The 68020-nt window shown below is 42.6% G+C and overlaps 2 protein-coding genes across 2 annotated transcripts; one reads left to right on the forward strand and one right to left on the reverse strand.

Moving 5' to 3' along the window:
• The first annotated feature begins 19502 nt into the window (after positions 1-19502).
• LOC120033198 (opsin-3-like) lies at positions 19503-36459 on the forward strand. Its single transcript, XM_038979482.1, has 4 exons — positions 19503-19872; positions 34514-34843; positions 35461-35468; positions 36211-36459. Exons 1-4 carry the CDS (start codon positions 19503-19505, stop codon positions 36457-36459), a joined length of 957 nt encoding a protein of 318 aa, XP_038835410.1.
• Positions 36460-38501: 2042 nt separating this feature from the next.
• Positions 38502-48957, reverse strand: LOC120033199 (beta-galactoside alpha-2,6-sialyltransferase 2-like). Its single transcript, XM_038979483.1, has 5 exons — positions 48159-48957; positions 45962-46059; positions 45519-45620; positions 42845-43019; positions 38502-38749 (listed from the first exon to the last, which is right to left on the reverse strand). Exons 1-5 carry the CDS (start codon positions 48955-48957, stop codon positions 38502-38504), a joined length of 1422 nt encoding a protein of 473 aa, XP_038835411.1.
• Between the last annotated feature and the right edge of the window lie 19063 nt (positions 48958-68020).

Here is a 68020-nt window from a genome sequence, read left to right on the forward strand (position 1 = left end):
CTTCAGCAAATCCAAAGGGAGCGGGAGAGACAGTGACTCTGGGAAATCAACTGACTGGGTTTTTAAACCAAGGGAAAGGGGATGTGATTGGGTAAGGGAAACAGGAGGAGGTGTGTCTTCAGATTGATGCGACTGATGACTAATGACCGCCACCTGTTACTAGGACAGAGGAGAAATACAAATACCCCCAGGATACCTGTATCCGTAACACTTGTATGATCTATATTGACATTGTTCTATGATGGTACCATCCATCTTTTCGTATTTGTGCAAATGACTGTGTTGTTTGACACTCTCTTCCTTTTAAAATTATTTTTAAAACAGAAAATGGACACAATTCAATGGATTTTAATCAACAATTTTATTGGTCACATACACATGGTTAGCAGATGTTAATGCGGGTGTAGTGAAATGCTTGTGCTTCTAGTTGCGATCATGCAGTAATATCTAACAAGTAATCTAACAATTTCACAACAACAAAGGAATGAATAACAATATGTACATATAAATATATGGATGAGCGATGGCCGAACGGCATAGGCAAGATGCAGTAGATTGTATAGAGTACAGTATATACATATGAGATGAGTAACGTAGAGTATGTAAACATTATATTGTTTAAGTGACTAATGATACATTTTTTACATCCAATTTTTTATTATTAAAGTGGCTAGAGATTTGAGTCAGTATGTTGGCAGCAGTTACTCAATGTTAGTGATGGCTGTTTAACAGTCTGATGGCCTTGAGATAGAAGCTGTTTTTCAGTCTCTCGGTCCCAGCTTTGATGTACCTGTACTGACCTCACCTTCTGGATGATAGCGGGGTGAACAGGCAGTGGCTCGGATGGTTGTTGTCCTTGATGATCTTTTTGGCCTTCCTGTGACATCGGGTGGTGTTGGTGTCCTGGAGGGCAGGTAGTTTGCCCCCGGTGATGCGTTGTGCAGACCTCACTACCCTCTGGAGAGCCTTACGGTTGTGGGCAGAGCAGTTGCCGTACCATACACCCCGACAGGATGCTCTCGATTGTGCATCTGTAAAAGTTTTTTTGTGTTTTTGTGTTTTTGGTGATAAGCCAAATTTCTTCAGCCTCCTGAGATTGAAGAGGCGCTGTTGCGCCTTCGTCACCACGCTGTCTGTGTGGGTGGACCATTTCAGTTTGTCCGTGATGTGTACGCCAAGGAACTTAAAACTTTCCACCTTCTCCACTACTGTCCCGTCGATGTAGATAGGGGGGTGCTCCCTCTGCTGTTTCCTGAAGTCCATGATCATCTCCTTTGTTTTGTTGACGTTGAGTGTGATGTTATTTTCCTGACACCACACTCCGAGGGCCCTCACCTCCTCCCTGTAGGCCGTCTCGTCGTTGTTGGTAATCAAGCCTACCACTGTAGTGTCATCTGCAAACTTGATGATTGAGTTGGAGGCGTGCATGGCCACGCAGTCATGGGTGAACAGGGAGTACAGGAGAGGGCTGAGAACGCACCCTTGTGGGGCCCCAGAGGTAACTGTATGTTGAAGGCTAGCTGCATTGGGGTCAGATGACTGAACTGCTGACTTTTGTGTGTGTGTCTGAGTCTGCAGGTACTGAGGAGGCATACAAAGGTATGTAAATTAGTATTGGTATGTTATGCAGATCACATGTATCATCTACAGTTAATTTTAATGAATGGTTTCTCTAAAACCTTATAGGACTCAGTCACAGCAGCCATCTTCCTCATCCCGTATCTCTTCAATGAAAATCCCAGAGGCCTCTACATTATGATCAAGGTACAGTATGTGTTTGAAAATCATTATCAACCAGTTTTTTTTTTTCATTCACACTTACCTCAAAAACCAAGATATGGATACTGCCGTGTGCACGTTTTGTTAATCATCTGTATATTTAAAATTTTTGGGATTCACAGACTTCACCCTCCCTACACCTCTGATGAGTATAACAGGAAACCTGTTCGATCACCAGGCACTGCAAAATCATTCTGGCTATGTATACGGAGAACATCAACACATTAACATCAACACGCCAGAGGATATTCTCACTGGACTTGGGGCTCTGCTGGGAGTTTACCTCATATTTAGATTTTTTTATTCTGCTTTGCTGCTAAAATCCTAATAAACACTGAGAACTAAAATATTGTGTTATTGTTATGCATATTATTAATAATAATAGGGGAGGATTCTTCAAAGAACTTAGAGGGGTTCCCCCACAGTTTCAATTTGAAGAACACCCCAAAGGATAGTCCAGGAACCGTTTCTTTTTAGAGTGTAGGGTTACGGTTAACGTCAGGGTTGGGGTAAGGGTTAGGGTTGAACAGGGATGTGGACATGAATAGGGTCCATGAATGACAAAAATAGCTTTCATGAAAATACTGCAATGTAGATTCTATTGATTTTATTGCAACAACAAAAAATTGCAGGCATCAACAAGCGTGATGTAATTGTTGCTTGATGCTATGCAAACAAGCTGATATGACAGTTAATCAAATCTGTTATGTACATACTGAATGATAGGTTATTTATACAACAATCTGATCTCTTAATTACGGTTCAATTTCAATTATAACAGGCTTCATTCAGGAAATATACTTTAAAATAATTGCACCCTCGTTTGATTCATCCAATATTAGGCATATAAATCCTAAATCTCAATGCAGTGAGTTATAAAAAACCTCTAATCCATTTTCATACCAATATAAATTCACACACTGACAAGCAACATGTACAGCAATCATTGTAGGCCGTCATTGTAAATAATAATTTGTTCTTAACTGACTTGCCTAGTTAAATAAAGGTTAAATAAAAATAATAATGAATGTATTATCCAACCTAGAAATAAAAGTGATTTGATTACATGAAATGCAATTTCAATAAATCCCAAAATGTTGCATGTCATTTTTTTAAATAGGTTTTGATCACTCCTTGATTTACTAGAATAGAATACCAATATGACATTTTCCAGCTGCTCTTTCCTTTGCACTTTTCACAAACAACTTATGGTATGTTGCCTGTAAAAAAAAGGGGCCAATGTTTATATGACCCCTTTGAAACGGTCCCATCTTTACCATATTCCAACCGGCATAAGCATTTTATATATAGTGTGCTGGCATGTTGAGGAGTGGGAGTAGGGGTGGGCTGATGTAGCTGGGCGTCAATTTGAATAAATCCATTGAATATACACCATCACAAAGAAATCCATTATTAATTAGTTTAGGCAGGTTCTAAGAAACAAGAAGTATGGAAGTATGTTTGGGGTCATTGTCCATTTGGAAGACCCATTTGCAACCAAGCTTTAACTTCCTGACTGATGTCTTGAAATGTTGCTTCAATATATCCACATAATTTACCTCCCTCATGATGCCATCTATTTTGTGAAGTGCACCAGTTCCTCCTGCAGCAAAGCACCCCCACAACATGACGCTGACACCCCCATGCTTCACGGTTGGGATGGTGTTCTTATTCGGCTTGCAAGCCTCCCCCTTTTTCCTCCAAACATAACGATGGTCATTATGGCCAAACAGTTCTATTTTTGTTTCATCAGACCAGAGGACATTTCTCCAAAATGTAACATTGTTGTCCCCATGTGCAGTTGCAAACCGTAGTCTGGCTTTTTTATGGCGGTTTTGGAGCAGTGGCGTCTTCCTTGCCGAGCAGCCTTTCAGGTCATGTCGATATAGGACTCGTTTTACTGTGGATATAGATACTTTTATACCTGTTTCCTCCAGCATCTGCACAAGGTCATTTGCTGTTGTTCTGGGATTGATTTGCACTTTTCGCACCAAAGTACATTCATCTCCAGGAGACAGAACGCGTCTCCTTCCTGAGCGGTAATTGGAAATTGCTCCCAATGATGAACCAGACTTGTGGAGGTCTACAATTTTTTTCTGAGGTCTTGGATGATTTCTTTTGATTTTCCCATGATGTCAAGCAAAGAGGCACTGGGTTTGAATGAAGTCCTTGAATTACATCCACAGGTACACCTCCAATTGACTCAAATTATGTCAATTAGCCTATCAGAAGCTTCTAAAGCCATGACATATTTTTCTGGAATTTTCCAAGCAGTTTAAAGGCACAGTCAACTTAGTTTATGTAAACTTCTGATCTACTGGAATTGTGATACAGTGAATTATAAGTGAAATAGTCTGTCTGTAAACAATTGTTGGAAAAATGACTTGTGTCATGCACAAAGTAGATGACCTAACCGACTTGCCAAAACTATTAAAAAATGTGTTTTAATGACTCCAACATAAGTGTATGTAAACTTATGACTTTAACTGTACAATCTGAACTCATCTTTCCAGCGTAGCATAATATACAATGTCTACATCGTTTATTTTGTCTACTTTTCCCCTACTCACATTTAACTTCAATACATAGCCCTAATCTCAGAGTTGCTGAGCTGAAAACCAGGTCTGTTTCTCCTCAACTTGGCAGAGTAAGACGAAAAATAATGAAACCGTAATTCCTACACAAAAAAGAGCATATTGTGAAGCCTAGGCTTGAGAGATGAACATCTTCCTGGAATCCCAGTCCCAGTGCTCTGGAGAAACAGAACATGTCTTGAAACTGAAGAGTGGTGTGACGAGAGTCAATCTGCCGAACGAAGACTCTCCATGGAGAAAGGTCAAGAAGCATTACCATTCACTTTATAAACCACTCTCTCTTTTTAGCCAGTTATGTCTCTTTCCCACTGGGCACAGACGTCAGTTCAACGTCTAGTTTTGATTTACATTTGGTTGAGTTGTCAGCTAAAGGGAATTCAATATGAAAACAACATCTCCCCATGTCATTGGATTTAGGTACAAATCTGGGAGAAAAAAAAGAGGAAATGCCTTTACGTTGATGACTTTTTGCAAATGCAATCAGTTTTCCATGTTGATTCAACGTCGTCACATAGATTTTGTCGCTTGAAATTACATGGAAACAAATTTGATTCGAACAGTGTTTGCCAGTGGGTAGTTCATGTTATTTACACTGGGACTGATCGGCAACTAGTGACATTTGACTAGTGTTTAGAGAAACCTTTGCTCTACTGTAATTTACAACAGTGTCGATGGTGGCACCTCTGGAGAGAACATGCAATACATTGAGGACAGATATGACATCATGGCCAAAAAAGACACATAACAAGTTGGTGCTAACTCAGATAGGCCTACACAAATGATGTGCAGGTCTGTGCAGATTATTAGATCTTTCCAGAGAATTGTTCTCATCTCAGGAACCACATCAATATCACAATCAAATCATCTGTGCAGAGCAGCCGAGTCCATAGCCTATATCTAGAATGCACCCAGGAACATTGGTTTTGCCCAGCATAGAACACTATTCTATTAGTCGCTAGGTTGTCAAACAAAGAGATATTGTTCTCATTTGTGTGCTATCCATACGTAGATCTATGGCTCCCATCTCCCATCAGGTCACAGGATGTGGCAGATTGAAATAGAATGAGAATAGAATGCCATTCAAACTGTAGTTCTATGATGTGACAGTTGATCGCAGAACCTCAAGGAGATGCTGGATACACATCCCTTCACATCTCTCTGAAGAGCTCCTTCCTGTCTATGTGCAGCTGATCTCCAGCACTAACCTGTCATCTTCACTGGCAATATGTCGAACATGGACAGGCACAGTTCTAATGATTTGATTGTGACACATTCCAACAACACTTAGCCAGCCTACTCTTTTTCCTGGAAATATATTTATTCAAACACTACATAAGAGCAGGCAGGCTGGTGTTAATTGAAGGTGTTAGATGGATGATCTGCTGTGTTTGGATGAGATCAGTCAATGCAAGTGTCATGCATTGAGTGGACAGTATAATGCTTCTTTTGTGTCAGAGTGTGGAGGAACAAAACCTTATCAACCGAGAGTAAAGAGAGAACAACAGGGAGATGTTAAAGTAATTGGATGATTATGTAATCAGACAGTGTGTGTTCCGTTCCATTGCTGGGGAGAGGACAGGATGATGCCTCCACCAGACTGTTTAGAAATTGTGTGTATGTGTGTGTGTGTGTTTGTGTGTGTGTGGGTTGGTTGGCTCTTCTATCCTTGTGGGGACCGAAAATCCCGAAAAGTCCCCACAGGGATAGTAAAACAAAGAAAATTCTCCCTCGCGAGGACATTTCCCATGTCCCCATGGCGACAAAGGCTATTTTAAGCTTAGGGGTTAGGTTTAGCATTATAATTAGGGTTAGGGTAAGGGGTTAGGGTTAAGGTTAGGGTTATGGTAAGGGTAAATGTTAGGGTTAGATTTAGGGTTAGGTGTTAGGGAAAATAATATTTTGAATGGAAATGAATTTTAGGTCCCCACAACAATAGAATAACATAAAGTGTGTGTGTGTGTGTGTGTGTGTGTGTGTGTGTGTGTGTGTGTGTGTGTGTGTGTGTGTGTGTGTGTGTGTGTGTGTGTGTGTGTGTGTGTGTGTGTGTGTGTGTGTGTGTGTGTGTGTGTGTGTGTGTGTGTGTGTGTGTGCGTGCATGCGTGTGCTTGTTTGTGTTTCCACCATGCTGCTCCAAGACACTCGTACAGTAATCAACATGGATTGGTTACGACAGGGCTGAAGAGAATGCAGCCAGTAGTCTATTATAACTCATCTGAACACCTGCTCTGATTGTACACTACATAACCAAAAGTATGTGGACACCTGCTTGTCGAACATCTCATTCCAAAATCATGGGCAATAATAAGTAGTTGGTCCCCCCTTTGCTGCTATAACAGCCTCCACTCTTCTGGGAAGGATTTCCACTAGATTTTGGAACATTGCTGCGTGGACATGCGTCCATTCAGCCACAAGAGCATTAGTGAGGTCGGGCACTAATTTTGGGCGATTAGACCTGGCTCGCAGTCGGCGTTCAGCGCTCTGTGCAAGCCAGTCAAGTTCTTCCATACCGATCTCGACAAACCATTTCTGTATGGACCTCGCTTTGTGCAAGGGGCAATTGTCATGCTGAAACAGGAAAGGGCCATCCCCTGCTGCCACAAAGTTGGAAGCACAGAATCATCTAGAATGTCATTGTATGCTGTAGCATTAAGATTTCCTTTCACTGGAACTAAGGGGCCCAAACCATAGCCCAAACCATAAGAAACAGCTCCAGACCATTATTCTTCCTCCACCAAACGTTACAGTCAGCATTATGCATTGGGGCAAGTAGAGTTCTCCTGGCATCCGCCAAACCCAGATTCGTCCGTCGGACTGCCAGATGGTGAAGTGTGATTCATCACTCCAGAGAACACATTTCCACTGCTCCACAGATTTTTACGCGTTACGTGCTTCAGCACTCGGCAGTCACATTCTGTGAGCTTGTGTGGCCTACCACTTTGTGGCTGAGTCGTTGTTCCTCCAAAACATTTCTACTTCACAATAATAGCACTTACAGTTGACCGGGGCAGCACAAATTTGACGAACTGACTTGCTGGAAAGGTGACATCATATGTCGGTGCCACATTGAAAGTCACTGAGCTCTTCAGTAAGGCCATTCTACTGCTGACGTTTCTCTATGGAAATGGCTGTGTGTTCAATTTTATACACCTGTTGTGTGGCTGAAATAGCCGAATCCACTCATTTGAAGGGGTTTCGACATACTTTGGTATACTGTAGATGGCAGGGCTGTCCAAACCTCTTCCTGAAGATCTATTGTCCTGTAGGTTTTCAGTCCAACCCTAATTTAGCGTATCTGATTCAGCTAGTTAAGCAGAAAATAAGTAGAATCAGGTGTGTTAAATAGGGTTTGGACTGAAAACCCACAGGACGGTAGATCTCCAGGAAGAGGGTTGGACAGCCCTGGTATATAGTGTAGCTCGCTACAATAACACAAGGAGAGGTTAGTTACTCAGTGTACTGAACATTGCACTGAACTTCGTTATCAACCCTGTCCAATCCCAGTAGAGTGTATGGGAGTTGTTTTGTTACGTTTAAATGTGGTAAATGCAACAGCTGTTGTTTCTGAAGATAATACTACGTATGGGCTGCAGGGGGTCTCGGGGGCCCACCAGTGTGTCAGTCTGTTTACCGCAGGCGATCCCTCCGCACACATCATGTTTGGGTGACTCTTCAGTCTCTCTCTCTAGGCCCATCTAGACACCCATGCTCACTGCCATGTCTCTTGACCCCTAGAGACCTCATGCCTGGCTGTGGTTGTGACTCTCAATTGGGAGACTATTCCTTCCAGTGCTAGACTGACACTGCACAAAGTACCCCTGTATCAATATGAAAATAATAATTTTTAGCAAAGCCTTTATGAAGATACAACAATTGATATGGTTGGTGGTCCTAATTCTGAATGATTTCTTATGAAGAACCCTCCTGGCAAAGACAAAAGGAGTATGGATTTCAGTAAATCTATGGAACAGTAGTGCACTAAGTTCCTCATTCAATGAGACTCCTTTCCTGAATCCCACTGGCTTGGCCACAAATGTAATGAATAAACAAACAATCACACACAGAAACCGAAACAAATACTTTCAAAGGAATGCACAGAAACACAGTCACAGAAGAAGTGATCGAACAATTCTCTGGCCTACTTTTCAATCCTGTAGTGCAAAACGTCCATTCTTGAAGCAGTTGCGTATGGATAGCATTGCCTTGCAGTCAGTGTGGCTCGAGTTGGCTCTTGTGTCCACTGTCAATCAACAACAACAGATTCCTCAAATTTGGCTTCTCTTCAATTTATTCATGTTTAGATCTTTGTATGAGTAGTTTCTATAAATTCACCTATTTGTTGAAATTCATTTTGGGTGACTTATCAAACAGTGGGATGTTTCTACCATAAACTTGAGAATCTAGAGCCATATAAGCCTTCTTCTTCTTCTTCTTCAGCCTTGTGTTGTCCTTGAATAGTATTTGTTCTCCTATTTTCGTTTCCATTATTGTTACATGTTGCTGGTCGAGACACTGTTCAATGTGACACAGTCAAAATGACAAGATAACAGCGCAATGAGGAGTCGATATTAAAGCAAGGTCCTCTCTGAAGGTGAGCTGCTGCTTTGCAAGTCAAGGTAAGAACGCTTCCTGTCAGATACAGTAAAAAATCGTCGGGCAGACAAGCAGGATGGGAGGAATTAATTTGGATTGAATTCATCCCTCATCAGTTTGATCGAGGTAGAGTATTATAGTGATATAAATGTAAAAACAGGTTCCTGGGAAAGGTGATAAAACAAACCAAAAGGCTTATGGTACTCACAGACTGTTACCATCAAAGGCTAATCACAGGGAGGTACAGAAGGGCCTGTGAACAGTGTCCAGACTGTCCACATGATGTCTGGACAGGTGCTGTCCCAAACCATAGACAGTAAGCACACTAAGCACAGTGGTGTGAACACCATATCATCTAATCCTCATTGTTCTGGAGAGGTGAAGGATTACATTGCCTTTTAATGAGGTGATCTTCTGATTTGCTGCCAGAAAACATTGAAAAGTTTTTTCCAGAGGAGGTCATTCCTGGATTAAGCGGTAACTCATGAGAGCTCTTGGGCCTGCTCCAAAACGTAGCCTAGGTTAACAAGGTAACGGCCTGGTTTGTTCAAGATCTGGTTGACAGAACATAACACACTAATGTGACAGGGGAGGATAATCTCTGAGGGTACGTGTCTGAGGCTGCATCAACAGTGTTCCCTATCACATTGTTAACCATAATTCCTTCTATCCCTAGAAGCCCAGATCAAATCAAATTTCATTAGCCACATGCGCCGCATACAACAGGTGTAGACCTTACAGTGAAATGCTTACTTACGAGCCCCTAACCAACAATGCAGTTTTTAAAAATACCGATAAGAATAAGAGATAAAAGTAACAAGTAACTAAAGAGTAGCAGTGAAATAACAATAGCGAGACTATATACAAGGGGGCTACCAATACAGAGTCAATGTGCGGGGGCACCGGTTATTTGAGGTAGTATGTACATGTAGGTAGAGATATTAAAGTGACTATTCGTAGATGACAACAGAGAGTAGAAGTGGTGTAAAGAGGGGTGAGGGGGCGGGCACTGCAAATAGTCTGGGTAGCCATTTGACTAGATGTTAAGGAGTCTTATGGCTTGGAGGTAGAAGCTGTTTAGAAGCCTCTTGGACCAAGACTTGGCGCTCCGGTACCGCTTGCCGTGCGGTAGCAGAGAGAACAGTCTATGACTAGGGTGACTGGAGTCTTTTACAATTGTTAGGGCCTTCCTCTGACACCGCCTGGTATAGAGGTCCTGGATGGCAGGAAGCTTGGCCCCAGTGATGTACTGGGCCGTTCGCACTACTCTCTGTAGTGCCTTGCGGTGGGAGGCCGAGCAGTTGCCATACCAGGCAGTGATGCAACCAGTCAGGATGCTCTCGATACCAGGCAGTGATGCAACCAGTCAGGATGCTCTCCACATGCTCTGGCAGTTCAAGGTCCTGTGCTTCGGCCTGTGCAACATTCCAGCTACTTTTGAGTGTTTGATGGACAGGGTGCTGGATGGCATCCCCCGACAGGAGTGTCTGGTATACCACGACAACATCCTGTCCTACGGCAGCTCCTTCAAGTCAGCCCTGGGGGCACTACGGCATGTGCTGGAGAGGGTGGCTGCCACAGGCCTGAAGCTCCACCCCAAGAAGTGTCACTTCATGAGGAGAGAGGTGTCCTTCTTGGGCCACTATGTGGGGAAGGAGGGTATCAGCACCATGGAGTACAAGGTGGGGGCTGTCTGAGACTGGTCCACCCCCACCGACCAGCGTCAGCTGAAGAGCTTCCTGGGCCTGGCCTCGTACTATAGGAGGTTTGTACGGGGCTTCTCAAGCATCACTGCTCCCCTGAACTGCCTGCTGCAGGACAAGGCCTTCACTTGAACAGTGGAGTGTGATTAGGGCTTCAACACCCTCAAACGTGCACTAATCGAGGCCCCTGTGCTCGCCCCCCTCCCCTGACCTCACCTTGCCCTTTATCCTGGACACAGACTCGAGCAATGTGAGCATGGGTGGTGCTGGCCCAGGTGGGGCCAGAGGGGGAGAGAGTGGTGGCGTACTTCAGCAAAACATTCAACAAACATGAGCGCCTCTACTGTGTCACAGGGCGGGAGCTCCTTGCTGTAGTGGCTTCCATCAAACACTTCAAGTACTACCTGGGTGGCCTGCCCTTTACTGTAAGGACGGACCACTCTGCTCTCCAGTGGCTCATGTCTTTCAGAGAGCCAGAGGTGCAGGTGGCACGCTGGTTGGAGGAGCTTCAGCCGTACGACTTCACAGTGGTGCACAGGGCCTGGGCCAGCCACTCCAACGCCAACGACATGTCCCGTCAGCCCTGTACTGCAGACGAGCACCGCCACTGTGAGCGGAGAGAGGCCCGTGAGAGAGAGATGTGTGAGGAGGAGGGGGTCTGTGCCACAGTGGGTCGGGCGAGCGGGCCTGTCTGCTGTGAGCTGCAGACTGTCGACATGGCTGAATGAGGGCAACAGCAGGGACGGGACACCGCCCTCCAGCCAGTGCTACAGTGGGTAGAGGCGCAGCTGAGGCCACCGTGGGAAGAGGTGACATCGCTCTCACTCGCGACCAAAGGGTTGTGGTCAAAGTTTGAGAGACTGAGGCTGGCTGATGGCGTGCTACATCGGGTATGGAAGGAGCCAGCTATGGGAGAGGAGAGGTGGCAGATGGTGGTCCCAAAAGCACTGCAGGAGGCTGGGGGGGGGGGGCTGGACACCGTCAGGGCTTTTACTGGGGGCAGCACAAGAGGGATGTAGAGGACTTTTGCAGCCGCTGTGACAACTGCACAGCAAGAAAAACGACCCTCCAAGCTGTTCTCATGCTCAGCTCCAACAGTTCCCAGTTGGGGCTCCCATGGAGAGGGTGGGAGTGGATGTAGTTGGACTGTTTCCCACCACAGACAGTGCAAACCGCTGGGTGCTCACAGCCATGGACTATTTCACAAAATGGTCCGACTCCTATGCTCTGCCTGACCAGGAGTCAGAGACCATCGTCGAAGCCCTGAGAGCGGAGATGTTCAGCAGGTTTGGAGCTGCGGAGTCCATCCACAGCGACCAAGGCAGAAACTTTGAGTCCCGTGTGTTCGCCACCATGTGTGAGAGGCTGGGTATGCGCAAGACCCGCACTACTCCTCTCCATCCTCAAAGTGATGGTCTTGTGGAGCGGGAAAGAGAGATCCGCACCCTTGCAGAGATGGCGTTTGGTCGGCCCCTAGATAGCCCTCATGTTCCCCCGGGGCCGGAGTATCCCCGGAGACTCCAGGACCGCCTGGAGACAGCCCACACCTTCACCAGAGAGCAGCTGGTGAATTCAGGTGTGAGGCAGAAGAGTAACTATGACGTGCACACCCGGGGAAGGCACTTTGTGGCTGGGGAGCTGTTCTAGGTCTACAGCCCCCTAAGGAAAAAAGGCAGATTCCCCAAGTTGGACAGTCACTGGATGGGGCCCTGCAGTGTCCTGGAGAGGGTAGGGGAGATTGTGTACTGGGTGCAGCTTTCTCCCAGGGGAAGAAAGGTAGCACTGCACCAGGACAGGTTAGCCCCATACAGAGGGGCCTCTTGTTCCCAAACCTCAGGGACCACCACAATTCTCCTCTCTGGAAATGACACTCCCCAAGAACCCACCCCCAGGCGCCGCAGACAAGGCTCCAGACAGCCCACTCACTCAGTCTTCCTCCCTGTGTCACCGCGTGGTTCCCCGGAGCCACGGACTGTATTCCCTGTTCAATCACCCTTGTCCCCCATGTCCCTGCCTTCATCTCCTGTGCCCCAGAGGGGAAGCCCCCTGCCACGGACTGAGCCCCTTGCTTCACATCTGGACACTCTGCGAGACCAGGCCAGTCAGTTAAGAACAAATTCTTATTTACAATGACGGCCTACCCCAGACAAACCCTCCCCTAACCCGGACGACGCTGGGCCAATTGTGCACCGCCCTATGGGACTCCTGATCACGGCCAGTTGTGATACAGCCCGGGATCGGACCAGGGTGTGTGATGCAGTGCCTTAGGCTGCTGCGCCACTCGGGAGAAATCTACTGTACCTTATGTATCTGTCTTTCCATCTGTCCATCAGTTCGTCTATTAATCTACTATATTCAGTCCCTCAACACTCATATTATTTTTTACTCTACTGTATTTGTTTCAAGGTCAAGAAGGACCTGTGCCTGTGGCTTGACCAGCATGTGACAGCCAGATGCTAGCCCCATGTCTGGGAGCTCTTCCAGTGCTCCACATGCTCTGTCTTTCTGTCTTCAGACAGATTATTATCAGAATCACACACAAAGCAACAGGACAACAGATGAGAGTGTCTCCTAAATGACTGAAATGTAAATGTAAATAAGAAACAGATGAGATTAGCATTCCTGCAACATTATTCTGCTGAAATGTAATTTCATCTCCGAAAAATGTAGCTAATTGATTACTCACTTTATATGTACATTATTGTCGTCTCGACATAACTCATCCTATATAACTGTACACTACATGGCTCGTCGAACATCTCATTCTAAAATCATGGGCATTAATACTGAATACAGTACAGTCACACTGATTTGAAGGGGTGTCCACATACTTTTGGCCAGGTAGTGTACCTTATTCCTACTTATATATTGTCCGTACTGTCTATACACACCACATATGTACATCCCAGACTCTGATATTGCTCCTGATATTTCTATATCTCTTGTTTCTTCTTTTTTTTCTCTCTTTTTCTTCTTGGGATTATTTGTGTATTAGTACTTTTAGACATTATACTGCACTGCTGGAGCTAGAAACAAAAGCGTTTCGCTGCACCTGCTTTAACATCTGCTAATCTCTGTACGCGACACATAAACTTTGAGTTGATTTGATTTGTACAAGGTTAATCAATGCATTATGAGTTACAGGCCTTCAACAGAGGAATTTATCCATAAATAACAGCGTGATTACAGGAGCGTGACTAGACTTAAACGACAAGTCAGCGTGAGCATGAATCCATGACTAACAGGGTCTGGTGGTGGCAAGGACACAGGAAGACGTACCGCGCCGTACCACTTCTCCTTCACTGCCAAGTTGGTAAATGGGAAGACGCTCAGAGCTGCTTCACATTGTCAGGGAAGAGACTGTCGACTTAGTGGAGAAGGATGATGATGTGGTGATGAATATGATGGTGGTGGTGAAGGTGGTAATGACAATGATGAAGCACTGCACTACTTCTACTTGACTGCCAATTTGGTAAATGGGAAGATGCTAGGAGCTGCCTTACTTATATGGTGTTTATACACACCACATATTTGTATTCTGGATTCAGACACATTTACACTCTAATATATCAACTCTGGGTTGTTGATTAGACCCATTCTGTCATTTCTTGAGTTATTGTTTAGATTTTTTTATTATACGTTTAATTGTACTTCAACTGTACATTCTACTGCACTGTTGGAGCTAGTAACATAAGCATTTCGCTGCACCAGCTGTAACACCTGCAAATCGGTGTACGTGACCAATAAACTCTGATTGATTATATTGTGACGCCAGGGACGATCGTTTGGTGAAGGATATTGATGTGGGGGTGATGATGGTGGTGGTAGTGATGATGGTGGTGATGAAGATGACGATGAAGAAGAAAAACAAGAACAAGAAGTACAAGAAGATATTATTAAAGCAATAAAACATAAGAGGGGGAAGCGTGTGTCTAATAAAAACAATAGTACATTTTGCAGCCCGTGAAAAGGTGTTCGCTATACGTTTGAACTCGGTCATATACAGTTGAAGTCGGAAGTTTACATGCACCTTAGCCAAATACATTTAAACACAGTTTTTTTCACAATTCCTGACAATTAATCCTAGTAAAATTCCCTGTCTTAGGTCAGATAGGATCACCACTTTATTTTAAGAATGTGAAATGTCAGAATAATAGTAGAGAGAATTATTTATTTCAGCTTTTATTTCTTTCATCACATTCCCAGTGGGTCAGAAGTTTACATACACTTAATTAGTATTTGGTAGCATTGCCTTTAGATAGCTTAACTTGGGTCAAATGTTTCGGGTAGCCTTCCACAAGCTTCCCACAATAAGTTGGGTGAATTTTGGCCCATTCCTCTTGACAGAGCTGGTGTAACTGAGTCAGGTCTATAGGCCTCCATGCTCGCACATGCTTTTTCAGTTTTGCCCACAAATTTTCTATAGGATTGAGGTCAGGGCTTTGTGATGGCCACTCCAATACCTTGACTTTGATGTCCTTAAGCCGTTTTTCCACAACTTTGGAAGTATACTTGGGGTCATTGTCCATTTGGAAGACCCATTTGTGACCAAGCTTTCACTTCCTGACTGATGTCTTGAGATGTTGCTTCAATATATCCACATCATTTTCCTCCCTCATGATGCCATCTATTTTGTGAAGTGCACCAGTTCCTCCTGCAGCAAAGCACCCCCACAACATGATGCTACAACCCCCGTGCTTCACGGTTGGGATGGTGTTCTTCAGCTTGCAAGCCTCCCCCTTTTTCCTCCAACCATAACGATGGTCATTAAGGCCAAACAGTTCTATTTTTGTTTCAACAGACCAGAGGACATTTCTCCAAAAGGTATGATATTTTTCCCCATATGCAGTTGCACACCGTAGTCTGGCTTTTTTATGTCAGTTTTGGAGCAGTGGCTTCTTCCTTGCTGAGCGGCCTTTCACATTATGTCGATATAGGACTCGTTTTACTGAGGATATAGATACTTTTATACCTGTTTCCTCCAGCATCTTCACAAGGTCCTTTGCTGTTGTTCTGGGATTGATTTGCACTTTCGCACCAAAGTACGTTCATCTCTAGGAGACAGAATGAGTCTCCTTCCTGAGCGGTATGATGGCTGCGTGGTCCCATGGTGTTTATACTTGTACTTGTACTATTGTTTGTACAGATGAACGTGGCACCTTCAGGCGTTTGGAAATTGCTTCCAAGGATGAACCAGACCTGCGGAGGTCTACAATTTTTTTTCTGAGGTCTTGGCTGATTTCTTTTGATTTTCCCATGATGTCAAACAAAGAGGCACTGAGTTTGAAGGTAGGCCTTGAAATACATCCACAGGTACACCTCCAATTGACTCAAATGATGTCAATTAGCCTATCAGAAGCTTCTAAAGCTATGACATCATTTTCTGGAATTTTCCAAGCTGTTTAAAGGCACAGTCAACTGGTGTATGTAAACTTCTGACCCACTGTAAATGTGATACAGTGAATATAAGTGAAATAATCTGTCTGTAAACAATTGTTGGAAAAGTTACTTGTGTCATGCACAAAGTAGATGTCCTAACTGACTTGCCAAAACTATAGTTCGTTAACAAGAAATTTGTGGAGTGGTTGAAAAACAAGTTTTAATGACTCCAACCAAAGTGTATGTAAACTTCCGACTTCAACTGTAGCTAGTTAATGTGATAACATATGACAACATATAATAGCAACATGTGATAACATGAATCTACACATGTTAAATAAATGTGACAACATGGGGATGCAATATTTCAATGTGATATCATGACAATGACAACATTTGAACGTTTTTCACATGTGAAAATGCAATTCCACATGTGAGAGTTAGATTTTCACGTGAAACATTTTTTACATGTGAAAGTACAAATTCAATTTTCACATGTGAAAGTTTTTCACATGTGAATATGCAATTTGATATGTGAGAGTTATGTTTTCACATGTGAAACTGCAAATTTCAAATGTGAATCTGCAATTCACATGTGAGGTGAAAACATGTTATTCTCCTTCTAAATGTAATACAGGTGAACACATGGTTTGAACAACTGACCTCAGGTTTCTCTTGTTTTCACGTGAAAATTTCAGCTCACCGTGAACACATTTTACATATGTTTTTTGTAAGGGAAGTAGTGAAATGGTATGGGGGGGGTTTAAGGTAAGTGGTATGCTATTCAGCTAAAATAGCATAAACACCTTTAATCAATATGATGACATTTGACATGACCACTTAGTCCTGACTTTCCAATTTGACCCTGACTGGGATTTGAACTCACAACCTCTGGATTTGGGATATGCTGATATTTCTCCTGCGCCACAAAGTCTTTAGCATTTGCAGAAGTCCTCTAAAGATTCTTGACCTATAATACCTCTCTGCACTTAGCGAAAGCGTGCCATCTGCACTGCTGTCTTAGTTATCAGTTATTAATCTGACTATTCTCTCCTCATTGATTTCATTTACTTATTTCTATCAGGTTTGAAAGTAAGACCCAGGTGCAGACAATGTCGAAGTAACAAAAGTTTATTAAATCGAACACGGGCAGGCAAAGGTACAGGGCGGCAGGCAGGCTCAGGGTCAGGTCAGGGAGAGGTCGGTAATCCAGAGTAGTGGGACAAAGGTACAGGACGGTAGACGGGCTCGGGGTCAGGTCAGGCAGAGGTCGGTAATCCAGAGTAGTGGGACAAAGGTACAGGACGGTAGACAGGCTCGGGGTCAGGGCAGGCAGAGGTCGGTAATCCAGAGTAGTGGGACAAAGGTACAGGACGGTAGACAGGCTCGGGGTCAGGGCAGGCAGAAAGGACGAAACCGGGAAACAGGAAAAATAGACAAGGCAGGAGCAAGGGGAAAACCGCTGGTAGGTTTGAGGAACAAAACGAACTGGCAACAGACAAACAGAGAACACAGGTATAAATACACAGGGGGAAATGAGGAAGATGGGCAACACCTAGAGGTGGATGGAGACAAGCACAAAGACAACAGATCAGGGTGTGACAATTTCAGCAATTCAAGGGTTTTCTGTTAGTTGTCTAATGTTGGTGAGGAATATTATTCTGTTTCAATGTTACTCCTGAATGACTTTTATAAATATAATAATTTTTCTTGAGTGTATTTTTAACAAAGCTGAGATCTACTTTGAAGGAATACAGGTGAAATTAGTTGATGACACAGACATGGAGGCATAGCAGGAAGATCGGAACGCCATGAACCAAGAGGTCATGAGTTCAAATCTCAGGAGAGGACATGTTGAATAACAATTACATTTTTAAAAAACATGCACAATGTAATCATGTGGGTCAAGTGTGTAAGTTGAAAACACTGCGACTGCGTGATGTTCTGAGGACATCCTAACAACAAGGCACCACGTGAAATATTATCACATATGAAGTGTTCTGATTTCACATTTGAAAGGTTATGTGAAAATTCATTTTACATGTGGAATACATTTTACATTTGCAAAACATCATGTGATTTTCCACATGTGAAATCATGTGGTTTTTACATAAGGGTTTTTGACTCATCAATACTTATTGTGAACTTTAAAAATATTTCATTCTTTCCCTATAGTATTTATAATGTTCTGTGATTGTGCTATATCTGCTGAAAGACTTAGAACTGTCATGGAAGTGTCATAGGCTACAATATACTCTATGCTGCATTGCTCATCATTCTACAAAGATTATAGGGAAGCAGGGAACAGTAAACAGTAAACTTAATATTACATGGAATAGAGAGGGAACATCAGTGTGAGAATCCATGTCCTTCATGTTCAAGTAAAGCAGCATCTCAGAGATAGAGTTGTGGTTGAACTCAATCCCCTGATGATCACCTATGAAAGGGCAGTCTTTTTTTTCTACACTTTTCTTGGGAATTTCCCGTTTTTCAGCCCCAAAATGAAAACGAACACATGAAACACGAAACACCTTTCTATGCAATTGTGTAAAACAAACTCTTACTTTTAGGTTTGTGTCATTTGTTTAAATAACTTCTTTAATAAATTCAATAGGAATGGAGTTAGTTTAGTGTTATTAATCATAATGAACACTGGTAGTTGAAGTTCCTGCGTGATAGATCTCAGAAATGACTCACCTGTCAGGGAATGGATGAGTTATACCAACACACAAGGGGGAGGCTACAATGCTTTTTCTCTCTGCTTGGTAGGCGATAGCTTTTTTATTGCGTCATTATGTTACGCTCTAGTCGCCTTCGCGACAGATAAACGCAACCCACTGGCGCTACTAAAGGAAGGCCAACCAAAGTACGCGCGCTCAGTCTATGCGTTCTAATCTGAATGTGGTGGAGCTATGAGAAGAGAAGTGCCATTGGATTGTATTCGTCTGTGCCATAGTTTTTGGAGAGAGACAAGCCAACTAAAGTAACCGTATAATAATAATCTTATTATAATGCTTCGACTAGTTTTATTTTACGCAAGTATAGTTTATTTTACGCAAGTGTTATATGGTGATGACCTGATTCCTATTTGGATTCATCTGGATTGATCGGATATTAGGGGCTATTATTATTGATTTATCATTACTATTTCTATTTGCATTAAACATTATTTTCAACTCCAATTTGCAACACCATAATTGTCTACTACGGTTTCCAAGCGGAATGAGCCTGTTTTGCACCTCTTGAGGATACAAGGAGTCTGGATTGATGTTCAGAAAATGAAGTTTAAGTTTTTTACCGTGGGCTCTATACTACCACCTCTAGCCTACAACTCCGTCGGCAGTTGATATTGCCAATTGAAAACGTGATGCTGTTGCCTATTGTAGTTCATTGACGGTTGAAATATTATAATTTTATCTCCATGTGAGACATTCTCGAATGTGGATCACTGCAAACGATGTATACCGAGGTGGCTAATTTAAACTTCAGCTCTAATGGAAGCATCGAGGATCCACTGAGCTCTCTGGATCAAGAATGGAACGAGCCCCCGGCGAAAAGGCTGTCTCGGACCGGACACCATGTGATGTCCGTCTTCCTTGGATCTATTATGGTTTTTGGTTTCATCAATAACCTGGTGGTATTGATCCTGTTTATTAAATTCAAAACTCTGCGGACTCCTGTGAACATGCTTTTGCTGAACATCAGCGTGAGTGACATGCTGGTGTGCCTCTGTGGCACCACGCTCAGCTTCGCATCCAGTCTACAGGCACGCTGGCTGTACGGGAAGCACGGGTGCATGTGGTACGGCTTCGCCAACTCTTGTTTCGGTGAGCTAAGTAAGCTGTTACGTAACAAAATAGTCACCAAAGTAACTATATGTTTTTCACAATTACACAATGAAAGCCTCGATGCCTCATCAATGTGTTTAAGGAAATCATGCTGCCAAAGAGTTGATTCACTTTATCAACCTGCTAATAATCAGAATCAGCTGCGTAAGGACGTTTACTCTCCAGGAACAGGGTTGGAGAGTCCTGAACTAGGGATTGTCTGTAGGTAATTTGTATCAGATAATGTTGCCGATAAAAGGTGTAGTGTGGGTTACAGAGATTCAATTATTGGAGCGAAGTGATGGACTTCCACTTTCGGATCTCCCGCGTGCCACATGACCGTGTTAGCCCACAATTGTTCCTGATGTCACACATACAGCATAATTGTTTTATGGATATTGTGTTGTCAGCAGTTACATCTGTGCCCCACAGACAGTTTAATTGTGACTCCAGTCCTCTGACGTGTGAACTCATTGCTTCTGGACTCTCACTGCCAAGTCAAACCGAGAAATAGAGGGAATTAGACTTGATTTGCCACTAACAAAAAAAGTACATTATTTAGAATCCAAATCAAATCAAATGCAATGTATAGGTTGTGTACGCATATTTAGCAGACGTTAAGGTTTCATCGAAATGTTTATGTTTCTAGCTCTAACAGTGCAGTAATACCTTACAATACATACATCATCCCAAAAAATCTAAATAAAGAAATTAAGAAAGACATATAAGAACGAGCAATGTCCATGTCCGGAACATAAATATATATGTATATAATGGTGTGTATGGACAGTATATGAGTAGAAAAGTGGTGTACAGCAGTAGTTATATGATGAGGCTTGACTACAATACAGTATAAATACATATGAAGTGGGACTCACTCACTGTAAATCAAATGGAGATGAAAGTTCAGCAGAAGGAATGGGGATTCACACACTTTCAAAAGGTGCACTCAGGAGGGGAATTGAGGAGGGAGGGCGGGCTTTGAATATCATTATTATCATTCAATATAATTGAATATCAAAAAGGACAAATGCATAAGGTTGCCCTGTTGTTTCAAATGCCATTCTGTTACTTCTCCTAATTGCCCCAAGAGGTTTTCCCACCAGAGCTTTCCACAAAAGGTGCACTCGTGAGGGGAATTGAGAAGTGAGTGCAGGCCAGGATTTGAATATCATTATCATTTAATTATCATTGAATATCAAAAAAGGAGAGTGCATAACCATGTCCTGTTTCTTAAAACGCCAATTTGTTACATCTTCTAGCTACCCTAAAGATTATATTATTCCAGCAATGTTCTACAGCCTGCTATGTTGCTCCTTACCACAAACATTTAGAACAAATTGTCTCAGCAATAAGTCTGCCAAAGCCTCTTTGCAGCTGTAGTCAAGAGTACAGCACTGAGACGACATGTGTGCCCATGCACACTAGGCTATTTCAGGAGACAGATTGTAGTTTTTGTGCCCTGATATCAGGAACTGGTGGTGAAAAGTTTGATTAAACGATTCAGAGACTAAAACGAATAAATCTTAATTTAAGGAGAGTTAATCGATATACAATCCCAAAATCAGCGGCTCTTCTTGCAGGCTGTATTTCCCAATGTCTGAGCATTGTGAACTGTAGGTCGGGATTTTTGACCTGGTTACTTGTACATTGAACAATACAGCAACTTTTCGGCATGTTTTGTTAACTCTTTACAACATTAAATCAACTACGAAGTTGCCTCTTTTACAACGGGGGTCAATAGAAAATAATGTTTGTTTTCCACAATTTGTTGGTGTGGTCAAGGGGAATTCCTTCAATATCGACTCGGAGTATCTCTGCCTTCTAGAATTCCTCTCAGCCCAGCCCATTTGTCTCTGGTTTGAGGGGCAAAACTAGGGCAATTCTCAGTGTTTGTGACATCACATGACCCGAGTGTTTTGAAAACGGGCTGAGGGGTGTTTATGGTTGATTAGAAGGTCAGTCTGTTCATGGGATAGCAGAGCACTGAGCCCAGAACCTGTTATGCCATAGCCCTGCCTGGCTGTTGGCTTGCTAGGCTACCCTCTGCAGTTGTTAGGTAGAATAAAAGATGAGGAGAGTCTTCTGGGCCTTTGTGTGTTTACATATCAGGTAATGTTTTTTTTTCAGTAATATCAACTGTTGGAGTAATTGTGTCACAGGCAAGCTCTTATTTTCTGAGCTGATTATTTAACAAGCAGCTAACGAGCTCACAATTTCAAACAATGGGTTAACTGTTTATGACAACCGTTTATTATAGAACTACAAACTTGAAATGAACAGTTTATAAAATACTTATAAACCGTTATAAATAACCCCAGGTGAGGAGGGTAGGCAACAACACATCCGCCACCCTGACCCTCAACATGGGGGCCCCTCGGGAGTGCATGCTTAGTCCCCTCCTGTACTCTCTGTTCACCCACGACTGTGTGGCCACGCACAACTCCAACACCATTATTAAGTTTGTAGTCAACACGATAGTGGTAGGCCTGATCACCCTGACGACAATGAGCCAGCCTATAGGGTGGAGGTCAGAGAGTTGGCAGTGTGGTGCCAAGACTACAACCTCTCCCTCAACTTCAGCAAGACAAAGGAGCTGATTGTGGACTACAGGACTACAGAAACTGAGGGGAGAGTACACCCCCATTCACATCAACGGGGCTGTAGTGGAGCCGGTCAAGTGCTTCAAGTTCCTTGGTGTCCACATCACAAAGGACCTATCATGGTCCAAACACACCAACACAATGGTGAAGACGGTACGACAACGCCTCTGAAAAGATTTAGCATGGGTCTTCAGATCCTCAAAAAGTTCTACAGTTGCACCATTGAGAGCATCTTGACTGGCTGAATCACCGCTTGGTATGGCAACTGCTTGCCATCTGACCGTAAGGCGCTACAGAGGGTACATCACTGAGGCAGAGCTCCCTGCCATCCAGGACCTCTATACCTGGTGGTGTCAAAGACTCCAGCCACCCATGTCATAGACTGGTTTCTCTGCTACCGCAAGGCAAGCGGTACCGGAGCGCCAAGTCTGGTACCAAAAGGCTCCTGAACAGCTTCTACCCCCAAGCCATAAGACTACTGAACAGTTAATCAAATGGCTACCCAGACTATCTGCATTGCCCCCCTTTTTCTTGCACTGGCTCTATGCACACATACTACACTGACATTCCAACACACGCATACACATACACACACACACTACATATGCTCACACACACACAAAACACACACAAAACGCACATGCATATTGATGCCTTGCACACACACTCACACATAGGCACACATTCACACTCTTTCACACTCTTTACATATGCTGCTGCTACTCTGTTTATTATCTCTCCTGATTGTCTAGTCACTTTTACCCCAACCTACATGTACATAGTACCTCAATCACCTCAACTACCTCGTACCCCTGCACATTGACTCAGTACCAGTACTCTTTGTATACAGCCTCATTATTGTTATTTTATTGTGTTACTATTTCCTTTTTTTTGGGGTGCAAATGTCTTACTTTTTAACCCTGCGTTGTTGGGAAAGGGCTCGTAAGTAAGCATTTCACGGTAAAGTCTAACTCGTAGAAAAAAGGGTTCCGAAAAGGTTCCTTGGCTGTCCCCATAGGATAACTCTTTCTGGTTCCAGGTAGAACTCTTTTGGGTTCCATGTAGAACCCTCTGTGTAAAGGGTTCTACATGGAATTCAAAAAGGGTTCTACCTGGGACCAAAAAGGGTTCTTCAAAGGGCTCTCATATGGGGACATCCAAAGAACCAGTTTAGGTTCTACATAGCACCTTTTTTTCTAAGAGTGTACAGCTGTTGTATTGGGTGCATGAGACAAATAAAATGTGATTTTGATTTGAATATGAGTATTTGAGAGGAGTTACAATACTGCAATTTGGATTATACCAATGCTTCCCTCTGTTGGAGCATAATAGTGTTGATGTCAAAGTGTTTTGCTAATTTAATAGGGTGCAGTACATGGTGTTCCAGAATCCAGAAACTCCAAACCACATGGCCTTTTAGTGGACAAAATGTACCCAATAGAGGTGTGGGTAAGTTTTCCAGAACAGCAGCCCATTCCACAATGACACAGTGAAGATGACAGACACCTACAAGTCCCTATACTCCTCCCCTGGCTAAAAACTGCCATCCAGCCTCCTCTTCGCTGGTTGTCAATATTGGTCCACCAAGGTGACCTCAACCTCTGAGATGGAATCTGCAGGATGGTGTGTGAACTGTGAATGGCCACTGAAATACCAAGACATTCTCCCTCTGTGAGTCACACCGCACCGAGCACAAAGTCAGCCCCACCCACTCTCTCCATCCATTCCCTGTTTCTCAATAGTGCTCAGGGCTTAGCTTGACTCCACCGCAGGTGGTGGGTGGTGGGATACCATAGAAATAAACTTACTAGAACCGGCATCCCCATTGAAGTCAATGTGCCGTGATGGGTGGACCAGCGGCCACAAAGTAAAGCAGGCAGAGTAATTATATTTCTTTGTGTCATACTGTGCGCAGTTGAAACCCTCTGCAGAAGACGTGCACACAAACTGCACTGCAGTGGTCAGTAATATGCTCTTAGTTATGAGATCAATATAGATGTAGGAACTTTACTTTGAGCAAAGTGGACGCACCTTGCATAATCATAAAATATAATGTTCAATAATTTAGACTTTTTGTCCCTACTACTGTTGAATAATTAACAGATGACCTGGGCCTCTGAAGCATCTTGGGTAGTTAAATTAAGAGAGGTTACCCTGCAAAGTCACTTGGCAGATGGCGACTAATGGGCTACAGCTGTTGAGTGGGGTCCTCATTCCGAACCTGGCCTCCCGGCCATCCGCTACCCAGCAGTACCTAAAGTGGAGGTCTGAAGTAAAAACAGCTCCCGAACATCTACTATTCTCCAAAAATAGACTACAACCACAAACGTTTAGGTCTACTCTCCCAAAAACCGCCTCCAAACAGAAGAAGGGATCCACACACCTCTGCACAACCATAGACATTTCTCTTGATCTGGAATGGATCGTTTTTCCTGTGTTCAAGCGTGGCAGGGCCCAAATCTCTGTTTTTGAGAGTAATCTGGAGGGGCGCTGATAGACGTGATTAAAATGAGCTTTTAGGTTAGAACATCCTGTCCTGTGCTGTGAGGAGAGGAGGACCTTCTGGAGTGTAGGAAGAACGCTCACAGAAATGAACTAACATGGGATGGAGATGGTGGGAGATTGGAAGATGAGATTACACAAGTCATCATGGTTCAAGGCATGGTGTAATGACTGCTTTAGATTTAAACCCAAAGTGACTGACTGTCACGTTCTGACCTTAGTTCCTTTTTTATGTCTTTATTTTAGTTGGTCAGGGCGTGAGTTGGGGTGGGCATTCTATGTTGTTTTTCTATGTTTTGTTCTGTTGTTATATTTCTATGTGTTTGGCCTAGTATGGTTCTCAATCAGAGGCAGGTGTCAGTCGTTGTCTCTGATTGGGAGCCATATTTAGGTAGCCTGTTTTCTATTGTGTTTTGTGGGTGGTTGTTTCCTGTTTCAGTGTTTGCACCATAAGGGACTGTTTCGGTTGTTTGTTCGTGTTTTGTTATTTTTGTTCTGTGTTCATTTTGATTTATTAAAAATCTATTATGGACACTTACCACGCTGCACATTGGTCCGATCCTTGCTACTCCTCCTCAGATGAAGAAGAGGAAATACGTTACACTGACTGGGTTTTCTCAATTGAAAAAAATTATATTTGTTGAAACCAAATAAATGATTCAATGCCAACCGTTATATTTGATTATTAAAAAAACCTATATTTCAAGTTGCAACCTATTTCTTTCAACACTTAACTTACTTTTCCCCTTTGGTTAAACCTAATAAATAACATAAATACTAACTAATATACAACACAATTTTACCAAGTCGATTTTTCACTTTGGAATTAATTATCGGATTTTCTTCAATTGGGTTCCAAACAATTAAATCTATTTCCCGGTAGTCAAGATACTGTATTAAGTTGGTTCCATAACTCAAAACACTTTCTTTAAAAAATACTTATTTTAAGCAAATTGTGACCATTTCTTTAGTAGCACAGTACATACACAGATATCATTTAAGATTTAGTGCTGGCAGTAAACATATAATCATGAAAAACAAAATACAGAACACATTACCTGGAATGGAATTCACTCGCACGGGTGGCCAAAAATAACCACTTGAAAGACACGCCCCACAATAGGCCACACCCCCAATTCTTCTGATAGGCTGCTGCCGCCGCTTCATTGCACCCATCGCTATGCAATGCAAATGTCCATGAAGTGTTGAAAGCAATTTAGAAGCTTTCCTTCAACAAAAAAATAACATAAATCTGTCAAATTTGGATAGAGCTGACCGCCCGGCCAAACTGAGCAATCGGGGGAGAAGGGCCTTGGTCAGGTAGGTGACCAAGAACCCAATGGTCAGTCTGACAGACCTCTAGAGATCCTCTGTGGAGATGGGAGAACCTGAAGGACAACCATCTCTGCAGCACTCCACCAATCAGGCCTTTATGGTAGAGTGACCAGACAGAAGCCACTCCTCAGTAAAAGGCACATGACAGCCCGTTTGGATTTTTCCAAAAGGCACCTAAAAACACTCAGACCATGAGAAACAAGATTCTCAGAGCTGATGAAACCAAGATTGAACTCTTTGGCCTGAATGCTGAGCGTCACGTCTGGAATAAACCTGGCACCATCCCTACGGTGAAGCATGGTGGTGGCAGCATCATGCTGTGGGGTTGATTTTCAGCGCAGGGACTGGGAGACGAGTCAGGATCGAGGCAAAGATAAACGGAGCAAAGTACAGAGAGATCCTTGATGAAAACCTGCTCCAGAGCACTCATGACCTCAGACTGGGGCGAAGGTTCACCTTACAACAGGACAACAACACAGCCAAGACAACACAGGAGTGGCATCGGGACAAGTCTCTGAATGTCCTTGAGTGGCCCAGCCAGAGCCCGTACTTGAACCTGATCAAACATCTTTGGAGAGACCTGAAAATAGCTGTGCAGCAACGCTCCCCACCCAACCTGACAGAGCTTGATAGGATCTGCAAAGAGGAATGGGAGAAACTCCTCAAATACAGGTGTGCCAAGCTTGTAGCATCATACCCAAGAAGACTCGAGGCTGTTATCACTGCCAAAGGTGGCAGGTAGCCTAGTGGTTAGAGCGTTGGGCTAAAAACCGAAAGATTGCTGGATCAAATCCCCGAGCTGACAAGGTAAAAATCTGTCATTCTGCCCCTGAACAAGGAAGTTATTAACCCACTGTTCTTAGGCCATCATTGTAAATAAGATTTTGTTCTTAACTGACTTGACTAGTTAAAAAAATTAAATGTTAAAAAATAAAGTACTGAGTAAAGGGTCTGAATACTTATGTAACTGTGATATTTCAGTTTTTTTAATATAAATGTGTCATTATGGGGTATTGTGTGTAGATTGATGAGGGGGAAAAAAACTATTTAATAGATTTTAGAAGAAGGCTGTAACGTAACAAAGTGGAAAAAGTCAAGGGGTCTGAATACTTTCCGAAGGCACTGTATGTCCTTTGTGACTCCATACATCTAATTGAATTCTATATTAAGAATGCATGTAATGCCCACTGATATATGTATCACATACATTCTGTGTGAATTACTGGATGCTCTCATGCATACTATAGCTTGGTAAGTTATCGGTATGGGTTCACTGTTTCTTGTGGATCTATTTATAGAAAATAGTAATGTTGAGATAGTTACATTCTGATACATGTGAGAAAATATAATTACTCTGTAAGGGCAACCCAGAGGTTGATGAGATACCAAATAAAAAAATGAAAGAGCAAATTAATCAATAAAAACCCTGGGAAATTCATAATGTATAATTTGGCACGGAGGTTTCTCAAGAGGGAACATTTTGCTTTATATACAATCAGGGACTCCTATGAGGTTTCTAGATGGAATTCAATATTGAATATTGGCATATGAGAAACCTGGGCATGATAAACGGACCATGGTCTGAGTCTGACTGTCTCTCTAGTCTCTTGGTGGAGGGAAGAGGGTTAAATGACATGGATGAACTCGGCCGCTTCCTCATCTGCACTGACAGGTCGGCTCCCCTAGGGGTCAACCAGAGGGAAGAGCCAATCACTGGCCTTGCTGCTGTAGCGTCTTTTTCGCCCGCTGGTCCTCGAAGGAGGGAGTGTGATTGTGTGCCTTGCACTGATTGAGTCAAATAAATGTAACTGGGGAGCGGAGCTGAGTAGATTGAATATCCAATCTGTAATGACAGGCATGCAGCATGTGCCCACTGTTACGAGCTACAGAGCTTAGCCAGGCTGTTTCTGAATTTGACACCACTTTCTCACCCCTCGATAAATTAGTGGGCTTATGTTGAAAGATTACCAGTCGGGGCTCAGAGGTCCTTATTAAAGCATCAGCCTCAGCATCTTCCTACAGCAACGTTATCATTTGCAGCAGCATTTATGGAATAATAATAATATATTGTATTTGTGCCTTTCAAGATACCTAGGGACACTTACAGAGTAAAACATAAAATAGCCAAAATAAACATGACAATACTAAAAGCAAAATGCGTTACAACAAAGACGCATGGTACCCCAAAAATAGCAAGATAATGAATACATGGGGGAATACAGCAACAACAGCAATAACAAAGTCAAGCTCATAAAGGCAGTTGAAATCGAGAGGCTACTTGAGTGACCTCTGTAACACGACAGGTAGAAAAAAATAAAAAGAGCTAGACGGTTTAAAACGCTATAGGCTGAATGCTAGTCTGAAATGGTTGTTTTTGAAGATTTGGATGGAGTCGGAATCGGGGAGTTCAGGGGTGAGAGAGTTCCAGAGAGTGAAGGCGCGATCCCCCACAGAGCGTAGTCTGGTGAGGGGGGCGACCAGTAAGCCTGAGTCAAAGGATCGAAGGCTGCGGTTGGGGGTGTAGATGTTTAGCATGTCAGAGAGACAGGAGGGAGCCACGCCATGCAAGGATTTGTAAGGTGGCAAATTTTGAGCTTCAGAAAGTCTGAACTTATCCACGATTTTACTTATTTTAAACAGCTGATGTGTGATGGTGGAGGGAGATCAGAGGTAGGTTTGGATTGAACATAGATTTGTGTGTCATCAGTGGAATTGGAGACCATTTTGGGGGATGATATGGCCAAGGGGTATGTGTACAGTTGAAGTCGGAAGTTTACATACACCTTAGCTAAATACGTTTAAACTCAGTTTTTCACAATTTCTGACATTTAATCCTAGTAAAAAGTCCCTGTCTTAGGTCAGTTAGGATCACCACTTTATTTTAAGAATGTGAAATGTCAGAATAATAGTAGAGAGAATGATTTATTTCAGCTTTTATTTCTTTCATCACATTCCAAGTGGGTCAGAAGTTTACATACACTCAATTAGTATTTGGTAGCATTGCCTTCAAATTGTTTAACTTGGGTCAAATGTTTCGGGTAGCCTTCCACAAGCTTCCCACAATAAGTTGGGTGAATTTTGGCCCATTCCTCCTGACAGAGCTGGTGTAACTGAGTCAGGTTTGTAGGCCTCCTTGCTCGCACACGGTTTTTCAGTTTCTGCCCACAAATGTTCTATAGGATTGAGGTCAGGGCTTTGTGATGGCCACTCCAATACCTTGACTTTGTTGTCCTTAAGCCATTTTGACACGACTTTGGAAGTATGCTTGAGGTCATTGTGTCATGTCTGTTCCTGTCTCGTTCCATGTCCGTTCTACATTAAATGTTTGACTCCCCGTACCTGCTTCGCCTCTCCAGCGTCATTCCATGTGACAGAATGCAGTAGCCAACATACAAAGCATCTGGGAGTACTGGCGTCCCGGTTGGTATGGTGACAATGGCTCTCGGTCGCCGCCGATGGACCCAGAGGTGCCTAGCCAGCTCGTTAGGCTTCCACGCCCTAGCTGGCTCGAGAGGTTTCCTTTCCCCGGTTGGCTTGGATGGCGCCCATCCATGTCGGGCCTCAGCCGGATCGTCAGTTCTTGTTCGCCCAGCTGGTCCAGGAGTTCTTTTTGTTCATTTTTTGTTTTGTTGGTGACGTCGGGGTGGATTCCGCCGTCGATGGAACCGGGGGTGCCTAAGCCAGCCCGTCAGGCTTTCACGCCCTGGCTGGCTCGAGAGGCTTCCTTGCCTCGGTTGGCTCGGCGGTTTCCCATCCCACGTTACACTCCACCGGATCTTCTCGGGCTCCCTCTCTGCAGCGGGATCGCCAGGCGTCTTGCCTCAGCCGGATCGTCGGGCTTCCATGCCTCAACCGGCTCGCCAGGCTCTCACGCTCCTGCCAGTTCGTTGGGCTTTCACGCTCCAACCGCCTTGCCCAGTGCCCATGTCTCGCCCAGTTCGCCCAGGTGGGACCTAGAGGGGGGGGTACTGTCACGTTGCCCTGCATTGCGCACTCCTATCATCCATTACACACACCTGCCTTCCCTTGTCACCTGCATCAGCGATATTGGACTCACTCATCACCTGTTATTACCTCCCCTATATTTGTCAGTTCCCTTGCTCTGTTCCCCGCTACTGCATTGAGTGTTTTTGTCTGTGTTACTCGTTTGCTGACGTTGTTCCTGTCTCGTTCCATGTCCATTCTACATTAAATGTTTGACTCCCGTACCTGCTTCGCCTCTCTCGCGTCATTCCATGTGACACATTGTCCATTTGGAAGACCCATTTGCAACCAAGCTTTCACTTGATGTCCTGAAATGTTGCTTCAATATATCCACATAATTTTCCTCCCTCATGATGCCATCTATTTTGTGAAGTGCACCAGTCCCTCCTGCAGCAAAGCACCCCCACAACATGATGCTGCTTCCTTCCGTGCTTCACAGTTGGGATGGTATTCTTCAGCTTGCAAGCATCCCTCTTTTTCCTCCAAACATAACGATGGTCATTATGGCCAAACAGTTCTATTTTCGTTTCATCAGACCAGAGGACATTTCTCCAAAAAGTACGATATTTGTCCCCATGTGCAGTTGCAAACCGTAGTCTGGCTTTTTTATGGCGGTTTTGGAGCAGTTCCTTGTTGAGTGGCCTTTCAGGTTATGTCGATATAGGACTCGTTTTACTGTGGATATAGATACTTTTGTGCCTGTTTCCTCCAGCATCTTCACAAGGTCCTTTGCTGTTGTTCTGGGATTGATTTGCACTTTTCGCACCAACGTACGTTCATCTCTAGGAGACAGAACGCGTCTCCTTCCTGAGCGGTATGACGGCTTCGTGGTACCATGGTGTTTATACTGGCGTACTATTGTTTGTACAGATGAACGTGGTACCTTCAGGCATTTGGAAATTGCTGGATGAACCAGACTCTTGGAGGTCTACAATTTTTTTTATGAGGTCTTGGCTGATTTCTTTTGATTTTCCCATGATGACAAGCAAAGAGGCACTGAGTTTGAAGGTAGGCCTTGAAATACATCCACAGGTACACTTCCAATTGACTCAATTGATGTCAATTAGCCTATCAGAAGCTTCTAAAGCCATGACATCATTTTCTGGAATATTCCAAGCTGTTTAAAGGCGCAGTCAACTTAGTGTATGTAAACCTCTGACCCAATGGAATTGTGATCATTGAATATAAGTGAAATAATCTGTCTGTAAACAATTGTTGGTAAAATTACTTGTGTCATGCACAAAGTAGATGTCCTAACCGACTTGCCAAAACTATAGTTTGTTAACAAGAAATTTGCAACATAAGTGTATGTAAACTTCCGACTTCAACTGTACTTAAACAAACGATAGAACCTAGATGAACTGTGTGGTTAAATCTTCCACAATATACAAGCAAAATGTATATTTCTATTCAATGATTTCAACTTTAAGACCTATACATTGACATAACATTACCATTATAATGTCCAATTGTCTTACACAATTATCAATTTCTCAGAATATATGACCATATTCCACACCATAGAATTATATTTAAATATTTTTTCTATTACCTAGAATTACATTTAAATATTTTTCTATTACCTAGAATTATAATTAACTATTTTATTCTATTACCTAGAATTATAATTAACTATTTTTTCCTGTTACCTAGAATTATGATTGACAAAAAACAATTATATTAACATACAATAAATTACATGAATATTAATTGTTGTGCCTGGGGGTTGTGTGTGAACAGCCTGAAGACAGAGAGAGTTGATTAAGATGGGTGGGCATGCTACTGCTTGTAGAGATTAGTCAGTTTGGGCTGAATACTGTCCTCTTGGCTGGACAGGGTAACCGTGACGGGGGGTTTGTTACTCATCTGTGTGTGTGTGTGTGTGTGTCTTCATTATACAGGCGACTGGAGGACCATAGGGGGTTCCTGTTTGGGCTCTGTACATAGTTGTCATTAGCATAGACAGGTTAGGTAACTGATGGAGAAAGCAAACGTTCACAGCCGGGAGAGCATCTGTGACATTTTCCATTGTGTGATTCACTGTAGGAAAAGCACTGGCACATCCGAGTTGCCTTTTTACAGGTGCGTGGAAATAATTTGATTATATCTTAGAAGAAAAGAAAGATCCACACACTGCTATAACCAGTACCTCTTCAGTTTATCCATTGTGTGATTCACTGCAATCGGTTCTGGGTAGGATGGAATACAGAACACAGTATACCACTAGCTGTTGTGACAGATAATGGACCGATGTAATTGATGGCAGTGATAGGAGTATCAGTAGGGAATAAGAGGGATTTTGACACTTCAGTTGCTCAACTTTGGTATTTGATTAAGCCATCTGTACATGTTGCTAATACCCTGCAGGCTTTTCACATAGTGTCTTATTCCAAATGCATAATATGAACCACTTGATCAGCTGTCAATTAAATCATATCTGATAACGCAGTAATTACAGTGGAACATATGGAGTGATGCAGTGACTCATTTACAACAAATGCATCATTTCAGCACATCCCCTAATACCCCTATACACACATACCGCAGTCCCACTCACACACACGCACATAACTTGCCATGATGGTGAGAAATATTATATGAGAGGAAAATTTATTTTCTCATTTATTTTCTCATTTCGTTGATATGTGATGTGAAAACAAGCCCTGTCAGGGGCCTTTACTGTAGACGCCCTGAGAGTCTCTCTCTCCCACTTGTGTGTGTGTCCACGTTTTTGCCTGTGGGTGTGTGCATGCACTTGCATGCGTGTCTTCACTTCCCTTAATAGACTTATCAAGGAAGAGCGGTGGCTGGAGACTGGCTCTCTTTGTGGGAACGATCACCTTGACTCTAACAACTTTGATGCTATATGGTGTCTGGAGTGGCTCCTTGTATTGCTCCTCCTATCTATTTGTTTCCAAGATTGAGATGTACCTGTCTGTCCTGGGTTAAGGCTATGCATCAGGAACCTGCCCCTGGGCTAGACAGGAAGAGGTCTTTCAGCAGGAACACACTCATTGAGCTGGGATACTACAAAAGCCCTGATGATAACATCTTATTGTCTCACACACACACACACACACACACACACACACACACACACACACACACACACACACACACACACACACACACACACACACACACACACACACACACACACACACTATACATACACATGGATTTAGTACTGTAGATTTGTGGTAGTGGTAGAGTAGGGGCCTGAGGGCACAGGGTGTGTTGTGAAATCTGTGAATGTATTGTAATGTTTTAAAATTGTATAAACTGCCTTAATTTAGCTGGAACCCAGGAAGAGTAGCAGCAGCTAATGGGGATCCATAATAAATACAAATACATACAGTACAAGCATCATATGATATTCCCCTTGAAGTGACAAGATATGTTTGGCTAAATTAAAGCATTATCCGGTAAATCTTGCTATCTAGAACCTAAAACGGTTCTTCTGCTGTCCCCATAGGAAAAGTCTTTTTGATTCCAGGTAGAACACTTTTGGGTTCCATGTAAAACCCTTTCCACAGAGAGTTCTACACGGAACCCAAAGGAGTTCTACCTGGAACCAAAAAGGGTTCTACCTGGAACCAAAATGGGTTATCCTATGGGGACAGCCAAAAAAACCTTTTGGAATCCTTTTATCTAAGAGTGTGGAAATCCAGTATAGAGGACCATATGCATATGATTACTGGACTTGTCACTCCTAGCTGATAACATACTACAGTGCACAACTTCTCACAGATCCCACTGGACTTGGACTACTGAAGGCAGTGTGCTTTCAAAATGTAACTGAAACCTACAGTACTGTTTTCATAATTGCAGGGGCTGCAATATTCCTCTTCATTGCTGTAATGCACACTGTGATGTGTTCATGGGGCTGGTTAAAATAGCCGTATAAAATAGGGAATTTCATATGTTCGCCCTTCAAAAGTGATCATTTACTTGGGTATTAAGGATCAGTTTAGAAAAGCCAAACAGAACGTATGCAGTTGGTCTGTTTTAAAGGGTAGCCTGCCAGTGCACCATAATCTGTCTCAGTGACTGTCTCGCAATAATCCATGTAATGGGTAATCACGGTATACCACCATCCCTCTTGTTCTCTCTCTCGGTCTGTCTCTCTCTCTCTCTCTCTCTCTCTCTCGGTCTGTCTCTCTTTCTCTCCCTCCCTCTTCTCCCTACCTCCCTCTCTTTCTCTATCCATCTCTCAGGAATTGTGTCGCTAATCTCGCTGGCCTTCCTCTCCTATGACCGCTACAGCACCTTAACCGTGTACAACAAGCAAGCCCCCGACTACCGCAAGCCTCTGCTGGCCGTGGCGGGCTCCTGGCTCTACTCCCTGTTCTGGACAGTGCCCCCACTGCTGGGCTGGAGTAGTTACGGCCTGGAGGGGGCCGGGACCAGCTGCTCGGTCACCTGGACATCCCAGACGCCCCAGTCTCACTCCTACATCATCTGCCTGTTCATTTTCTGTCTGGGGCTGCCTGTGCTGGTCATGGTCTACTGCTATGGGAGGCTGCTCTACGCTGTCAAACAGGTGGGCTGTCCCACCTGTCCACATGGGTTCAAATGAAAATGGCTTGAAATCAAACACACCATGCAATGTTTAGCCTTCACATATTCTGTTTATTCGCTACTCTTCACGCAAACACTTCTTATTCTGAAAACTGTAATCATCTACCTGTGAAGAAGTGATCCGTAGAAGTGGTAGGTGTTTACAGTACCTAAAACCAACATGGATGGGTACATTTGCCAGTGCACGTGTGTGTTTTTGTTAATAAAACATCAATAGAAGTGAGGTTAGAACAGAGGAGCTAGGAACCAGAGGTGATCAGCATGCTGGGTCAGGGTCTGACCCTGCTGATAAACCACTGATAATCAGAAAGACTTGCAGCGTTAAAACGGTTCGTTATTGGGTAGAAGGCTGAAGCACTGCCTAGTGATATCTCGCTCTCTCAGTCAGCGTTATCTGGTGACCCCCCCCCCACCCCCGTGTTTAAGTAATAAGGTGTTTGACATACACATATATAGAGACATAATATGCACTCAGTACTTCTCCTTCATATGGACTTCCTGTAGAAAGATGCCCCGTCCTCAGTGGTCTGTAGACTGAGATGCTTGGAAAGGAAGTTGGTGGTTACAGATTGGTAGGATTGAGAGAAGAGAGTAGGAGAGAGTGCACGCAAAGAGAGACACTGAACACTACTTTTACATGGTTAAGACTGTGTTCATTGGACAGGTGGTGTTTTTTTTTTTAAACACTTGGTTCCCTTTCCTCCACTGCAATTAAGACTGATATCCTAGAAAGAAAACATCTTGTGACTAGATAATTAGGCAGTTTTTTTCTTTCTCAGCTGGGATGAATCTTAAGGCTACAGGTGTTTCAGAATACTCAGATCAGACAGGTCTGGCCTGGTAATGAGATTGTAAGTGTTTCGACTTGCATAGCCCTATTAGAATACTTTTTGAAAAGCGCTCTGCCTTCCTGGAAGATTAAGCAATAACTGATGTGACATGACAGGATAGGTAAAGGTAGTGAACTGGAAACCCTGCTTCACTCAACCAGTCCTGTCAGGTTACTTAATAGCCTATTTTAAAGTCAATTAGGGAAGGAAGGGAAAGTCATTATTAAAATAATTGAAACAGTGATTAGCCTATTACAAGGAAGGATGTTTTTTAAAGTATTGGTGATAAGTATGACACTGATTAGCCTATGTCAAGGAGGGAAAGGAGGCGTTTATATAAAATACAAATGTAAACATTGATTAGCCTGAGCAGTGAAAGAAGGAAATTACATTTCTCTAAGTACTGTAACAATACCTTGTATGTCCTTCTACATCCTCCTATGTGATTGGCCTCTCAGGACATACATTTATGCACAACTTTATGTATGATCATTTCCTCCCAGGTGGGGCGGATCCGTAAGTCGGCGGCGCGGCGGAGAGAGTTCCACATCCTGTTCATGGTGATCACTACGGTGGTGTGTTACCTGCTGTGCTGGATGCCCTACGGCGTGATCGCCATGATGGCCACCTTTGGACACCCGGGCCTTATCACCCCCATCGTGACCGTGGTGCCCTCCATCATGGCTAAGAGTAGCACTGTCATCAACCCCCTCATCTATATACTCATGAACAAACAGGTGAGCAGAACCTAAACCAAAAATGTGTCCTCTACTCACCTCCTCTCCTTCGTTACATTGATGTGAAAGACGTGACCAGATGAAAGCCAGCCCACTGACGAGCTTCCACCATTTTTTCTTACACTTACAATTGTTTTTCAATCAAAGGGAGGAGACGAGCAGGTAATACATTTTTAAGCAATTGAGATACAGCCCTTGCCTCTTGAATTGTGGGATATGTAGTTAAACAGCTAGTTAGACAAGGGTCAAATCACAAGGCAAGTACAATATCTTTATTCACAACAGTTTAAGTAGAAAACAATGGAAAAGAAATACAAATTTTATACAAACTAACAAATTATGTTCAGTACAAACTGATTCTGGCTATAGAAAATTATCTGTAAAAACAACATGATTTTTGTTTAAAGATCCCAAAAGGTGTGAATATTATAGTGTTTACCCTCAACAGTAGATCAGCAAACACTTCTCAAAAAAATCATTCAAAAGAAAAATGACTTTTCTATTGCTGTGTTTGGTGCATTCCATTGCCAATATAAACAAACAAGTGAATCATAGAATGGACATTCTGTCCATTTATATTTCCAAGCTGAGGCCTCTGCTTTGCTTTTGTAGTGGTGAACTCCTAGAAGACGTAGTGTTAACAGTTAACTTCACACAGGGAACATTTGGCACAGTATCAAGTCTATATCACCATTGCCAAAAGCCTTAGACCGCTGTGCTCCTGAGTGGCGCAGCGGTCTAAGGCACTGCATCTCAGTGCAAGAAGTGTCACTACAGTCCCTGGTTCGAATCCAGGCTGTATCACATCTGGCCGTGATTGGGAGCCCCATAGGGCGGCACACCCCTGGCCAAACCTGGTTAGGCCGTCATTGTAAATAAGAATCTGTTCTTAACCGACTTGCCTCGTTAAATAAAAGGTTACATTTTTTTTTTTTTTTTTAATAAATGTGCCTCAAACTATTCATAGCTACATTCATTGCATTGCACTTGACCAGACTTCTAAAATCGGCAAATAAACCACATTTACATTCTATTTACACAGTGTGGCTGTAGAATCATATCAAGGCCAGGAAAAGTAACTGCTCTCAGTTTTACCATCTAGTCGTTGAGGAACAGTAACTTTAAATAGCGTACGTACAGAGGACACGAGAACACTGATAAGAAAGTTTGAGTTCCTTACTCACATACACACAGATCAGTGGTTAGGTTGAGTGAGACTGGTTCATGCAAAAAAGTGAAAAGTGGTTGTTTTCCCCATAGACCTACATACACTACTATCCCTGCAATATTCTTTATCAAAAGGAACGCAACATGCTTTTTGAACGGTTTAAATTCAAACCCTACCCCTCTCAAGTAAACCTTTTACACTGCATGTTTTCAATTCTCTATTTCTATGCTCTAAACATGACCTGTACATGGAAATGCACCTCATTAGTTGAATCAGAAAAACATGCCTTTGACCGATGTTCAATATTTGAATCTATAGATCACTTTTCCACATTCATACCATGACCTCTCCCGTGTACAACACTGTGTCACAAGAACAATACCTTAAAACGATGACCCATCTCTCCAGTAGGAATACATCCCTGAAGGACTACTTCGTTACACAATACAACAACATAACATTCACATGCCCTAAACGCCCCCCTCCTTTCAACAATGTTGACTATTGCTATCCTAACCAGCAGCAACGGGCTGTTTTTTCTCTGCACTTCAGAGTTCGGCCTTTAAACTATTTCACTTCTTTTAATGTTGAAACAACTATCAGTTTAGCACCCTTGACAGTCTCTGGTCTCCGAACCTGATAACCAGAGCAGCTTCAGCTGTTGACACTATCCATTGTGACAAAGGCAGTTCTTGAGCACGATCGATTAGTATTGGCAACACTCTCCTCCTCTTCACTTCCTTCCTGATTTTCCAGACAGCGGTCCAGGTCAAAGGTCAAAAAGACAGATCATGGCCCACGGACAACAGTGCTGACTCAACTTAGCCTCTTCAGTCGCTTGATTAGTATCAGCACGCGCCGTCTCTTGATGGCCATAGGAGGTCAAAGGTCAGGGCCCACAGTTGACCGCGCTGAACCCCGAGAGCGTGACCTTGCCCTTGGTTTTGAGGTCGTGCTGGGTGGCGCTGTTCATCCTCTGGACCATTTGCTTCTCAAAGAGCAGGGGATGGTACGCCCCAAGGGTGCAGGCGGCGTCGTAGTAGTGCTCGTGGTAGTGGCACAGGTCTGTCTGACGCAGAGAGGGGATGTACTCATAGACATGGACCTCCTCACACAGCGACATCATCAGGACGATGCCTGGAATCAAAACAAAAAAGGGCAAAGATGAATTCATTACAGCTCATACTGCAATCTAACAACTTGCCCGAGCCGGACGAGTGCGTGCGCAAATTGATTTTGTCCCCCCACACCAAACGCAATCACGACACGCAGGTTGAAATATCAAAACAAACTCTGAACCAATTATATTAATTTGGGGACAGGTCGAAAAGCATTAAACATTTATGGCAATTTAGCTAGCTAGCTTGCTGTTGCTAGCTAATTTGTCCTGGGATATAAACATTGAGTTGTTATTTTACCTGAAATTATTATTTACCTGAAAGGTCCTCTACTCCAACAATTAATCCACACATAAAACGGTCAACCGAATCGTTTCTAGTCATCTCTCCTCCTTCCAGGCTTTTTCTTCTTTGGACTTTATATGGCGATTGGCATCTAACTTTCATAATAACTATTTTTCATAACAAGGTGTATTACCACAGCCGACCGACCGATCTCAGTTCATCTTTCAATCAGCCACGTGGGTATAACCAATGAGGAGATGGCACGTGGGTATATGCTTCTAAAAGCCAATGAGGAGATGGGAGAGGCAGGACTTGTCACAAATAGAAGCAAATTCTATTTTAGCGCCTGCCAACGCAGATGCTCGTTGGTGCGCGCAAGCAGTATGGGTGCAATGATTGAATAACATGTGTAAATATATTTTGCAACGCACACACCCCCCCCTATCACACACTCCTTATCACACACTCTCTTTGTCCCTCCCTTGCAGTTCTACAGGTGTTTCCTGATCCTGTTCCACTGCAAGCGGCCCAGTTCTGAGAACGGCGTCTCCTCCATGCCCTCCAAGACCACCGTCATCCAGCTCAACCGCCGGGGCCACAGTAACAATGTAGCCGTTACGCCCCAGCTCTCCACCGGCGCCAACCACCATAACCACAACCACCATCCCCACACGGTGGAGTGCAGCACTAACAACCGTGAAGACACCATCCCCGTCTCTGAACAGACCAGCCCAGACCCCAACCAAGAGATCACCTCCTGTGGACAGCTGCGTACCCCCGAAGCCCCTCTCAACCCACCCCCCTTTTCCCCCACGTGACAAACACTATCCAGTGATCCACTGTGTCATATGATAGCGTCACCACCGAGAACTCTAGAGGATACGGTGTTATCCCTGGCATTTGTCATGCGGTGTCGCCCCCAAAAACTCAGTCTACACAGTGATATATTATGTGGCGTCACCCAACAACTCTCCATAGTGATTTGTCATTATGAGAACGCCTCAACAACAGACTACCCATAAACGTTCCATGATGAGGCGTTGTGTCACCAGAGAACTCTTCTATACAGTCAGTGATCTAATCCACAACGTTACCCAGACAGAGAACTATCAATATCTTCTATTCCACGTCATCACCCCAGAAACTACACTGTGCTCTATTATCTTATAGAACAGGGTACCCCAGCTGGCGGCTGGGGTACCCTGTTGGTGGATTTATTTGGCCCCCTAAGTTCATGGCAAATATAAATATTATTATTATTTTTTTTGTATTTTTGTTGTTGGATATAAGACTAAGAACATGAAATCAGCTCCAATTGATTTTAAGTTTGGAAATCTGTTTTGAAATGATTATGCTTTAGTAAACGTCATCTCTGTTTGGGCTTCTTGCTGTCAATTGGCAGTAATTATGTTCTGGCCCCCCGACCATCCGCTCAAGAAAAAAAGAAATAGATCGGCCCGCAGCTGAATCTAGTTGATGATCCATGTTAAAGAAGGTGTGTCTACCGCCCCAACCCATCTAGATGGTCAACTGTTACTTTGTTACTCAGTAAAGGTGTAGATTTATTCCTGTCAAGTCTTGCCGTGAGAAAACGCAACAGTGTGGTGTTGTTTACTTAAAAAGAATAATAAATAAACGTGTATTTTTCCTCAACGTCCGTTATCATATTGTTACATGTGTTACGTCGATAGACCCCAGAGTTGTATTAAGACTGCAGTGGCTTTAGTGTTGTCATTACTGTTACAGTACCAAAAAAAGGCTTTTGTCATAACTGTGGCCATTTCCAATGAAGTGCAATAACATCTATTAAATTTGTTCTAAAGCAGCTATATGAAGCCTATGTGAATTATGCTGGTGAAGCTGAATTCTTTGCACCTCATCTGTGAGATCAAATCACCTTGGGCCTCATTTATTTGCTCAGTTTCTATATTACATTTCAGCATACCATCAGTTGTTGAAACAATAGGAAGGATAATCATGATCATTTCTAGATCACACTAAGTTGCTAAATCACACCTACTTCATGGTTATTAAATCACTATATAGCTGTGGATTTCAACTATTTAAGATCATATCTGTGCGTAAGAACATTTTATAAATGATGCACCTGGGTGATCTGTGTAAAACTGGCTAGTATTACAACCTAAACTGGTATTAAACGTATGGCAACAATGTGAAGGGATTTTCCATTTCATTGCAGGGTGGGGAGGGGAGGGTAATAAACCAGAAACAGTTGGAGAAGTGTAACAGAAAGTGTGCATATTTGCAACACTTGTCTTGCGCTCTTGAAGCCATCATCCCATTGGGCAAAAGAGATCATAACAATGTTCAATTGTCAGTTTGAAATGTTTAGTTATGACAATGTGGAAACAATGCTGATCCAACCAATATTTGCATGTTGGGATGACAGCCAGGCGTTGTATGAAAGCCACAACCTGTTAAAGTTACCATATTTCTGTGCCTGTAATGTGGAGTCATGCAGTATCTGGCTTAGCATGTTGACATGTGCCTCAGTCTACAAGTCTAAATGATGTGCATAGGTACCTAGCAGCTCCCAGCAGGCAGTCAACAGCCGTGCACCCCACTGGGCTGCCACACAGTGGCTGTAGCCATCACACGGCACTTGCTTGTCTTTATCCACATGACAAACTGAACAGCACCGCCTCTCACTGCCTAATAAACTGTAACCCAAAAAACAGTTAAATAAATGGACTGCAACCCAAATAAAATCCTTCTGTGAGTCATGGTCTGCCTCACTGAGTCCTGCTGCTGGCGGTGTGTGTGTGTTCTCTTTCTGTGTGGTGGTGGTGGTAGCACAGTAACGTGCTCAGGGCGACACAGCCCCCTCAAGCCCTCCTGCTGGGCTTCCAGGAATTGCCATGGGGTCTATGTCGTAACACCCCCCCCCCCCCCCCATCCTCATGTAAATTGAGAACAAAAGAGGGGAAAAAAACAACACACGAATGAATCACCATTCCGCTGTTCTTTCTGGACTCTCCTCCGTACTTTTGGTTCGTGTGTGAGTGGTAATATTTTATGCAGGTTTAGAATGGTATAGATGCATATGTATAAACATATGATGAATTTTTTTTTTTTTGCCTTGCCATAATCTTACCCCTAATAATCACATAATTTCTCATGTCTCACCGCTCTCTCCTTCCAAAACACCAACACGGGACACAAAATGGGAAAGGGAAAGGGGGATACCTGGTCAGTACAACTGAATGCATTCAACTGAAATGTATTTAATCCTGAATCAGAGAGGTGCGGTGGGCTGCCATAAATTGACATCCACGTCATCGGCGCCCGGGGAACAGCTGGGTAACTGCCTTGCTCAAGGGCAGAATGACAGATTTGTACCTTGTCAACTCTGGGATTTGATCCAGCAGCCTTTCGGTTACTGGCCCAACGCTCTAACCACCAGGCTACCTTAAAAACTAGTATTTGCTTAGAAAATCGATAATTAACTTCCTGGAATGCCAATTGTTATTGAGCACCTGTGCCCTCTTGACTGCGTAACCTTGTAAATAGATGTTGAGGTTGAACACACACGGAATAACAATTAAGCTCTTTGTTGTTATATTCTTACCTTTAAGCAATCGCAGATCTCACTCACAAAAGCATTGAACCAAGGATACCACCATATTGTTCTGAACTAGGCCTGCAGTACGTGCTTCATCTCAATAGTTAATAAAGTTTTGTGAATTCAATGCACGTTGGCTGAAGAGTGTTCCTGTCATAGGGAACAGGGTACCATTTCAGACACAGCGGTCAAACAGATAAATGGATGGGTGGGTGCCCGGGTGGATGATCAGAGGCGCTTGCCCACCTATGAACCCAGAGGATGGGGGGTTAGGCTGGATGTTCTCCTGGGTGTTCCCCTGGATCACGTCCCACAGCTGCCAGATAAACTTGGGGTGGAGGATGTAGAACGGTTGTGTGGGGTGGAGCCGCCGGCGTTCTTCGTACGGGGTGAACAGGTCATAGTCTGGGTTCCTGTACCACTGAAGAGAAGAGGAGACTGCAGTCAGCACCAAGCATCCTTCTTGACGCTATCTGAAATAGAACGCTGCTACTCTGGGTCAGCACAATCATGACAGCATCTGCCGAGTGTCAGACTCACTGCTGCCACTGCAGTGTTGACACGGTGTCTTTGTTAAATCAAACTACTCCGGTAGCACAGCGGCCTGCTACGGAGCAGTTTACCTGCTAATGTATTTCAAGAGCACCTAAAATGAGTATTAGTACTATGGTTTTATTTGACTACGGGAAAGAATGTATGTTAAAATGCTACAGCTATTGTGCCACTATTGTGATGCAGGTTTGCTTGAATTCATCACCACCGTACTGACTAACTCACAACATCACCACAGGAATCCCACCGCCTCAAGCTAAAATGTTGTATAAATACATGTTCCTTTCGTACACCACTGCTTACACAAGAGTCAATTAAATCCATGATTCAGGGAACAAAGTCGGGCATGGATATTTCCCTTGAAAATATGACGAGAGACCAACCTTTTAAAGTCAAGGTTTGTTACACCAATACTCATTCCCCCACTCCCATAGCAGGTATAATGGAGGTATTGATGAATGACCCCCGCAGTCATGCTTTAATTAACTCTCTATTCTGGAAGTTAATCTTATTTTGCATCCCACATGGCACCCTATTCCCTACAGTACAAGGGCGCTAAATAAGGAATATGGTGCCAGAATTTGACAGAGGTAATCTGCTCAATAAACGTGGTGATGCTTTGACCGCAGAGTGAAAATATCAGCCTTTGTTCTGACACCCAGTAACAGTAAGCTGCTAGGTGACAGATACCGTGTTAACTCTCTGGTTCTTCAAACAGTCAGGATAACATGAGGCAAAATTGAGTAAATTATACCTTTTAAGCATCAGATAAAGAACAGTAATTCGTTTCAAATGTATTCTGGGTCTGAAGCAAATTTCTTGGTAAAGTTCCAATGAATGTGTTCAACCATCCGTACAAAATGGGTGCATGTAGTACAGCAGGCTATACAAAAACACACATGCTCTACTGCGAGCGCACAAACACACACGCATGCATGTGCACACACACAAACAAAAACACACACATGCAAACAATGGCTTTCATTTTCAAAGTGGATGCCATTAGAATAACTTGATTAAGATGCAGCCCTTGATCATTGGCCTTATGAATGTGTGTGTGTGTGTGTCCAATCTGTATTTTAACTAATGCCATGCCAATGTGTGTGGCAGACAGCAGAGGTCATGTAAAACACATACTCAACATTTTAGAATAAGGCTGTAATGTAAAAAAAATGTGGAAAAAGTCAAGGGGTCTGAATACTTTCCGAAGGCACTGTATACAAGGGTACGTTCAGCAGGGCACAAAGTTGCAAAACGTTCAGATATAAATATTTTATGTAGAACAAACATGCCTCTGACATGTAAAATAAGGAATTGTGTCTGCTCTATTAATGACATTTCTACTTGCAACGTTCAACAAAGTTTGCCTACTGAACTGTGTGTCAAAAGAGGAGGAAATTCTAACAAACTGACAAGGCCTAAATTTGTGTTTTCTTAAGAAAAATGTTATTAGTGTTTGTTCTGTTGTGATTGATCTTAGGCTAGCTACCATCTCTTTCAACTGAATAGACTAACAAATCGTATCTCGACAAATTGTCTCGCATAAACTCTGAGAATGGAAGAATGGAAAGCTCCCAGTGTCTCATAGAACTCGGAAGAATTCCCTTTCACACTTATTGTGGAAAATGTAACAGCAATTTGTCAAACTACTTTAAAACAAGATGGAGCATCTCCAGAGGTTAGAGCCTGTTGATGAACAGTAATACGCTACAAAACCATTTCCCCACCTCACCAGGACTGAGTAAGTCTAAAGTCAGTGGAAAATTACAGAAGATCTGTCCTTATCGTTCAGCTTCTCCTCATTACCACCCAGTTGGTCATCATGTTTCCTGGCATCTGGAGATTCACACGTGAACCACATTAAATCAAAAGGCTGAAGACAGCACTGTCACCATAGAGCGTATTCACACAGTTGGTTAACTGACTGTTAGTTGCACTGGAGAAAAGCCTCGGCTAAATGTTAACATGACCGCTACCGCTAACAGGATCTCGGGAAGGGGCCTGTGTAAGCTACACACCAGAAACCTGAATCTAAACACACAGACACTTTCTGAATTATTCAGTAAAAACCTTCAGATGACTTTTATAAAAATATGAGGCACTTTATTGTCCATTTAGAATGGAAACTGGTGTTGACGCTCTCTCGCAAGACACACCACCAGAGGGGCTGGAAGCAGTGGGTCAGCTGCAGTGCAGCGCTCCTGGAACAATTGTAGGGTGTTAAGTGCTTTGCTTGAGGCCACAACGGCGATGTTTGCTGACTCACTCTGCACCAGACTTTCCCTAAGATGAACCAGGAGATGACTAAGAAGTCATTAATGACACATACACACTACAGCGCGTGACTGACAGTGAGAGAGAGACCTACCCTGGGCAGGTCCACAGAGTACGGTGCAGGATCCCAGGCCACCAGTGTCATACCCTTATACAAAGAGCTGGTGGTGAAGCGATGCCTGGGCCGGGCCAGGATCTGCAGGGAGACAAATTACTGATTGCTGTACTGATAGCTCTCCAGCACCCCAGGCTAAATGTAATATGAGGCAAGCAACGAATACATCTCACCTACAGTCCACACGTACAGATCCCATACACCAACTAGTCCTCTCCCAATGATAGGTGTATCATCAATGATTGACTAGATAAGCGTGGAAGTGCTGGGATAGCCTGTCTTAGTGATCTGACTAGCGGTTTCACTCAGCTCTAGATCAACTCAAATCATTTTCACAAGGCAGTGTCAGTGATTCCACTGTCAATCAATAGGAGGTCCTGAGTACTAAAGAAAAGTCACAGGAGGAGAAGTGGGGGACCTACCTGAGAGTTGATGATGCGGATGGTGGTCTTGTTGCCCACGTCATTCTCATAGCCCTCTGTAGGAGCAGCGTTGAAGCGAAGCACAGCCTCATGGGAATCTGAGTACAGGGTATGGACATAAGCTGTATGCATCACCCCAACAGTACCATGAAAATGGCATGGTTGTCTACAAGCATAAGTAATGTTGTTAGTGAATGTCTCCCTCGAGTGCAGTGGTGTTTAAACTTTTTCAGTGGGGACCACATTTTTTCAGACAGAATTTCTGGGGACTCCATTTTCCCACCAAGAATTTCACATTTTGATTTTTACATAAACAAATAATCTTCATTTCATTGCATTTTCATGTCTTATTCAAATGAAAAGAAATACATGTATTTTCATAATTATCTTCTCAAAAACGTTTGTCTCATTCAATAAGCTGTACTCTTAATTGTTTTTATTATATATATATATATATATAACACAGTACCAGTTAAAAGTTTACACACACCTACTCATTCCAGGGGTTTTCTTTATTTTTACTATTTTATACATTGTATAATAATAGTGAAGACATCAAAACTATGAATTAACACATATGGAATCATGCAGTAACCAAAATAGTGTTAAACAAATCAAAATATATTTTATATTTGAGATTCTTAAAAGTAGCCACCCTTGCTTTGATGACAGCTATGCACTCTCTTGACAACTTGTACCGGGCAGATAGCAGACAGCGTGTTTGGCGTCGTGTGGGCGAGCGGTTTGCTGATGTCAACGTTGTGAACAGAGTGCCCCATGGTGAAGGTGGGGTTATGGTATGGACAACGAACACAATTGCATTTTATCAATGGCAATTTGAATGCACAGAAATACCGTGATGAGATCCTGAGGCCCATTGTCGTGCCATTCATCCGCCACCATCACCTCATGTTTCAGCATGATAATGCATGGTCCCATGTCGAAAGGATCTGTACACAATTCCGGGAAGCTGAAAACATCTCAGTTCTTCCATGGCCTGCATACTCACCAGAGAGGTCCCTCATTGAGCATGTTTGGGATGCTCTGGACCGATGTGTACGACAGCGTGTTCCAGCCAATATCCAGCACAGCCATTGAAGAGGTGTGGGACAACATTCCACAGGCCACAATCAACTCTATGAGAAGATGTGTTGTGCTGTATGAGGCAAATGGTGGTCACACCAGATACTAACTGGTTTTCTGATCCAAGCGACTACCTTTTTTTTTTACGGTATCTTTATTCCCAATCATGTGAAATCCATAGATTAGGGCCTCGTGAATTTATTTCAATTGACCGATTTCCTTATATGAACTGTAACTCAGTAAAACCTTTGAAATTGTTGCATGTTTCATTTATATTTTTGTCCAGTGTATATCTAGTCCAGGTAAACTATAATATTATGCTTATCGTGACGCTTATGAGCCACTAACCGATCTCCAACACTAGAGAGCAGCAAACCCTTTTCTTTGGAGATCTTATCTTACCGGCTGAAGTCTCATTTATAAAAGGTGCCTGCATTACTGTCTCTTCCTCCTCATTTCAAGGACACGCAGGCTACTCATCACAACAAATGAACAGATACATGGGGAGTGACAAGCCAATCGGATGCTATCAACACAAAAGGCTACTGAATGAATACAAAGTAGAGCGGTCTAAAGATCCCGTAGAGTAAGCCAGGGTTCCCATTCACACGCACTGAATGCGGAGCCATTTCTATAGGTGTGAGGAACATCCCAGCATCAGAGCTCTTATGCACTGTAAGGGTAGAGGCTAGTTCAATTCTAAGGGTAAATCAAACCTACCAAAGCAATACACTTATGCAGTGATGAAGACTAGTCTGACAATCAGCCAATTAGTTGTAATAACTTGTATACCTGTATAATCAGTCTGATTAGTAATACTAACTTGTTATTACTTAGGATGTTGAAGCTTGTGTGTAATATTGCAGTGAAGTAAGCATTTCACGGTAAAGTCTACACTTGTTGTATTCGGCGCATGTGACAAATAAAGTTTGATTTGAAGTACAGAAAGTGTCTGTCTATCCAGACATGTTCTTCCTTTCCCGTGAATATTTTTTAAGGAAGTAGTTAAAGGGAGCCTCAGCAGCAGTGTCTTTATTTACATTGGAGCTAACAGTTACGTTATAAATACTGCCGATGTTTGAAAAATGTGTATCACCTGTCCTACAGCACTCACCAATTTCTCTCCCTAGGGAAGAGTTGAGGATAGCCCCGGCCGAGGTGACCACCGCACACGACTTGAACTTTGACCCCTGGCCCCAAAGCTGCTCCAGAGGTCGTGTGGGCACTAGCCTGTCCCAGGCCAGCCCAGAGAAGGGTTGCTCTGTCCCATCCAGTGTCCTCAACCTGGCCTGCTCCTTCAGTTCACAGAGTACCTCCCTCCCGCTCTGCCTACCCCTGCGCAGCCCCCTGTAGGCCACATGGTGCCTGTTGAGATTCAGGTAGTCCCTCATGGACTTCTGCAGGTGTGGAGCGAGCATTCCCACTGAGGCAATGCCCCTTCGCAGCTGCTGGACCACTGCCTTGGACTGGGATAAATAGTAGCCGTCTCTGCCCCGCTGCTCAGCCCTGGACATGCTCCCTTTCCTCCTCCTCCTTCTCAGTCTCTCCCTCCTTATCTTCTCTTCCCTTTCCTGATCCACCCCCTCCTCCTGGTCGCTCACCTTTTTCCAGAACACCGAGTCACCATTCTGGCTCAGCTCCAGGGCCTCCTGTTTTCCCTGTCGGCTGTGGCTGGGATCCTGGTTGGCGGGGGAAGATGAGGATGACACCCCAAGAGGAGAAGCCCTGATGCCCGATGTACTACCCTGGATGGAGGCCAGACGGCGGGTCTCGGTGTGGGTGAGCGAGGAGGGCGAGCGGAGATCCACATCCCGGGGGTCCAGGAAGTGGGAGAGCAGGGCCAGGAAGATGAGGAGCCAGGCCAGCATCACCACCAGAACCAGCTGCCTCCACTGCTTCATGGTTGGGATCATGGTGGAGGTCCTGGGAGTCATGTTGGGTGCAGCTGGGGTACGGTCCCGTCACCGACCCCTAGAGGCCGACCTGGCAGTGCTCAGGATGAGGCCTAAAGAGGTAAAACTTTATTAGTATAGCACATTTTCATACAATAAAGTGGATGATCAACTTCAGTAGTACCGCATCAATTCATACAATACAATGTATCCGTAGGGGGTTAAGCTATTATAGTGCTTACACTTAAGGTCTAAGGGCCCAGGTTTCTACTAAGCTAACATATGGAATTATTTTAAGGTCATACTAAGGAACATTTAGCAATCTGATTTAGAATCCCTGTAAAAATATATATAAATAAAATATATTTGATGAAACATTGAATTTGCCCTTAGACATGCATTAAATAACATATTCATACATGGTAAAACAGATAGTAAAAAAAACATCAAAAGGAAGTTAGGGCTCCCGAGTGGCGCAGCGGTCTAAGGCACTGCATCTCAGTGCAAGAGGCGTCACTACAGTCCCTGGTTCGAATCCAGGCTGTAACACATCCGGCCGTGATTGGGAGTCCCATAGGGCGGCTCACAATTGGCCCAGCGTCGTCTGGAGTAGGCCATCATTGTCAATAAATAAATCATTAAATAAAGGTTCAATAAAAATGTTTTGAAGTGTCTGTCTTACATTTTTTTTTTTTTAAATGTACCCATATTTAGCCCCTTTTTTTGGCACTAAAGTACTTCCCATAAAAATGTTTTAACTGGTACCGGGCTGCCTACAGACGACTTTTGTGAGGCTTGTGGGTGCAGTGTGTAGCCCAAACTGTTCGGACACTACAGAAGTTTTCATGAGAAGAGATGTCTCCTGGTCTGACAAACACTGCTGTAGCTCTCCCGCCTTCCACCGCAGATGCGGGCGGCCGACATTAGCGGATGCGGTGGATTGAGACGCAGCCCATGCAACAACAACAAAAACAACAAATATCTCTAGCTTAGACAGAATTAGATAGAGATTTTTGTATTATGCTAATTGGATTTCCACAGGGTCGTGGACAGAGAGATATAAGAAACACTACAAAGACCAGGATGGACACATCACCCTTGTTAAAAATGCTTCCTTCCTGCCCTTCTTTCTCCGCTTTGAAGTTCGAACGGAACTGGACTGTCTTTTACTTTTGAGACATGAAAGCCTTCCTCTCTCTGGGATGTATCCTGCCCTTGTCATAACTTTCTATTTAAAATAGAAGGTGCTGATTCCTGCTTTACCAAGCAATAGGGAACATTTGAATAATAATCCACTCCGACTTTCCATCTATCCTCGTATTCACTCTTTGATCCTGTAGTGGTTGACTGTAGTTTTGACAGCAGTGTGGCCCTGAGTTGGTTGGGTTAAGTCATGTCTGGTTACATTCTCTATGGGCATGGGCAGAGGAGGGGTTGGGGAGCTGTGCTGTACCTCTCCCACGTACCACAGTGAACACAAAACAGACAGACTGTGTTTTTCACACAGTAGAAAAGGCTTAATCATCATCATCCACAGTGGGACCTGTTTGTGAAGTGAAACCTGAGGTAACGTGACATGCATCGTTTAAGGATATTTTTGAGCAAAAACATAATTGGTGTGCCATTTTTCCACAGAAAATATTGGTATATGTTCTTCTCCATTCACCACTGTGCCATGTTCTTTTGCAGCTGCAGCCAATTCTTACCACCCTGTCAACTAGTTTTCCCAATGGGGGGGAACATATTGGATGACCAAATGAACAAGAACAGTATAATTATCATTATAATAGCAGGTAAATGTAAACACAGGCTGTGGCACGCAAATGCAGAATGCTAATCGTAGCTCTCACACCAGCACTCGCTAATTGTTGACGTTTCTCGAATTTGTAGTGGAATTGGCCCCTGGAGCCTTTTTTTAGACTAAATGGAGAGCGTTGATGTTTTCGAACAGCAGCGGTAGAGACTGAGCCATCACAGCTAAGTATTAAGCTATGACAGACAGACACAGAGAGTCAGAGTGTGAGAGAGAAAGAGAGAGAGGAGAAAGAGAGAGAGGAGAAAGAGAAAAAGAGGAGAAAGAAAGAGAGAAGAGAAGAGAGAGAGAGCGAGCGAGGAGAAAATAAGAGAGATACAGGTCTAAGTTAAGAGTAGATGTGGGGTCAAACATGTAGACTAGGTTAAGTGTTGCCAGAACCTAGTGTCGTAATTATGAGTTTAGGGGGTTTGAAGAGTCAGAGGGCTGATTCCCCCTCAGAGCAGGAGCTTGCGCAGGGCAGGGCCAGGGAACCACCAAGCCCCAGCCTCTCTCTCAGAACTTTACCCACACAAAGTACATCTTCAAAGGGTCTTTCCATCACCACCGGTGAGCCAGTGCAGTGGAGCTAGCGTGAATGACACGGAAGGTTAAACTGAAATAATCTGCCTTGGGGCATAGAAAGGAAAAGGGAAACACTACTGAAAGGGGGGAAATAAAGGTAATGAATTGAAATTCCACTGGGTAACCCACTGGCAGTATTCTGAAGAGAGATGTGGGCCTCTTTTCTTTGTTCAATTCAATAGTGCTTAAGCTAGGCTACTAAAGCTAGCCCTCCATTTCAAAAGCAGGATTTGAGTGGAATTAGTATAGCATGGAGAGAAAAAAAATATTGGGCTTCCCAAACCTTGTTTTTAGCAAAAAGCACCATGAATGAACTGACATCTCCACTGGCACTGACTATATATCCCCCACTACAAAGCCTTGTGGGAAGCTGGCTGGCCTAAACTGATCCTTGCACCACTAAACCCCCCCTAACAAGGACACAGAGGTCACACGTCTGTCTTCAATCAGAAAGAGACAATCTTGCCCCAGAAGGAACACAATTGGTCCTCTGCTTTCTCTCCAACCAGATAGTCACAAATTGAACTCGGCGAGCATGAGCGTCATGTGCCTGCCTGAACGCAGTGCTGTAGCAACAGTAACACAACGCTCCATCAAGCACACATTAGCTAAGTCAACACATAAGAACACACCCAGATCCTCTGCCCACAGATACACATACACCCAGATCCTCTCCACATAAAAACAATCCATCTAGATCCTGACGGTAATGTCAAGGTGTAGGCGAAAACAGAAACAGCATGGCTGAGATAGACAAGGGAAGCCAAACAACAGCTGTTGATGTTTCCTCTGTGCCTCTGAGATAACTGAGATCATTCATAAAACCACATCTGAGAGAGGGGGAGATAGAAAAATGAAAAATATAGAGAAAAATATAGAGACAGGGCCTGGTTCCTGCCTTATATCCAATCATAGACATAGCAGGTATTATGTTTCGTAGTAGAAAATATAGACATCTTTAGCTCCAGTCTGGTTGGGAACCGAACTGACCGCTGGCCCTCTTCACACACCAGCTGGTCTCACAATGGGCCACAGCCGGGGTTTGGCACATGGCCCCTGGTCTCTCCGCCAGTGCCCACGCACACACAACCAGTAATGCAAACACACACTTGCGCAAACCTACTCACACACACTCATGCAAACTCACACTGGCACACAGTGAGACACACACACACAATCTCTCTCTCAAACACACACACACACAGCCTGTAGAAGTCATTCCAGAGAGCCAGCAGCAGGTCTCTCCGTGGAGAGATGATATCCCCCCTGTCCTGTTTCTGCTGACAAAATGCCTTCCTCCATCTTCAATGACACGCCTCGCTAAGCTCCATCTATTCTGTTATCCTCTTCTCTCATGTGGTGCTGGCCTGTTTAGAAAGCACTCCTGCATTGCCATTGTCATGGCACATAATGCATTCTGTATATGCAGAATTATAAACTGGTTGGTTCGAGCCCTGAATGCTGATTGGCTGACAGACATAGTATATCAGACCGTATACCACGGGTATGACAAAACATTTATTTCTACTGCTCTAATTTCGTTGGTAACCATTTTATAATAACACTATGGCACCTTGGGGGTTTGTGATATATGGCCAATATACCATGGCTAAGGGCTGTATCCAGGCACTCCGCTTTGCGTCGTGCAGGGAACAGCCTTTAGCCGTGGTATATTGGCCATATGCCACACCCCCTCGGGCCTTATTGTTTAAATCTACCTCTTGATGTGGTGCATAACAAAAGCTCTTAATGTGGGAGGAAGGTAAAAGTAGCTTTGGCTCCTGGCTAAACCACCATTGAGAGAGGCTCTCTAATAACCATGGCAGGAGGGGAATTTACAGTACACGTTATACCACCAGGCTAATCTACTCTACTACCTCTCAGCTCACGTCACATGTAGAAGATCGAGACTCAACGCCCACATGGCTGCAGGAGAAAAACGTCAAGAGGTTATTTACAAACAAATGGGCAAATGGAGAGGGGTTTTGTGTTGGCTTGCGATTCACTTATCGGTCAGAGTTTCTCACTCGATAATACTACGACAGGGGAGACAGCAAACGCATGTTCTTCACAATGATAATAATTGTACTTAGTTACAAAGTACCTAGAAACTTTCATTTGACTATTGGGGGTGGGGGGAGGGTCTACTGTAACAGTACTGTATGCAACCTAGAAATATTACATTGCAGTTTTCATTTCACCAAAATCCTCTCCACTTCCTGATTTCCGCAGATATCACACAACGCATGGACAGAAAATATACACGATAACATTTCTGGTCAGGAAGGACACAGCAAAGTTCTGTGTTTGTTTGATGGGAGATGAAAGAAAAGTGAGTCACACGTATATGAGCTCCTAGGGGATGTGTGGTGATCAGGTAACCTCCCGTGACTCAGTCTTCATGCTATCTTATCCCAAAATGGATGTCAGTCTCAGGACTCTCTGACTCTCAGTGGCTCCAGAGCAAAAACCACCTCATACTGAGACAGAGAGGCTGGCTGACTCAGCTCCAGTGTGTGGTTGTAATGGCAACATATTAACATTCACAAACATCCTGAGGGCCTCATACATCTCCCTACGGATTCAAAATAAAAGTCTGGGACCGACTGTGGTAATAGAAATGATACAGGAGTGAATGAAGGAAAATGCCTTATTACTCTTCCATCTAGCCTTTTTTTGAGGCAAGTTAGTTAGCCATAAGAGAAAGTGTGACAGAGGCATTATGTCTCTTCTTGTGTGGACCAGTTTAATCTAGCCTACAAACTCACCAAGCAGTTTTGCATTAAAAGAAAGCAGCAAGACATCCGCTCTCTCTACTCGAGTGGCTTTAGGGAGAGAAACCCTGTTTTGTGTAGCCTAAGCCTCGTGACTGAGTCTGTGTGACTGAATGAAATGATATCTCATAACAACTACTGTAGCGGGCCTGCGGGCTGGCACCAGAAGTGACTCACACAGCAGGGGCCAGGGGGTTCAAGCTAAAAAGATTTATAGTAAATCAGATATAGGGGCAATTCCTCGGTAACAGAATGACGCTAAAACTCTGATTTTTCACTTTAAAAGTATGACAAACAAAAAACATTGATTGCCAAGTTTAAAAAAACATACAACTCAATGCACTACCTACTCGTGGCTCCCGAGTGGCGCAGCAGTCTAAGCCACTGCATCTCAGTGCAAGACGTGTCAGGCTGCATCACATCCGGACGTGATTGGAAGTCCCATAGGGCGGCGCACAATTGGCCCAGCGTCGGCCGGGGTAGGACGTCATTGTAAATAAGAATGTGTTCTTAACTGACTTGCCTGGTTAAATAAAGGTTTAAAAAAATATATAAAAAAATTGGTCGCATTGGTGCGAGCTGCACATTCTACATGGTCACTTCACTCAAAACTGTTCGATTAATACATGGCTACTAGCAGTAGGTATTATATTTATTGCGACCTAAAGTTTTTGGAGTTTGCACTTACTCGGGTGGTAAACTAGCCCCAATAATATTAGTGCACATAAAGATGCAGGAAAATTCATCTATATTGAACAAAAAACTAAATCAGAAAAATCTGGAGCCTTATTTTAACATTCAAAAATAACAATAGCCTAATTGTTCACCCAAAATGCATCACAATCACTGGATTAGGTTGCACATTCAAATCACAACATGAACATATGAAGAAATACCATCTTGAATACCATCTCAGTATTCTCTTACACTTTTTAATAAAGCACAAAATTACTTTAGAAGATGATAGAAAAAAGATTTATATATGCATATTGTGTGATGCAGCAATTGTTTTTGGGGTGAGACCGGTGCAACCAACTGAAAATCCTAGTGGCACCAGTGCCAGCAGGGGAAAATGTTAGTCTGGAGTCATGTGTAATCAGTTACTTCCCAACCCTGGCTACTGTACAGTACTCTACTTTTCCTTGCTGTACTGTCCATGATTGGTTTAGATTTGGACTGACCACATTTCAACTACTTTTCAACATTCATGGACGTCCGGTGTCGGTCAGTGTTCAGTGAGTGAAGGGGCTGGTTACAATAAATGGAAGGAGGGGGCTCATGGGTAGGTGTCAGTAATAGCTGAGAGAGGTGACATTAACTGGAGAGAGAGAGAGAGAAGAGAGACAGGGAGAGAGAGGGAGGGGTGGCCAGACTGTTTTCACACTCTTGGTTTGACCACCACTTGGCAGAAAGAGAAAGTAAACAGTTATGAGCTGAATATATGCCAGTGGCAGGGAGGACAGTAGCAGGTGACCCAACTGTGGTTTGTGACTACTATGAATTTCCATTGCAGTCAGTTTAGTTTAGACATTCTGTTAGAGTTTTTTGTCATTCTGTCAGTTACTGATTTGGTAACAGAACGACGTGTTTGAATCACTTAATAAATCATAAACCAAATTGATATCAGTAAAACACTACAGCTAATTGGTAGGTCTACCTTTACTTGTTAATTCCGTGAGCTTTCATTCTCCTCCGTCCTCATGAGGGAGCGAAATGATAAAATATCTTAAAGATATGTGGGTTTTTGGTAACAGAATGACAAGACACTAGGCAATATTTCTTAAACTTACAGAAGGCTAATAATTCCTGCAAAACTAATTATAAATGTTGATATTAGTTGGCAGGGGTCTTTCCTTCAACAATATTGTGTTTTGATGTATTTCTAATACTTGTTAAGACTTTTTCTACTAGGTGTTTTCTAAGACCCCTTTTCCATCTGTTTGACTAGAAATCAAAGCCTTTGCTTATTCCACATTTTTTGGAAGGAGATTTTAAAAAATGTAGATATGCCTTAATTTCTCAAAATATAGACTATTTGCTTTCATTTGACACGAAATGTGATGTGCTTCTAAGAACCTCACATGTTAGTGCTCATGGGGATTTTTACATGGAAATGCCCTATACTGTCTGGAACAAACCATGGAGCTTTCAAACAGCCCCAGAAATGAATTCATGCTGTATCTTTCAGCATAACACAGGAAGTCGGTCTTCCAACATTTCTGTGAAGGTATTTATTTAACCATCTAAACGGGATGGTTTGAGCCCTGACTGCTGATTGGCTGAATGCTGATTGGCTGTTCTTATGCAAGCCCTTAGCCATGGTTTATTGGCATTCATTGGTTATATACCACACCTCATCAAGTCTTATTGCCTAGGTAACGCTCCACATGGCGAGACAAGGTGTTCTTTACCTGCATGTCAAGTTCTCGCCAAATCCCAAAAATGCCACTACGATGATACGCACTTGCGTAGATCTGAGAGAATAGGAAAATAATACGCAATTTGGTGACAATTTTACCCATTATTAGACAGCAAAGAGGAGCTATTACCTTATTGACAGCTGTACCTATCCAGGGGTAGGTGCTATGGGTCGATATAGGATCGGGTGTTTTAACAAAGGGCTGCAATTGACACACACACAACACACAAGGGGGGATACCCCATTCCCCAACACCAGGTGTTCACAGGTGTCCAGTAATTAAGATGTCAGGACTGTGAAAGGTGGCTGAACCGATATGTCTGGGGCCAGTCTGTAGTCGATTGTCAGCTGGTATCTGGGGCTACTGACCCAGAGTGTCAGGCCAGGTGTCCTGGGACTGGTGGTGTTGAGGTAGCCTGGAGAAGGGCTATCAGACAGGGCTGCAAGGCTCCATCACCCTGCCTCCCACCTGTCTGTCTCTCTGAGCACACACCAGACCCGGACACTCCTCAATCCTAAACCATTCCACAATGGTCATTTATGGTCATATGGACACTGATTTAATTAAGATATGTGAGCCCATCTGCATATTGTAGTTTAAAATGTCAGAAACGTAAAACAATATAGTCAAATTATGAAAATATGAGTCAATATAGTCCAATGTGTGTATGATTCTTTGTGCTGTACGATGTCGCCAAGTTGACTTTTGAGAGACAATATTGATTAAAATAAAAGCCTTCACATGGCAGGTCGTGTTGATCCTCTCAACACTCATCAATAGGTGTGCAGTGGGATCAGTTCACTGCAGGAATTATGACTGTGTACTGTTACAAAATATTGATAAATATTCCAATTAGACAACAATATAATATCACTGGCGTTTTCAGTTCGATGGGAACTCATATTTCTGTGGTAGATGAAATAGGCACACTACGTTTTGCCCATGTTGTTATGATGTAGGTAACTTTGTAATTCACGCTATATTTCGGATGAAAGCCAGGGACAATGTTTTAACCATTCTGCATGCCCCCTTTTCCATGGCACAGGTCGAAACCCTTTGTGATCTCTATATAAGCATCCCTCTCACCATAACCCTCTGTTTGAAATACCCATGGCATCATTGATTGCTCTGTCTGATACAAAGATGATAAAATGCCTTACCTGAGCTAGTCAAACCCTATTCATTCCCGGCGAACATCGACATTTCTTCAGGCTTAGATCTGAAATGCAAAGACTAAACGGAATGCATGCTTTCGCGCCATCTTCAAAGAAAGAGGCAAGTTGCAACCGAACGCTATTCAGTGCTGCTCGACAACACACTATAGGATGTGTAACGTGGTTCTTCCAATTGGGGTATAAAAGGACCGTCCTATCTCGATCCTTTTTTGGGGGGGGGGGGGGAGTAGGGTGGGGGGGGGAGTAGGGTGGGGGGGGAGTAGGGTGGGCGGGGCGAGATAGTAGGGTGGGCGGGGCATAAGTGAATGATGTGGAATTGAACTGCAAATTAAGTAAACAAAATATTGAAACAAAGTTGGTATTTTACTTCTGTGTAGACTATATTTACACCATGCCTAGTCTATCTAATCTTGCAGACAGATCAGAATCACAGTCTAAAGCTTCCACATCAAATATAGCCCTACACAATACAGCCTGCCACCACAGAAGAGTGGTCCAACATATTTGCTCTCAGAGTCAGATAACATAATGTCATTTGTATAGAGATTTTTATAGGGAAATCGTCTGTTCTTGATGCATTGCACACCATACTTGTCACGAGATCATGCCCTTGGCAGGCACATTCTCTACAGTGACACGAGTCATTTAAAGCGTACATACTGAGTCTGTTGCTCTAACTGTCAGCTGATCTAATCATGTTCAATTGCCTTGCACAGCGTCAGCTCTCCATGGAAAAGCAACACAGAGTAGCGCAGATGTACGAAATGAGATACTAAAAAGAAACACCCCAGGATTTTTACAATACTGCAGTGCATAAATGTAGGCTACTAAAAAATAAAAATACCCCTGGGTTTATACTGCCCCTATTAGCGGTGCTTGCTAAAATCAAGAACAACTAGCCCACTAAAATTAAAACAAAATTACTTCTTATTAACCGCCTTATGCTGGAACTTGTAGTGTCAAAATCGTAAAAGCTACCAACATTTTAAGGACCATAAACTTGAATAAAAAACAATTTCAAAAATCAGGTCTTCAACTGTTTAAGCTACAAACACCAAACCAACTTTAAAACGTGCAGACCGACTCAGCGTAGATTGCTTGTCAAAAATATTTGATACTGTTTATTATTCTTCAACTATAGCCATTTAAAATGTGCATTAAGGCTCCATAAACTACAATGGGTCATTCCTGGATTTGCCACTGCTCTAGAATTGTTTAAGATACAAATACGGAATCAATGTTAAAATGTGCAGGCTGACTTTTGCTTGTCAGAAGATTGTTGATCATATTTATACTTTTGAACTAAAAGCATATCACATTTGCATACAAGATCCATGGGCTATAATAGTAGATTTTAGCATTTGCCACTGAACTTGACCATTTTCGCTACAAACACCAAACCAACTTTGAAATGTTCAGACTTTCTCATCTTAGATTGCTTCAGTACAGTAAGTTGTTCCTATTTGTACTTTTAAAACCATGAAGCTTTATGTATCCCCATTTATTTCAATGGTGTAACGCAGACTCAAACATTCTAAATTGAAATCACTGGTGCAGAACGTTCAGAATCTTGAAACTAAACCATTTTGTGATTTTAAAACACATTCTGTGGCTTTTGATGCTATAGTACTCACTCTAGCCTGCCTACAATACTAACCCACTGTGATACTCCACACCTACAAACCACCCCAAAAACAGCTCACTAAACTAACCCATAGCCTAGCCCATAACAACCCTTTTACTATCATTACTATTACTACCGTTACTACTGCCGTCACTACCTACTACTACACAGGAGGTTGGTGGCACCTTAATTGGGGAGGACGGGCTTGTGGTGATGGCTGGAGCAGAATAAGTGGAATGGTATCAACATTAAACACATGGTTTCCATGTGTTTGAATCCATTCCATTTGCTCCATTCCAGACATTATTATGAGCCGTCCTCCCCTCAGCAGACTCCACTTTACTACTACTATTTTACAAACGCTTCAAGAGTAGCAAGTGTAGCACATGGGGATGTGTGAAACTTACTCCTCAGACCTAAGTGTCCCGCTTGCGTAGCCTCATTAGCTGCGATAGCTTTTGAGGTGTTGCGATCGGCTAAGACGCTTGAGGGAGGACGGTCACGTATGCTAGCAAGGCAGAGGTCCCAAGTTCGCGCCAGGTATGGGCCCGAATCGGGAGGAAGTGGTACTCGCTTAGCAAGCAGTGTGCCGTCCTTTACACAAGCACACACGTGTATTTTTGGAAATATATACTGAACAAAAATATAAGCGCAACATGCAACAATTTCAATGATTTTACTGAATTAAAGTTCATATCAGGAAATTTGTCAATTGAAATAAATAAATGAGGCCCTAATCTATGGATTTCACATGACTGGGCAGGGGCTCAGCCATAGGCCCACCCACTTGGGAGCCAGGCCCACCCACTGGTGAGCCAGGCCCAGCCAATCAGAATATGCTTTATTACAGACATAAATACTCTTCAGTTTCATCAGCTGTCCGGGTGGCTTGTCTCAGACGATCCCGCAGGCAAAGAAGCCGTATTAGAGGTCCTGGGCTGGCGTGGTTACACGTGGTCTATGGTTGTGATGCTGGTTGGACGGACTGCCAAATTTTCTAAAATGACGTTTAGATGTGCAGTTTTGTCACAGAACACAATGCCACAGATGTCTCAAGTTTTGAGGGAGTGTGCAATTGGCATGCTGACTGCAGCAATGTCCATCAGAGCTGTTGCCAGAGAATTGAATGTTAATTTCTTAACATTGAATTAACATTCAATTCTCTGGCAACAGCTCTGATGGACATTGCTGCAGTCAGCATGCCAATTGCACACTCCCTCAAAACTTGAGACATCTGTGGCATTGTGTTCTGTGACTAAACTGCACATTTTAGAGTGGCCTTTTATTTTCCCCAGCACAAGGTGCACCTGTGTAATGATCATGCTGTTTAATTGCTTCTTGATATGCCACACCTGTCAGATGGATGGATTATCTTGGCAAAGAAGAAATGCTCACTAACAGGGATGTAAACAACATTTGAGCAAAAATAGATTTTTGTGCCTATGGAACATTTCTGGAATCTTTTATTTCAGCTCATGAAACATGCGACCAAAACTTTACATGTTGCGTTTATATATTGGTTCAGTATATTTTTCTAGTTGCCTTTGCCAAAACACACCCTCCTGCTGCCGGTAATCCGCAGCTGAATTCAAAGGCTGGCAACCCTCCCAAAACAGCCTTCTATCAAGGGCTTGGCAGTGGGGCAGGAAGATGAAAACCAGTTCTAACCAGTGGACTGTCAGTCAGTCTCTAACTCAAATCCCTTCCTCTCTACCCAGCTCTGTGGGTCATGGGTTCATAAGAAGCTGCTGAGCCCTGTATGAAAATGAGACGAGAAGACTTTGTGGGATAGGGATGGTGTAATATGCTTTCTTCCCCGTCAGTCAGAATACCAGCACTGACAACCCTTGTTTTATGGTTCTGGATCAGCATGTGAACAGGTGTTATACACAATTTGTTTCACACTGCATGCTGTATGGTTGGATTCAGAAGAATATGATCTAACATCTGCCAGACTTCCTAACAATGCTTTGGGTTGACATAACTAGCTGTTGCTGTCTCGGGGGAGCTAGAGGACATTTCATGTGCCAGTCCCCAGACAGAACCCCAATGGTTTGTTTAGTTCAAACCCCTATGTGCCAAATCAAATTGTATTTGTCACTTGCGCCGAATACAACCGATGGAGACCTTACCGTGAAATGCTTACTTACAACCCCTTAACCAACAATGCAGTTCAAGAAATAGAGTTAAGAAAATATTTACTAAATAAACTAAAGTAAAAAATAATATAGAAAGTAACACAATAAAATGACATAACAATAACGAGGTTATATACAGGGGGTACCGGTACCGAGTCAATGTGCAGGGCACAGGTTAGTCGAGGTAATTTGTACATGTAGGTAGTGGTGAGGTGACTACGCATAAATAATAAACAGTGACTAGCAGCAGTGTAAAAACAAAGGGGCTTCACCCGGACTGTAAATAGTACTGGTGGCCATTTGATTAATTGTTCAGCAGTCTTATGGCTTGGGGGTAGAAGCTGTTAAGGAGCCTTTTGGTCCTAGACTTGGCGCTCCGGTACCGCTTGCCGTGCGGTAGCAGAGAGAACAGTCTATGACTTGGGTGACTGGAGTCTTTGACAATTTTTGGGCCTTCCACATGGCCCAGTGCCAGCGAGAACTAGGTTGTTTCCACGACAACTTTGGTAATGAGTGGGTGTGTGTGTCTATTGGCCCAATGTGCTGATTTCCTTGCCTGGAATTTGAATGAGATTGCTGTACAGTAATTAGCTAAACTCTTACACTCAAGGCTGGGTGCTAGGCACTCTACTGCTCTTCTCTGAAATATCACATTTGGTTTCATCCGCTAAGAAGCCGTTACTAACCCTTATGGAAAAACCACATGAAGTTCACACTTTTTCATGTGATCTTACGTGAAGTTAAAGTGACAACGTGTCAAGCAACGTGATAACACGAAACTACACGTGAAAACATGATCGCATGGGTAGTGTTCCAAAAACACGTTTTCTAATAACATAATAGATGCCATTTTACATATGGGCGGCCCCAGGAATCAAACCCACAACACTCTACCAACTGAGTCATACAGGACCAACTTAAGTTTATTGTGAAATTATGTGATTTTCCACATGTCAAATCATATGGTTTTTCTGTAAGGAAAGTGTCCTTTTCAAAGGCTGTATATATGAATGGAATCTTAATTAGATCATGTTGTTAATGTTAAACAGTGATACAACATTCGTTGGTAGCACATGATTGTATGTCTGAGTGCGTGTGTGCATGAATGGCGGGGGCCATTACATATCCTGTATTAGATAAATGGCATCATGTTTTTTCAACGTTTGTGTGCATGAAGGAAGTAACGTCAAAACAACATGGAGTCTACCTGTTTAGCCCCAGTGGGAACATCAGCATGCATTCCTTTTTAGAGATGTGTGTTCATGAAGCTATTATTGTTTTGAATGACCAGATATCTCATGCCTACTACAGCATATCCTCCTTCCCCTTCCGAACAAGCCTCATGACGCGATAGTAGCGTGATTGTTTTTGGCAGACTTAAAAAGTGTCTCATAAATATGAGAGGAGTTGGAGAAGGATGCATTTATATTGAATGAAGCTTGAGGGGAATAACATGTAGGCCTACAGTCGCAGATGACACTGCGTGATATGGAGTCCCACTTCCACAGTGATCATTAAATAGCTATGGAGGTGGTATTTTGTTGTGCAACAATGATATAAATGAAAGCCTTCATGTATTGGTATCATGGAGATATGAATGTGTCTTGGTTGAATTACATTTTTCTAGCCTAGGCATCACATAGCAGCCATCTAATGCGTCCGTAGGCTCAAATAAACAGAATAGCCACAGCATCACCGTGAGGTAGGCCGTTGTGGTTGTTGTTGCAGCAGTCAAGGATATTACGTTTTCTGCCAAGGTGATGTTACGTTCTGACCTTAGTTCCTTTTTTATGTCTTTATTTTAGTTTGGTCAGGGCGTGAGTTGGGGTGGGCATTCTATGTTGTTTTTCTATGTTTTGTTCTGTATGTTATATTTCTATGTGTTTGGCCTAGTATGGTTCTCAATCAGAGGCAGGTGTCGATCGTTGTCTCTGATTGAGAATCATACTTAGGTAGCCTGTTTTCCCACTATGGGTTGTGGGTAGTTATTTTCCGTTTCAGTGTTTGCACCATACGGGACTGTGTCGGTTTTCATTTATTCTCTTGTTCATTTTGTATTCATTCTCGATTAAACAATATTATGGATACGTGCCACGCTGCATTTTGGTCCTCCTCTCCTTCCACCAACGAGAGCCGTTACAGGTGATTTCATTTTTTTTGTAAAGTGGGGAATAAATATGCACTTAAGTTCAGAGAAGAATATTTACAAAAAGAAAATGTGTGCTTGCATGTCTTGAAGTATTTATGGTTGCAGTTGTGTAAAGTACTTAAGTAAAAATACTTTTAAGGGGTATCTATACTTTACTTTACTATTTATATTTTTTACTTTTACTTTTACTCAACTACATTCCGAAAGAAAATTATGTACTTTTTACTCCATACATTTTCCCTGACACCCAAAAGTACTTGTTACATTTTGAATGCTTAGCAGGACCGGAAAATTGACTAATTCACACACTTATCAAGAGAAAATCCCTGGTCATCACTACTGCCTCTGATCTGGCAGACTCAATAAACACAAATGCTTCGTTTGTGAATTTTGTCTGAGTGTTGAACTGTGGCCCTGGCTATCCGTAAATTAAAAAAACAAGAACATTGTTTTGTCTGGTTTGCTTAAAATAAAATATTTATACTTTTACTTTTGATACTTAAGTACATTTAAAACCAAATACTTTTAGACTTTTACTCAAGTAGTATTTTACTGGGTGACTAACTTTTACTTGAGTCATTTTCTATTAAGGTATCTTTTACTTTTACTCAAGTATGAACATTGGGTACTTTTTCCACCACTGAATGGTTGTTAAATAGTAGTGGTAGTGATAACATTAGTAATGGCAGCAGTAGCAATGGTAGTAATTGGGTTGTCAAAGGCTATGGGTTAGTTAAAGTGAGTTATTTTGTGGTTTGTAAGTGTGGAGTTATTATAGTAGGACATGGTGGGCTAGTATAGTAGGCTAGATTAATATAGTAGGATATAGTGAGCTAGTATAGTAGGTTAGATTAGTAGGATATAGTGGGCTAGTATAGTAGGTTAGATTATTATAGTAGGATATAGTGGGCTAGTATAGTAGGTTAGATTATTATAGTAGGATATAGTGGGCTAGTATAGTAGGCTAGATTATTATAGTAGGATATAGTGGGCTAGTATAGTAGGTTAGATTATTATAGTAGGATATAGTGGGCTAGTATAGTAGGTTAGATTATTATAGTAAGATATAGTGGGCTAGTATAGTAGGTTAGATTATTATAGTAGGATATAGTGGGCTAGTATAGTAGGCTAGAGTATTATAGTAGGATATAGTGGGATAGTATAGTAGCCTAGATTATTATAGTAGGATGTAGTGAGCTAGTATAGTAGGTTAGATTATTATAGTAGGATATAGTGGGATAGTATAGTAGGCTAGATTAATATAGTAAGATATAGTGGGCTAGTATAGTAGGCTAGATTAATATAGTAGGATATAGTGAGCTAGTATAGTAGGTTAGATTAGTAGGATATAGTGGGATAGTATAGTAACCTAGATTATTATAGTAGGATATAGTGGGCTAGTATAGTAGGTTAGATTATTATAGTAGGATATAGTGGGCTAGTATAGTATGTTAGATTATTATAGTAGGATATAGTGGGCTAGTATAGTAGGTTAGATTATTATAGTAGGATATAGTGGGCTAGTATAGTAGGTTAGATTATTATAGTAGGATACAGTGGGCTAGTATAGTAGGCTAGATTATTATAGTAGGATATAGTGAGCTAGTATAGTAGGTTAGATTATTATAGTAGGATATAGTGGGCTAGTATAGTAGGTTAGATTATTATAGTAGGATATAGTGGGATAGTATAGTAGGTTAGATTATTATAGTAGGATATAGTGGGATAGTATAGTAGGTTAGATTAGTAGGATATAGTGGGATAGTATAGTAGGCTAGATTAATATAGTAGGATATAGTGGGCTAGTATAGTAGGCTAGATTAATATAGTAGGATATAGTGAGCTAGTATAGTAGGTTAGATTAGTAGGATATAGTGGGATAGTATAGTAGCCTAGATTATTATAGTAGGACGTAGTGAGCTAGTATAGTAGGTTAGATTATTATAGTAGGATATAGTGGGCTAGTATAGTAGGTTAGATTATTATAGTAGGATATAGTGAGCTAGTATAGTAGGTTAGATTATTATAGTAGGATATAGTGGGATAGTATAGTAGGTTAGATTATTATAGTAGGATATAGTGGGATAGTATAGTAGGCTAGAGTATTATAGTGGGCTAGTATAGTAGGCTAGAGTATTATAGTAGGCCGTAGTGGGCTAGTATAGAAGGCTAGAGTATTATAGTAGGATATAGTAGGCCAGAGTATTTTGGCAGGATATAGTGAGCTAGTATAGTAGGCTAGAGTATTAGAGTAGGATATAGTGGGATAGTATAGTAGGCTAGATTATTATAGTAAGATATAGTGGGCTAGTATAGTAGGTTAGATTATTAGAGTAAGATATAGTGGGCTAGTATAGTAGGTTCGATTATTATAGTAGGATATAGTGGGCTAGTATAGTAGGTTAGATTATTATAGTAAAATATAGTGGGCTAGTATAGTAGGCTAGATTATTATAGTAGGATATAGTGGGCTAGTATAGTAGGCTAGATTATTATAGTAGGATATAGTGGGCTAGTATAGTAGGTTAGAGTATTATAGTAGGATATAGTGGGCTAGTATAGTAGGCTAGATTATTATAGTAGGATATAGTGGGCTAGTATAGTAGGTTAGAGTATTATTGTAGGATATAGTGGGCTAGTATAGTAGGCTAGATTATTATAGTAGGTTATAGTGGGCTACTATAGTAGGCTAGATTAATATAGTAGGATATAGTGGGCTAGTATAGTAGGTTAGAGTATTATTGTAGGATATAGTGGGCTAGTATAGTAGGCTAGATTATTATAGTAGGTTATAGTGGGCTAGTATAGTAGGTTCGATTATTATAGTAGGATATAGTGGGCTAGTATAGTAGGCTAGATTATTATAGTAGGATATAGTGGGCTAGTATAGTAGGTTAGATTATTATAGTAGGATATAGTGGGATAGTATAGTAGGTTAGATTATTATAGTAGGATATAGTGGGATAGTATAGTAGGCTAGATTAATATAGTAGGATATAGTGGGCTAGTATAGTAGGTTAGATTAGTAGGATATAGTGGGCTAGTATAGTAGGTTAGATTATTATAGTAGGATATAGTGGGCTAGTATAGTAGGCTAGATTATTATAGTAGGATATAGTGGGCTAGTATAGTAGGTTAGATTATTATAGTAGGATATAGTGGGCTAGTATAGTAGGCTAGATTAATATAGTAGGATATAGTGAGCTAGTATAGTAGGTTAGATTATTATAGTAGGATATAGTAGGCTAGTATAGTAGGTTAGATTAATATAGTAGGATATAGTGGGCTAGTATAGTAGGCTAGATTATTATAGTAGGATATAGTGGGCTAGTATAGTAGGTTAGAGTATTATAGTAGGATATAGTGGGCTAGTATAGTAGGCTAGATTATTATAGTAGGATATAGTGGGCTAGTATAGTAGGTTCGAGTATTATTGTAGGATATAGTGGGCTAGTATAGTAGGCTAGATTATTATAGTAGGTTATAGTGGGCTAGTATAGTAGGTTCGATTATTATAGTAGGATATAGTGGGCTAGTATAGTAGGCTAGAGTATTATAGTAGGATATAGTGGGCTAGTATAGTAGGTTAGATTATTATAGTAGGATATAGTGGGATAGTATAGTAGGTTAGATTATTATAGTAGGATATAGTGGGATAGTATAGTAGGCTAGATTAATATAGTAGGATATAGTGGGCTAGTATAGTAGGCTAGATTAATATAGTAGGATATAGTGGGCTAGTATAGTAGGTTAGATTAGTAGGATATAGTGGGCTAGTATAGTAGGTTAGATTATTATAGTAGGATATAGTGGGCTAGTATAGTAGGTTAGATTATTATAGTAGGATATAGTGGGCTAGTATAGTAGGCTAGATTAATATAGTAGGATATAGTGAGCGGGTATAGTAGGTTAGATTATTATAGTAGGATATAGTGGGCTAGTATAGTAGGTTAGATTAATATAGTAGGATATAGTGGGCTAGTATAGTAGGCTAGATTAATATAGTAGGATATAGTGAGCTAGTATAGTAGGTTAGATTATTATAGCAAGATATAATGGGCTAGTATAGTAGGTTAGATTAGTAGGATATAGTGGGATAGTATAGTAGGCTAGATTAATATAGTAGGATATAGTGGGCTAGTATAGTAGGCTAGATTAATATAGTAGGATATAGTGAGCTAGTATAGTAGGTTAGATTAGTAGGATATAGTGGGCTAGTATAGTAGGTTAGATTATTATAGTAGGATATAGTGAGCTAGTATAGTAGGTTAGATTATTATAGTAGGATATAGTGGGATAGTATAGTAGGTTAGATTATTATAGTAGGATATAGTTGGATAGTATAGTAGGCTAGAGTATTATAGTGGGCTAGTATAGTAGGCTAGAGTATTATAGTAGGCCGTAGTGGGCTAGTATAGAAGGCTAGA

The sequence above is a fragment of the Salvelinus namaycush genome, chromosome 40 (genome assembly GCF_016432855.1).
Source record: "Salvelinus namaycush isolate Seneca chromosome 40, SaNama_1.0, whole genome shotgun sequence".
In the NCBI taxonomy this organism is placed as follows: domain Eukaryota; kingdom Metazoa; phylum Chordata; class Actinopteri; order Salmoniformes; family Salmonidae; genus Salvelinus; species Salvelinus namaycush.

Coding starts and splice junctions, on each gene's coding strand:
- LOC120033198 (XM_038979482.1), top strand. CDS start 19,503: ATGTATACCGAGGTGGCTAATTTAAACTTCAGCTCTAATGGAAGCATC. Junction 19,873..34,513: donor CTTCGCCAACTCTTGTTTCG/GTGAGCTAAGTA, acceptor TCCATCTCTCAG/GAATTGTGTCGCTAATCTCG.
- LOC120033199 (XM_038979483.1), bottom strand. CDS start 48,957: ATGATCCCAACCATGAAGCAGTGGAGGCAGCTGGTTCTGGTGGTGATG. Junction 46,060..48,158: donor TTCCCTAGGGAGAGAAATTG/GTGAGTGCTGTA, acceptor CCCTGTACTCAG/ATTCCCATGAGGCTGTGCTT. Junction 38,750..42,844: donor CCCATCCTCTGGGTTCATAG/GTGGGCAAGCGC, acceptor TTTTGATTCCAG/GCATCGTCCTGATGATGTCG.